This window comes from Pinus tabuliformis, chromosome 3_1, assembly GCF_031772625.1.
Source record: "Pinus tabuliformis cultivar Carrire ecotype Pingquan chromosome 3_1, CPIR1, whole genome shotgun sequence".
Classification (NCBI taxonomy): domain Eukaryota; kingdom Viridiplantae; phylum Streptophyta; class Pinopsida; order Pinales; family Pinaceae; genus Pinus; species Pinus tabuliformis.
The window spans coordinates 152,107,189-152,179,277 of record NC_142301.1 but is presented as its reverse complement, the minus strand read 5'-3'; positions in this window follow the sequence as shown (position 1 = coordinate 152,179,277).

Here is a 72,089-nt window from a genome sequence, read left to right as displayed (position 1 = left end):
ATTCATTCTTGAGGTAAATTGAGAATGATTTACCTGCGGTTGGTTGTAGCTCCTATTCATCCTTGAAGTAGATTGTCCCTGATTTACTTGGTGATCTTTGTTCATCCTTGAAGTAGATTGTCCCTAATTTACCTGGTGATCTGCTTTATGCCTTTGCTTTCAATTGTCAACCTGTTCACTTCTCCTTGCTGCATCAAGATAACTTTTAGAGGTGGATGGCTTCTGTGCTTGATATGCTTCTTCAGAATATCCAAGACCTATCTTGATTAGAGGAGAACGATGCAATTTGATAATCTCATCTAAAGTTTCAGATCCTTTAGCAAATCTAAGATTAAGAGCTTTTGTTTTATCAATATCTTTTCTAAGTCCCACAATATCACATTCTAACTTTTCATTGTGTTTTTCTCTTTCAGCAAGTTGGAATGTTAGAGTATCTATGATCGTACTCTTTTCTTATAAACATATTTTAAGTTTAGAAATTTCTTCATAGAGATTATCTTCATTTATAGCATCCAAGAAATCATCATCTTCAAAAGCCATCAATAGTCTATAATCATTACATTGCTCATCTTCATCACTAATTGAAAATCCATCACTGTCTTCATGAGTATAATAGCTCTTCTTACTTACATTATGTTTTTTGTTCCATCTAATTGGTTCCTTACCTTTGTCAATCTTATCTTTATGAGGACACTTGTCTGCATAGTGACCGACTATTCCAAAAACAAAGCATTTGAAAGCTAGCTTACTTCTGAATCTTCCAGAACCCCGTTGAACGTTCTTGACAAAGTTTGATTCTTCCTCTCCTTTTGACATATGTCCTGACTCATTGTAATCTCCTTTTCCTGAAGCTTTGAATGCGGCTTCTCTCATGTCTGATGGTCCCCTTTTTCTCATTTCGGAAGCAGTTAGGATTTTGTGCAGCTGTGACATGGTAATGCTTTGTAGATCCTGCTTTTCTTCTATGGCATAAAATTTTGATTCAAACTTAGAAGACAAAGATCTTAGCACCTTTTCAGCCAAAGTAACTTCTTTTATTTCTTCTCCCAAGTTTTTCATACGATTAACAATCTCATCTATACGTAAGAAATAATTAGCCACACTTTCATCATTGTGCATTCTAAGATTTTCATATTGAATTCTGAGAGTTTGTAGTTTTGCACATTTTACCTGATCGTCTCCTTCATAGCTCAGAATGATCTTGTCCCATATTTATTTTGCGGTTTTTAGCTGCATAACCTTTAGGAATTCTGATTGAGATAAACTTCCTAATAGAGTATTGACAGCCTTTGCATTTGTTTCATACTATTTCTTACCAGCCGTATCTGTAAGAGTTGCTGATGGGAATGTGTATCCTACTTCCACGATATCCCAAACTTCTGTACCAAGAGATTGAAGATAGGCTGTGATTCTTACCTTCCAATAGACAAAGTTGCTCCCATCAAAGATTGGTGGCCTAATAGATGCTTCTTTTTCGTAGTTGCTCATGATAATAGATCTTCTTTCAAGCGATCAAGCTTATTCTAAAGGACATGCTCTGATACCAATTGTTGGAAATAATACTGAGAAGGGGGGTGAATCAGTATTATTAAAACAATTATTTTTTATTTCACAAACAGATTTGTATACGCTACTTCAGTTATGGGGAACTGCATATATACGCTACTGTGTCTAAAGCAACCAACGTATATCAGTAAACTTATGATTCATTAAATGTTGATATTTAATCAGTGTATCAGAACTTCATTAACCATAATAACAGTAAACAAGAGCAGTAAAACAGAATAGATCATCACACACATGGACACAAGATATAAGGTGGAAACCCAATGTGGGTGAAAACCACTTGCTGCAATTCGTCTCTATCTTCTTTTAATAAGATACTTATTTTTACAATATTTATGTATTGGTGCAGTCTTATACCAGTATGAAGGCTTCTATCTGCAGAAGGATACAACCTTCTCTCATTCTCCAACTTCTCTTGGAAGGGAGCTACAACCCCCTTAGCTCTTGTACTAGCCGATGTACTAGTACGTAGCTGCTGACCTATAGAAGGCTACAACCTTCTTTTTTCTTCTTCCAGGGACCACGTTTCATAAATTTTCAGATTGGATCCATCAATAACAATAATCAATCATCAAATACATCTGTATCAACCAATCTCCTTTGCTTCAATCAAAACTGAATCAAACAATTACTTCTCTGAATGCTGTAACCAGAATACATTAACAGTAACAGAAACCAATCATGAACCCAGAACACTGCAACAATAAACAGGAGTAGCTAAAACATATTTCATGAGATGTATGCTACCTCAATATGTAGAACCTGCATGCATACGCTGTTGTATTAAGGCCAACCTACGTATACGCTATTTTGAATTACCGAACTAGCGTGTATATGTGACTTTGCTTCACTGAACCTACGTACAGATCTATAAAAGATAATCTTACCCTTTTTAGTTATTTAGACATTAGTAATACCCAGATCATCATATTTATAGATCAAGTCATGCACCAAATATAACAGATCAAATCACACAAAAATACTTCTCTTCAAGCCTTAAGATCTTGACCTATCAATAGAACTTATCCTTCTTCTTGCACTCAGGTTCCTCCTTGATTTAGATCTAGCTATGCACCATAACCCAATGACCAGTACTCCAGATATTGCTCTTCATAAGATATTCAATGCTTGAGTGAATGCCTTTGCCAAATGATCTCCTTCCCTTTCTATAGTCTTAGGCCTTACTCAGTACCATGGTCGAAAACCATAGAGAATCAATACCATGGAACCAATACCTGGGTTCAACACTTCGAACGAGATACCATGGTCCAAAATCATAGGTCCAAATACCAAGGACTAAATACCATGGACCAAAAATTAAATTTTCCCACATGTATGTGCTTTTCCTTGCATGAAAGTGCGTGCATATGTATACGCACTTTTTGATTGGCAATCCCACGTGTATACGTGACTTGGTTAAGAGGAACCTGCGTATAACTCTTTTTCCTTCATTCTGAGAGCCTGAACTGTGATCTGTCATCTGAGTGAGTTGCCATCAAGGAAAAAACCTATGTTATAGCGCAAAACCTATGTCATAATGCCAACACATGCATCTCCTTTCCTTGGTTTTCCCTTTGCTCTGCAGTTTGGGGGCGCCTTTCCCTTGCCTTAGATTCAGAGATCCAAAGTCTCTTTTTTTCTGTTTAAACTTATGCTCAATCTTGATAGTGTATCAATACATCATGCTGAACGAGGAGATGTCTTAGAAATCCATCTCTTCCTAGATGTACCTGTGTAGGTAGCCACGGTACTTGAGTAAGAAATGTTTCTTAGAATCCTTGATACCCAAATTCGTGCGAAGGGTATGAAAAAAATTGGTAAACTTTGGAACATATTGGTCCCTTCGCTTCTGCAGTGTGGTTCACTTTAAGTATTTTTCCTCATATCTCCCTATAGGGTAGTACTAGTCCTTGATGGTGTCCCGAAACGATTCCCAGGTTGGTGCAGTCAAAAATAGTGGGGGTGTAGTTTCGTCCTTCTTCTTAGAGTAGGTTTCCCATGAGTCCTTGACGTGGGGGGCGGCTTTGAGAAGTGAATAATTAATCATTTCCCTACTGGAAAAATCATCAATAGAAAAATATCCTTCTACCAAATTCAACCATTTATCTATGGTGTTCGCATCTATCTGAACCTAAAATATGGGGACGTCAAATTTAACTTGTACCTTAAAAGGTGTGGCACTTCCAGAGTAGTTGCTGGAAGGATATGTGTCACCCTTATGTAGCCGGTGAAGGATCTGGGCAAAGTTGTCCATCATCGCGTTCCTCTTTCACTCGAGGCCTTCTTCGAGAAATATTTTGAAAGGATCTCCTACACCATCATATTTCTTGTCTTCTGCCATGAAAAGTCATCAGGATTTGCTTGGCTATTCTTGCAAAGGTTCAACTAGTTCAAGACCTAAATCCTTATTTCCCGACATTGTTAGCAACATGCAAAGAAAAAAAGAGAAAGAGTAGACCACTCTGATAACACTGATCCAAACTTAAACATGAACACAACAAATTTAGATATAACCATAAATATAGAGATTCAGCAGAAATAACATTTCATTTCATTAATATCAAATACTAAAATATGTTTACAAATAAAATGGAAATAAGACTAGCTTGGGTGATGGTAGCTTATCTCTGAGAAGAGATGTGGCGGCTACATGCCTCTGAATTGTGTTACAATGAGGCTCAGAGACCTATTTATTATTTAGACACAATGGAAAACCTAAACATTAAAAAAACTAACCCTAGGAGATTAAGCACTAAAACTATGGGCATCGTTTGTGTAAATTGGTACATCAATTTCTCGGGGTAGTAGCTTTCGCATATGATTTCTGTTTGATGTGCACAATACCTCATTAGAAATATATATCCGAGGAATACAACTTTCAAGTGGCCAACATCAATTAAGCATGCATGTTGACCCCGATGTTCCCAAAAAATGTCATTTAGGGCCTCAAAATAGTTCCCGAAGTTCAGGACCCAAAAAACTATCAAAAATAAAAAATTGTTCTATAATTAAGGAATCTGGAAAGCTAAAAGAGATAGTAGTGCGGGTCCAATTGGAATAGGTGGGTGGCCACCAACATCGACTTGAATTATTCCTCCCCCCTTAGGAAGAAATGGTCCCCATGGCTATGAGTACCTCCATGAGATGGGGAAACTTTTGTTGAACTTGGTCCTTGGTGAGCCACTTACCTTGGTGCAGGAGTTAGCACAATTTGATGACCCGATATAGTTGGATCTTATACTAGTGTGTGTTCTTGACCAGCGTGTCCATAATCCGATCATTTGTGGCATGTTCCTAACAGTGAGTTTGTTTAGTGCTTGATAATCACTATAGAGCCTCCAGGTCCCATCCTTCTTCTGCACAAGTATAATCGGGCTACCAAAAGGCAAGGAACTTGGTCGGATGTGACCTTTTTGCAGGAACTCCTGGATTTGTTTTCGGATCTCTTCCATTTGCATAATGGAGTGACGATATATCGACCCATTGGGTAGAGGTGCTCTGGGAGTTAGATCGATCAAATTCTTGACCTTAAAGTGTAAGGGTACCCCTGTGGGTGAGGAGAAGACACCCTTGTATTCTTCCATTACTGTATCCACTTGGTTTTGCTCTATGGAGGAACACTTCGCAGGGGCCATGGATGTGGCTATGATATTCCCCTTACTTTGAGAGTAAATCAGAAAGAAAAAAAAAATTCTGAGTCTAGGAGAGATCTTACTCCATTTCTTAGGAGAGATCAAAGAGATGGCAGTAGGCAGGGCTACTTCTGTGTCTTATATAACTTACTACCTAAGGAAATAATAACAAAACAGGGTCTAGACTCGTATACAACATGCCACTTCCACAAGTATGGTTGTCCTAATAATACATCACACAATACCTCATCCGTGAAGGGCTTGATGTTGTAAGGAAGGTGAAATTACTGGCTGACATGGAGATATCATCGTTGCTGAAGCTACCAGATGGTGTACGTTTGTGGATGTGTTGTCGTCGGTAGGCCCAACTGCTTCATTACCTCTATTGAAATGAGGTTCTTTTGGATCCCGCTATTGACAATGAACAGTAGCGGAGAACCCTTCATCCACATTTATGAGTGGAATAGGTGTTCCCAATCCTATGGATCTTTAGTCTCAATCTTCTGGATCTTGGTGGTGTCCATAGTTGCACTAGGCTCTACGTCAATGATCTTCTTCCATTTCTCATTTCCCTTGTTGGGTTCTGACTTAGAGTTGAAACATGTGTCTGGATCAAAAGCCTTTAGCTCAACCACCAGTGACTTCTTGGCCTGACACTCACTTGTGTTGGGAGTGGAGCTCTTATGGAGCACACACCAATTTATGTGTCCTCATGTGTGTTCATGGTGTTGTTCTTTGGTTGCGGCTTCGGGGGGTTATCCTATGTCATCGAGCCTTGGATTTTCCCTTTGCTCTCCGGTTTAGGGGCACCTATCCCTTGCTTTGGATTTGCAGATACAAAGTCTCATTTTTTCTATTTAAACTTCTGCTCAATATTGATAGCGTATCAGTATGTCATGCCGAGCGAGGATATGTCCAAGAACTCCATTTCATCTTGGATGTACTTGTGTAGGTAGCCATGACACTTGACTACCAAATGTTTCTCAGAATCCTTGATACCCAACTTAGTGCGAAGGGTATGAAAAACATTGGTAAAATCTGGCACGTCTTCATTCCTTCCCTGCCGCAGCGTGGTCCAATTTATGTATTTTTGCTCATAACTTCCGATAGGGTAGTATTTCTTCTTGATGGTGTCTCGAAACAAATCCCAACTTGGTGCTGCCAAAAATAGTGAGGGTGTACTTTCATCCTTCTTCTCATAGTAGGTTTCCCACGATTCCTTGACGTGGGGAGTGGCTTTGAGAAGTGTGAAAGTAATATTTTCTCGGCTGGAAAAATCATGAACAAAAAAATATCCTTCTATGAGATTTAACCATTTATCTACGGTGTTCACATCTCTCGGACCTTCAAATATGGGGATGTCAAAGTTAACTTGTACCTTAAAAGGTGTGTCACTTCCAGAGTAGCTACTGGAAGGAGATGCGTCGCCCTTGGGTAGTTGCTAAAAGATCTAGGAAAATTTGTCCATCATCATGTTACTCTGTCACTCGAGCACTTCTTTGAGCAAGATTTTAAAAGGATCTCCTGCCCCCTTATCTTTCTTATCTTCCGCCATGAGAGGCAGTCAATATTTGCGATGCTAGTCTTACAAACGTTCGACCTATTTGAGCCCTAACTCCTTATATCCCAACTTCGTTGGGGACATGTAAAGGAAAATAGAAAAAGAGAAGACTGCTCTGATACCACTGATCCAAACTTAAATAGGAATACAAGAAATTACATAAATAACCATAAATATAGAGATGCAGTAGAAATAACACTTCATTTCATTAAAATGAAATACATAAATATGCTTACAAACAGATTGGAAATAAGAATAACTCGGGCGATGGTAGTGTTGACATTATGATGCATGTGTTGTACTTGCTGGAAACCCACTTATAGCATAATAACTCACTTGTATATAGTAACTAGATGAATCTACGAGAGAGATATCAAATGTGACAGAATGCATGGAAGTTGTGTTTACAAATTGACAAAATGCAAGGCAGTTCGAAGGAATCAATTCAGAAGTAATCTAAAATGGAAAATCACATTATAACAGGGATATTCAGAGTTAATAAAGTAATGGTACAAAAGAATAGGATGATGGAACAAAGGAATATAGATCAGAATCAAGCAATTGAGGAAAAAGAATGTTTTAAGGTATGTTAAGTTGTATATGCGGGTTCACTTTACAAAAAGAGCGTATACAGATGCACACACTTTCACAGAAGGAAAAGAGCATATGGGATGAAAAATTAAGGAAATTAAGGTGAAAGAATACCAAGGGTCCATACCATGGTATTAGCCCACAATATTGAGCAAAGTAACAGTTATTTGATCCCTTCCAAGAATACCACCGGTTCTAAGTATTGTTTTAATCCGATGTATTGAGAAAGGATAAAAGTATATAAGGAGGTGAAGATCAAAGGGCTAATGGTACAACTAATAAATATCTTATAAAGTGTTAGATCAAAAGCAATTATGCATGTTATGGGTTTCTTATTCTTTGCTTGATCTAGACTATGTATGCACATGAGTGTTTGATGATGGATGAGATCTAATGATGGTTCATGATCATAATGACTTATCATTATGTGATCTGATAATGGATGGGATATATCTGAGTGCTAACAAATGTTTTGTCCTTTAAATGCTATTATATGGTATATCTGAATTCTGGAATAGTTGTGAAGTTTTAAGTTAGTATTTGTAGATCTATACATTGGTTCGCCTTGGTGAAGGTGCATATACACGTTGGTTCGGCACAACCAAGTTGCGTAAGCAAAAGAAAATCTTGTTATTCAGAAATGACTGATCTATCTCACCATAGTTTCTATTTTACTAGTGTTTGCCAATGTTGTCTTCTTACATCTGAAAGTAGAATTGAATGCATAACGAAATTGAGTCTGATTGATTGATTGATTAAGTGAGAAAGGTGATCATTGATTTTATCTGTTTAGAACTCTGTATTTTGACAGTAGATATTGAAAATGTCACTAGTTGGTATAGTTTTTGGTTCAAATATTTTATGATTAAGTATCCTTAGAGGTATAGTTAGGCTGGATTAAAGGAAGTAGTGTATACACGCAGGTTGGCTTCATTAAAGTAGCGTATACATTATAACATATAATTGTTTAAGTTGCATTTGGTTCTGGTCGTTGATATAGTGTTCTAGGTTCAGATCCATGTACTGGTTATAGTGATTTGTATATTCCAGTTGATTGGTTGAATTGATGATTAGGTGATAGAGTTATGTCAGAGGTTTCAATGATTGATAGATTTCATTGTGGTTGATTCAGAGATTGATGATTGGGTTTTAGTGATTGGTTTATGCAGATGTATTTGTTGGATTGAAGTGATTGATTTTGAGCTTTAATGTTACTGATGGGTCCAGTGTGAAAATTTGATGAAAGGTGGCCTTCATATTGTAGTGTTGTGTACCAAGAATATCTAGTCTGAAAATTTATGAAACGTGGTCCTTGGAGGAAGAATGAAGGTCGTAGCCTTTGGTAGGTTGGTGCCTACGTACTGGTAAATATATTGGCTAGTACAAGAGCCAGGGGGTTGGAGCTCCCTTCCAGTAGTAGTTGGAGAATGAGAGAAGGTTGGAGCCTTTTGTAGGTTGAGGCCTACATAATGGTAAACATATTGGCTAGTACAAGAGGTAGCGGGTTGTAGCTACCTTTTAGTAGAAGTTGGAGAATGAGAAAAAGTTGTAGCCTTCTATAGGTGGGTGCCTTCGTACTGGTATGAGTCTATACTAGTACAAGATTGTAAACAAATTATTCTTTATATTAAAAAAAAGACAGAGACAACAGTAGCAGGTGGTTTTTCCCCCGCATTGGGTTTCCACCTTAAATCTTGGTGTTCATGTGTGTTTCTTATGTGTGATGGTTTATTATGTTATTACTACACATGGTTACTTTTTAATGTTTGATGAAGTATTGATGTACTGATTAAAGATCAACATATGATGAATTAACTGAATCATAAGTTCACTGGATATATGTTGGTTTCCTTAAAAACATTTGCGTGCACACGCAAGTACTATTCACTAATGTAGTGTATATAAATATGATTATGAAATGGAAAAAGTTATTGATTTGTAATACTCATTCAACCCCCCCTCAGTATTATTCCAAACAATTGGTATCAGAGCGGGTCTTTTGGCAAAAGCTTGATCACTTGAAGGAGATCCATAGTAACAATGGGAAGGAAGCAAAAGATGAAAGAACCTCAAAAGAAGAAGGCATTTCAAAGGAAATGTGACAGTGGGAGAGACGATTGGCTATTATGTGGAAGAAACCGTTCAAATTCAGAATAACCTCATAATGAAGATGAAAAAGCAAAAGAATTATGAGGTACGAATTTGTTGTCCTCTGGTGATACATTCTCTGTTCATTTGAAGATAGTGAAAGTGACATCGAAGTAACTGAACTTGCTATTATGTGTGAAAGAGAAAGAAATCAAATAGAGGAAGAATTTACTACAAAGAAGAAGTTACCATGTTAAAAGCTCAGTTGGAGGAAGGAAACAAAATAAGGAAGCAGTAAAATGAAAAGGAAGATCAATGTCAAAGGTTGCAGGATGAAGTGACATCATTGAGAAATGAGTAAATGAAAATGATACAACAATCAAGAAACTTATAGAAAGATCCAATTACTATAAAAGTCTTGAAGTTGAGATGGTATCTCTAAAGGAAGATCTTGAAAATTCAAATAAGAAGAATGAAGAAGTACCTCAAGGAGATGAAGAACAAGAAAATGAGATTCTCAAATTAAAACAAGTGGTAGAAAGCAGAAAAACAAAAGAAATCATGAAAAATAAGTACCTTGAAAAGAAAGAGAAATATCAAGTTGATGTAAATATCCTAAAAGGTAAATTAGAAGAAAAGGATAAACTTTTACGATTTCAAGATAGCACTAAGATTCTGGATGATATTCGGAGTAGTCAATGGTCTCGTGCCATCAAATCTAGTGTTGGTTTTCATGAAACTTTTAAAGGCGAATCTGCCCACAAATTGAAGCAAGGAACTCTAATGCAAAATCTTAAATGCTCAACAAGGAGATAAGAGATCAACCCCATCAACAACCAAAGAAATAAAGTCTTCAAAGAAAATCATTTACTCCTAACCATGGAAGTGTTAATCAATCATTTCCTCTGATGAATAATGTTGAATGTTTTATATGTCATAATTTTGGACATGTTGCAACCTGATGCAAAAGTAGAATGGTTCAAGATAATACCCATCTCACAGAGATATCATCATCTTCCAGGTACTTTAAGGGATATTTTTTTCTTGCAATACGTTTGGTCACAAAGCCATAGATTGCTATGGAAGGAATATGAAACATATAAGATGTTATACTTGTACCAAGTTTGGGCATAGAGGAAAAGAATGTAGGAGTAAATTTCGGCCAACATACCAAAAGGATAGACATCATTACACTTCAAGGTATTGAAGAAGAAGGAATTTCAGCCAGAAAGATGTGGCATAGCTCAGTATACAGACAAAACAGACTGATGAGGAACTGAAAGTATGAATGTTTAGTGTTATAATTTTCATACACAGTTATCATGAAGACAAGTCACGTATATAAGCGAGTTAGAAAATTCACAATCATGTATATGTTGGTCTGATGAAGAAGCAGTGGGACAGACTCAAGAAAAAGGGTATGATATGATTCAGACAATTATTAATTATCTTTTCTGTCTAGATGATTGATGACTACAGTCTGTGGATGTTACTTAGAAGTGGTTTTGACACTCATAAGTTGATCACTTGATGTATAACTAGTTGATGATGATGCCTTGATGATTCTTACTAATATATGCCATGATAAGGTCTAACAGTGAATAATTTTCGGCCAACATACCAAAAGGAACAGACATCATCACACTCCAAGGTATTTAAGAAGAAGGAATTTCAGCGAGAAAGATGTGGCATAGCTCAGTATACAGACAAAACAGACTGATGAGGAATTGAAAGTATGAATGTTTAGTGTCCTAATTCTCATACACAGTTATCATGAAGACAAGTCACATATATATACGAGTTAGAAACTTCACAATCACGTATATGTTGATCTGATGAAGAAGCAGTGGGACAGACTCAAGAAAAGGGGTATGATATGATTCAGACAATTATTAATTATCTTTTCTGTCTAGATGATTGATGACTACAGTTTGTGGATGTTACTTAGAAGTGGCTTTGACACTCATAAGTTGTTGATCACTTGATGTATAACTATTTGATGATGATGCCTTGATGATTCTTACTAATATATGCCATGATAAGATCTAACAGTGAATAGTTGGCACAGGTTCAGGGAGAGAATATGTTATACTTCTAATAATGCATTCTTGGCATTATGTTTAGAAGTCTTTGGTACATAATGATTCTCATCAATGGCGATGATGCTTATGTTTTTGAAGTGTTTAAATGATAAATCATGCTATGCTAGAGTCATGAGTTTCCTATGATGAAATCTCAGATGATATTTATATTGTTTGAGACACAATTGTTATTCATATTAGATTTATGGATGATTGTGGATGACTCTTTTGATGATTCATACTGTACATATGGTATGTTGCTTACATGGTGATCTTCATAAGGACAAGGAGAAGAACAAATCTTGAGTACACAACTTCATTATTTGACAAGTGTCATTTCTTTTATGCTGGTGTCATGAGGTCTCCAAAGATTCATAAAATTCATATGGTGTAGTTACGGATGAGGATTCCTATAGTTCTTGGCTCTCACATGGTTGAGGATTGTTGTTGTTGATGTTATCAAGAAAGCTTTACAAATGACTATGAGCTCATGGTTTGCTAGATACATAATTATATTTATATGATGGACATATTATGTTGATACATGGATGATTAATTAAATTACACATTGGTAAATAATGTTGGTTGGCCAAGAGAATAGTGTTATTGCAAGTTTCATGAAGACATAGCTATTTTAAGACATGGAGACATGGCTTACTTAGTCACATAATGATGATGAATTCTTACTTTATGATGATAGGTTTGATTCTCACATATGTTGATTATCACGATTGATGCTTATCAGATGTGGGATGTTGGAAAAATCCCTAGTAAAGATAAATGGTTGATAAATTGAATGATCATATAGTTCTTGATATGATGATGATGTTATGGTCATAGATGATGACTATAGTGTTTTACATACATATGATATGATGTGAATGGTTTTGTATTACTTCTTGGAAATATGACACATGCTTAGTTGATTCATGGAAGGCTATGTTAAGGTTTTTTCTAAGGAAACAGAGGAAGTTGATCTTGATGAGATCAAGAGGATGAGTTGATATCTATATACAACATACTTTGTCACAAGTTGATGATATTTACATTTTCATATCTTGCGAAGTGATGATGGAAACATACAGGTTGTTGGTCTAGATGCTACTGGTAGATACTTGTGGTGCCGATCATATATGGTGTATGACAATTGCGGATGACTATCATGATCTTGTTTAGATATTTGGTTTGTGTTATAAATGTCATGTATATCATTTGATGTAAAGGTCATGTAAAGACCTATGATGTAATAATTATTATATTCAGTCATGTATGGAGTTTTGAGATCATATCAAATATGTAATCCCACTTGGTTGGGTGGTTCAGTCATTTGGTATATCCCCACTTGGTTGAGAGATTGATGTATGTATGAGCCATTGGTGATAGGAAAGTCATACTCACATAGTTGATTTATAGAGTCATATTATTTCAAAATATTTTTATAGATTGTGCATATGCTCAGGGGAGCATGGACGGTATAGTGCATCTAAACATGTATTAAGGGGGAGTTTCATCAGAGAATTCAACATGTGCCTAGGGGGAGCATGATCATTGTTCATATTCAGAAGTTCAAATATAAAAGTCTTCATTTAACATTGGTCAGTCAAACTTTTTCCCTTGATGTCAAAGGGGGAGAGTAGCTTGGTGTTTGGAGAGTAGCTTGATGTTATTTATAGGCTGTGGTGATCAAACACCAAACTAATTTCCATCAAGTCGAAAGGGGTATATTGTTGGCATTATGATGCATGTATTGTACTTGATGGAAACCTACTTATAGCAGAAAAACTCACTTGTATATGGTAACTAGATGAATCTACATGAGAGATATCAGATGTGACAAAATGCATGGCAGTTGTGTTTACAGATGTGACAAAATGCAGGGCAATTCAAAGGAATTAGTTCAGAAGTAATGTACAATGGAAAATCGCGTTATAACAGGTCTATTCAGAGGTAACAAAGTAATGGTATATAATAACATGATGATGGAACAAAGGACTACATATCAGAATCAAGAAAATGAGGAAAAATAATGTTTTAAGGTATGTTAAGTTGTATATGCGGGTTCACTATACAGAAAGAGCATATACGTATGCACACACTTCCATGGAAGGAAAAACGTGTATGGGATGAGAAATTAAGGAAATTAAGTTGAAATAATACAAAGGGTCCATAGCATGGTATGAGCCCACAATATTGAGCGGAGTAACAATTATTTGATCCTGTCTAAGAATACCACCAGTTCTAAGTGTTGTTTTGATCCGAGGTATTGAGAAAGGAAAAAAGTATATAAGGAGGTGAACATCAAAGGGATAAGGGTACAAGTAATGAATACCTTATAAAGTCTTAGATCAAAAGCAATTATGCATGTTATGGGTTTTTGATGCCTTGCTTGATCTGGATTATGTATGGACTTGAGTGTTTGATGATGGATGAGATCTAATGATGGATCAGGATCATAATGACTTATCATTATGTGATCTGATAATGGTTAGGATAGATTTGAGTGATAACAAACATTTTTTCCTTTAAATGCTATGATATGGGTATATCTGAAGTCTGGAATAGTTGCGAAGTTTTATGTTAGTATTTGCAGATCTATACACTGGTTCCCCTTGGTTAAGGCGCGTATACATGTTGGTTCAGAACAACCAAGTTGCGGATGCAAAAGAAGATCCTGTTATTTAGAAATAACTAATCTCTCTGATCAGAGATATTGTTTTACTGCTGTTTGTTAATGATGTCTTCTTAGATATGAAATTAGAACTAAATTCATAAGGAAATTGAGTTTGGTTGATTGATTCATTAAGTGAGAAAGGTGATCATTGATGCTATATGTTTAGAAATATGTATTTTGACAGTGGATATTCATAATGTCACTGGTTGGTACAATTTTTGATTCAAAGATTTTATGATTCAATATCCTTAGAGGTACACACAGGTTGGATTAAAGGAAGTAGCGTATACATGTAGCTTGGCTTCATTAAAGTAGCGTATACATTCTGAAATATGATTTTTTAGGTTGCAGTTGGTTCTGGTTGTTGATGCAATGTTCTGGGTTCAGATTTGCATACTGGTTACAATGGTCTATCTGTTCCAGTTGATTGGTTGAATTGATGATTAGGTGATTCAGTTATATCAGAGGTTTCAGTGATTGATTGATTCAGTTGTGGTTGATTCAGAGATTGATGAGTGGGTTTGAGTTATATCAGAGATTGATGATTTGGTTTCAGTGATTCGCTGATGCAGATGTATTTGTTGGATGTATTACAATGGTGATTGATTTTGAGCTTTAATGTCACTGATGGGTCCAGTGTGAAAATTTGATGAAATGTGGCCTTCATATTGTAGAGTTGTGTACCAGGAATATCAGTTTAAAAATTTATGAAACGTGGTCCCTCAAGGAAGAATGAAGGTCGTAGCCTTTTGTAGGCTGATGCCTACATACTAGTAAACATATCGGCCAGTACAAGAGCCAGGGGGTTGGATCTCCCTTCCAGTAGCTGTTGGAGAATGAAAGAAGGTTGGAGCCTTCTGGTGGCTGGTGCCTACGTACTGGTAAAGATATCATTTAATACAAGGGCTAGGGGGTTGTATCTCCCTTCCAGTAGAAGATAAAGAACAAGGGAAGGTGGTAGCCTTCTAGAAGTGTGTTCCTATGTATTGGTATGAGTCTGCACTAGTGCAAGATTAAAAACATATTATTCTTTATATTAGAAAGAATACAGAGACAACAACAGTAGGTGGTTTATCTCTCGAATTGGGTTTCCACATTAAATCTTGGTGTTCATTTGTGTTGCTTATGTGTGATGGTTTATTCTGTTATTACTGTACATGGTTAGTGTTTATTTTTTAATAAAGTACGGATGCACTGATTAAATATCAACATATGACAAATTAATTGAATCATAAGTTCACTGGATATACGTTGGTTTCCTTAAAACCAATTGCATGCACACACGAGTTCCCTTCACTGAAGTAGTGTATCTAAATTTGATTATGAAATGGAAAATGTTATTGATTTGTAAATATTGAAATGGGAAAAGCTATTTATTTGTAAATACTGATTCACCCCCACCCCAGTATTATTTTCAACAATTGGTATCAAAGCAGGTCCTTTGGCAAAATCTTGATTGCTTGAAGGAGATCCATAGTAACAATGGGAAAGAAGCAAAATAAGAAAGAACCTTAAAAGAAGAAGACATCTCGAAGGAACTGTGGCAGTTGGAGAGATGATTGGCTATTATGTGGAAGAAACTTTTCAAAATCAGAATCACCCCAGGATGAAGATGAACAATCAAAATAATTATTAGGTACCAATTTGATGTCCTCTCATGATACATTTCTCTATTCATTTGAAGATAATGAAAGTGACAACGAAATAGCTGAATTTTCTCTTATGGGTGAAAGAGAAAGAAATCATATAGAGGAAAAATTTAAAAAGATCACGGACACAATTAGAGATCAAAAATATCTAATTGATAAAAGTGAATGTGCCTACAAAGAAGAAGTTACCAGGTTAAAAGCTCAGTTGGAGGAAGGAAACAAAATAAGGAAGCAATACAAGGAAAAGGAAGATCAATGTCGAAGGCTGTAGGATGAAGTGACATCATTGAGAAATGAAGTAAATGAAAAGGATACAACAATCAAGAAACTTATAGAAAGATCTAGTTACTATAAAAGTCTTGAACTTGAGATGGTCTCTTTAAAGGAAGATCTTGAAAAATCAAATAAGCAGAATGAAGAACTACTTCAAGAAGATGAAGAACAAGAAAATGAGATTCTCAAATTAAAACAACAAGTGGTGGAACGAAGAAAAGCTAAATAAATCATGAAAAAATAGTATCTTGAAAAGGAAGAGAAACATCAGGTTGAGGTAAATATACTAAAGGGTAAATTAGAAGAAAATAATAAAATTTTATGATTTCAAGATAGTACTAAGATTCTGGATGAAATTTTATGATTTCAAGATAGTACTAAGATTTTGGATGATATTCTTAGTAGTCAAAGGTATCCTTCCATCAAATCTGTTCTTGGTTTTCATGAAACTTTTAAAGGTGAATCTAGCTCACAAACTAAAGCAAGGAACTCTAATGAAAAACTTGAAATGCTCAACAAGGAGATAAGAGGTCAACCCCATCAACAACCATGGAAAGAAAGTCTTCAAGGAAAATCATTTACTCGAAACCATGGAAGTGTTAATTGATTCTTTCCTCTAATGAATAATGTTGAACGTTTTATATGTCATAATTTTGGAAATGTTGCAGCCTAATGCAGAAGTAGAATGGCTCAAGCTAATAACCATCTCACAAAATATCATCAGCTTCCAGTTACTTTAACTGATATTTTTTTTCTTGAAATATGTTTGGTCACAAAGGCATAGATTGCTATAGAAGTAATATGAAACATATAAGATGTTATACTTGTAACAAGTTTGGGAATATAGAAAAAGAATGTAGGAGCAAATTTTGACCAACATACCAAAATGAACAAACATCATCACTCCAAGGTATGGAAGAAGAAGGAATTTCAATGAGAAAGATGTGGCATAACTCAGTATACAAATAGAACAGGCTGAGAAAGAATTGAAAGTATAAAATTTCAGTGTTCTAATTCTCATACAGAGTTATCATGAAGACAAGTCACATATATACGTGAGTTAGAAGTTGAACAGTCGTGTATATGCTGGTTTGACGAAGAAGCAGTGGGACAAACTCAAGAAAAGGGCTCTAATATGATTTAGACAATTATCAATTATCTTTTCTGTCTAGATGATTGATAACTACAGTCTGTGGATGTTACTTAGAAGCGATTTTGAAACTCATAAGTTGTTGATGACTTGATGTATAACTAGTTGATGATGATACCTTGATGATTCTTACTGGTATATGCAATGATCAAATCTAACAATGAACAGTTGGCACAGGTTTAGGGGGAGAATATGTTATGCTTCTAATAATGCATTGTTGGCATTATGTTTAGAACTCTTTGGTACATAACGATTCTCATCAATGGTGAGGATTATTATGTTGTTAAAGTGTTTAAATGATACATCATGCTATGCTATAGTCATGAGTTGCCTATGATGAAATCTCACATGATACTTATATTACTCGAGCCACATATTTGTTCTTCAGACCAGAGTTATGGATGATTGTGGATGACTCTTTTGATGATTCATATAATACATATGTTATGTTTCTTACATGGTGATCTTCATAAGGACAAGGAGAATAATAAAGATTGAGTACACAACTTCATTATTTGATAAGTGTCATTTCTTTTACGTTGCTGTCACCATGTATTCAAATATTCATAAAATTCATATGGTGCAGTTATGGATGAGGATTCCTATAGTTCTTGGCCCTCACATGGTTGAGGATTGCTACTGTTGATGGTGTCAAGAAATCTTGACAAATGACTATGAGCTCATGGTTTGCTAGATACATATTGTTATCTCTATGATGGATACATATTATGCTGATACATGGATGATTACTTAAATTACATGTTGGTAAATAATGTTGATTGGCCAAAAAAATGGTGTTAATGCAGGTCTCATGAAGACATAGCTATTTTAAGACATGGAGACATGGCTTACTTAGTCACATAATGATGATGAATTCTTACTTTATGATGATAGGTTCGGTTCTCACATCTGTTGATTATCATGGTTGATGCTTATCAAATCTGGGATGTTGGAAAAATCCCTAGTAAAGGTAAACGGTTGATATATTGAAAGACCATACAGTTCTTGGTACGATGATGCTGTTATGGTCATAGATGATGAATATGGTGTTTTACATATATATGATATGATGTGAATGGTTTTGTATTACTGCTTGGAAATATGACATATGCTTAGTTGATTCATAGAAGGCTATGTTAAGTTTTTTTCTAAGAAAATGGAGCAAGTTCATCTTGATGAGATCAAGAGGATAAGTTGATATCTATATACAACATACTTTGTCACAAATTGATGATATCTACATTGTCATATATTTTAAAATGATGATGGAAACATACAGGTTGTTGTTGTGGATGCTGTTGACAAATGCTTATGGGGCAGATCATATATGGTGTATGATAGTTGTTGATGAATATCATGATCTTGTTTAGATATTTGGTTTGTGTTATAAACGTCATGTATATCATTTAAAGTAAAGGTCATGTAAAGACCTAAGATGTAATAATTGTTATATTCAGTCATGTATAGACTTTTGAGATCATATCAAGTATGTAATCCCACTTGGTTGAATGGTTGAGTCATTTGGTATATCCCACTTGGTTGGGATATTGATGAATGTATGAGTCATTGGTGATAGGAAGGTCATACTCACATAGTTAGTTTATAGAGTCAAGGGGAGCATGGACGATATAGTTCATCTAAGCATGTACTAAGGGGGGTTTTGATCAGAGAATTCAACATGTGCCTAGGGGGAGCATGATAATTGTTCATATTTAGTAGTTCAGATATAGAAGTCTTTATTTAACATTGTTCAGTCAACCCTTTTCCCTTGATGTCAAAGGGAGAGAGTAGTTTGATGTTTGAAGAGTGGTGTTTTGAGATTAGCTTGATGTTATTTACAGGTTGTGGTGATCAAACACCAAAGTAGTTGCCATCACTTCCAAAGGGGGAGATTGTTGGCATTATGATGAATGTGTTATACTTGATGGCAACCCACTTGTAGCAGAAAAACTCACTTGTATATGATAACTAGATGAATCTATAAGACATATATCAGATGTGACAGAATGCATGGAAATGGTGTTTACAAATGTGAAAAAGTTCAAGGCAGTTCAAAGGAATCAGTTCAAAAGTAATTTACAATGGAAAATCACATTATAATAGGTCTATTCAGAGGTAATAAAGTAATGGTGCAAAAGAATAGGATGATGGAAAAACGGACTAGAAATCATAATCAAACAATTGAGGAAAAAGAATGTTTTCAGGTATGTTAAGTTGTATACACGGGTTCACTGTACTAAAAGAGCATATACAAGCGAGTTGGCTGTAAAAAAAGAGTGTATATGTATGCACACATTTTCATAGAAGAAAAAGTGTGTATGGGATGAAAAATTAAGGAAATTAAATTGAAAGAATACCAAGGGTCGATACCATGGTATTAGCCCACAATATTGAGCAAAGTAACGATTATTTGATCGCATCCAAGAATACCATAGGTTCTAAGAATTGTTTTGATCTGAGGTATTGAGAAAGGCTAAAAGTATATAAGGAGGTGAAGATAAAAGGGATAAGGGTATAGGTAATTAATATCTTATAAAGTGCTATATCAAAAGAAATTATGAATGTTATGGGTTTCTTATTCTTTGCTTTATGTGGACAATGTATGCATCTGAGTGCTTGATGATGGATGAAATCTAATGATGGATCAAGATCATAATGACTTATCCTTATGTGATCTGATAATGGATAGGATAGATATGAGTGCTAACAAATGTTTTGTCCTTTAAATGCTATGATATGGGTATATTTGAAGTCTGGAATAGATGTGAAGTTTGAAGTTAGTATTTGTAGATCTATACACTGGTTCACCTTGGTGAAGGTGCATATACACGCTGGTTCGGCAAAACCAAGTTGAGTATGCAAAGGAAAACCCTGTTATTCAGAAATGACTGATCTATCTAATCAGTGCTACTTTTTTACTCTTGTCTGTCAATGATGTCTTCTTAGATCTAAAATTAGAAATGATTGCACAAGGAAATTGAGTCTGATTGATTGATTAATTAAGTGATAAAGGTGATCATTGATGCTACCTATTTATAACTGTCTATTTTGACATTAGATCTTCAGAATGTCATTGGTTGGTACATTTTTGGTTCATAGATTTTATGATTCAGTATCCTTAGAGGTATAGGAAGGTTGAATTAAAGGAAGTAGCGTATACACACAGGTTGGATTCATTAATGTAGTGTATACATTCGGATATATGATTTTTTAGGTAGCAGTTGGTTCTAGTTGTTGATGCAGTGTTCTTGGTTCATATTTGTGTACTGGTTATAGCGATCTATTTGTTGTAATTGATTGGTTAAATTGATGATTAGGTGATTCAGTTATGTTCGAGGTTTCAGTGACTGATTGATTCAGTTGTGGTTGATTTAGGGATTAATGATTGGGTTTCGGCGATTGGTTGATGCAGATGTATTTGTTGGATGTAGTGCAATGGTGATTGATTTTGAGCTTTAATGTTATTGATGGGTCTGGTGTGAAAATTTGATGAAACGTGGCCTTCATATTGTAGTGTTGTGTACCACGAATATCTAGTCTGAAAAATTATGAAACGTGGTCCCTAGAGGAAAATGAAGGTCATAGCCTTCTATAGGCCGGCACCTACATACTGGTAAACATATCGCCTAGTACAAGAGCCAGGGGGTTGGAGCTCCCTTCGAGTAGAAGCTGGCAGGTCTAACAAACCATAGAATAGTGCACTGTAGACTTCCAAGCAGTACGAGACCAGTTGGAGGGGCTCCGTACCAATATCATTATGCCAACAAAGTGACTCGGGATGAGTCATGATGATTATGTTGGGGGCCTTTTGGGCATGGAATCCTCCCACAACATGTTTTGGGGCTTAAAGCCCATTTTGTGGTCAAATATATTATAAAACTCTACGAATTGCAGGCGTGGAGCGCAAAGTATAGGTTGAGCCATAGGGTTGTCTACCCTAAGTATTATAAAGTAATGTAATGTCATGTTGGCCTACTCATGGTCTGCCGACCATGGGATTGTATAACTAGAGTGAGGCTCTAAGTTGTAAAGGCAGCGAAGCAGTTGAGTAGCGAAGATAGAGCATAAAGTAAGAGTTTAAGTGTATTGTATCGTAGTAATAGGAAGAGGCTCTACGACTAAGTGCACAAACGCCTAGTAGAGTCCATAGCTAAGTGTGCGGACCCTTGCAGCCGAGTGCACAGGGTGGTGTCGAGTTTGTAATCGTGAGCGAAGAATAATAAGGAGAATTTGATTCCAATTTCTGTGCATATTCTTATGTATTGCCTTCTTTACATTTATACTATTTTGTCTATTGTGCGCACTTATATGGTTGCTGGATATACTGTTAATTATCACTAGTCTTACATAAATAAGTTAAGTAATCGGGTAATAATAGGTTAAATAGTAAGGGACATGGGTATAATATGGATCGCAGTTTGAGGGACTAATAGGTGTGTGTAGCGATGTGCACGTAGGGTCAAACTGCGGACTGCCATAAGCTCATCAGACATCCCCAGGGTGTGGAAAATTGGTTTTAGCACCCTCCCATACTACTTTGAGTGAGACCTTAGTCCGCTCTCCGCGCACTGTTGTCGAAAGGGCCAGTAGTACTGAGATTTTCTTGGCTAAATCACCTCTGAACCTAGGTCAAGCCCATACAAGCCAACACTTATCAAACTCTTTGTTGCAATATTCACCTCCATTGTCTGATCTGAGACACTTCAACCTTTTTCCTGTCTCATTTTCAACCAAAGATTTCCATTTCTTGAAAGTATCAAATACATAATATTTATTTCGAATACAATAAATCCATGTTTTTCTAGTTGCATCATCAATAAAAGTAACATAATAACAAGAGCCGCCGAGAGACGATACCTGAGAAGGCCCCCCCTACATCTATATGCACAAGCTTTAATTTTTCGCTCTTCTTTTCTTTCCCTACTTTGAGGAATTTGACTCTCTTCTGTTTTTGATAAAAACAATTCTCAAAGAATTCCAAATCAACATGCTCCAAACCTAGTAACAATTTTATTGAGTGAAGAATCTTCATTCCCTTCTCACTTATGTCCCTGAGCCTATGATGCCACAATGTTGTATCTACTCCTGTAGAGATTAAAGAATTAACAGAATTAGAAATACCATTGTATAAATACAATATACCAACCTTTTCTCCTTTTTCTATTACCAAGGCTCCTTTAGTGATCTTCGAGGTTTTATCTATAAAAGTACTTATACAACCTTTACCTCCCAACTTCCCTATTGAAATTAGATTTTTCTTCAGATTTGGAACATGCCTTACCTCCTTCAATAGCCATTGGTTTCCATTCTACTGTTTTATGAAAGCTTTACCATTCCAATGATTTTACAGGGTTTATCATCACCCAAACGAACCTGTGTAAAATCTCCTTGAACATAATCATGAAAATGTTTCATATCAGGTGTGGCATGGAATGAGGCCCTTGGATCTACAAATCCAAGCATCAATAATATTTTATAATGAAATAATCAAAGCATCTTGCAACACATTACCTATCACATTTTCTACATGATTGTTTTCTTGTTGCGCGTCTCATTATTTTCCCTTTTGAGACTTAAAGTATTTCTTCATGTGTCCTTTCTTCCCACATTTCCAGCACATTATCTCGGATCTAGACTTGGATCTACCTTTCCTTGACTTATTGCAATATCGTGGGCTCTCTCCTCTTTCTATTTTTCTTCCCCTAGTCTCTACAGTCAAAGCATTACTTGATGTCTCACCGAAGCTTTTCCGTCGCATTTCCTCACTAAGGATTGTGCCGACAACATAATCAAACTTTAAAGTACTAGATCCAAAGACATAGTTACTAATGGCCATAACTAAAACATTCCAACTTTCTGGCAATGAGCATAGAAATAACAAAGCCCTAACTTCATCATCAAAATTCACCGCTACATAACTTAATTGACTCGTAACCATATTAAATTCATTTAAATGATTAGAAACAGATCCACCTTCTGACATTTTCATATTAAATAAATGCTTCATAAGAAATACCATATTTGAGGCTGAGGGTTTTTCATATATTTTGGTCGATGCTGACATTAAGCCCCCTATTGTCATTTCCTTTGAAATATTATAGGCTATTAACACTGCTAGGCACAGCCGTATTGTTCCGAGTGCCTTTCTGTCGAGAATATTCCATTATTTGTCTATCATACTCATCAACTTCTTTGTCTTTCTGCTCAATGGTAAGTATAGATCTTTCTGATACATAAAATCTTCCATCTGCATTTTCCACAGTTTGTAGTTTTGGATGTTAAATGCTTCGACCCAAAACCTACCATCTTCTGCCATTGCTCTCACTCGAACCATGAACCCTTCTCTCCTGCGAGTTTATTAGCCAAATAGACCTTCGACTTTAATATGAGTTGGTAGAAAATTATATATTACAGAGCAAAGGAACACATAAAATATTGCAGAAATATAAACACAGAAAACACATAAAGCAAGAGAGACACAGATATATGTGGTTCACCAAATTTGGGCTACATCCACGAATAAACAACCAATCCTTCCTTTTATATTATACAGAAAAATGAAGAGATACAACCTACAATAGATCCAGTGTAATTCCCTCTTTGCTCTCACACAATCTCCTCTCTTTCTCTCTCAGAATACACATATACACAACCGTAATAAAATTTCCTCATATATAGTGAGGGGTTGAATTCTAAGGAAAATATCCCTAAATTAAACATAACTTCTACCATTAGACCATCCGCCTAATGAACAGTCCAGATTGGCTACGAAATTACAATATTTTACAAGGCAATTTTACATTTATTTTTAGCTTCGGGGGTACTGCCCACGAACCGTAACTGGTGCTCGAACTCCCCCGTGTGGAGGGGTGTACTGTCATTGTGGGGTATACACCTAGCTAAAACAAAGACCTCTGAATAAAGAAGATAATTAAGCTCTACATCTAACATAGAGTTAGTGAAGTGCTTGGAAAGATCATAAAACAAGGTTGTGAAGGTTGTCACTTAATGGATCGATAGTATTTTGGGTGGGTTTATCACTGAGTTTGTGATTGATATGTCTGCTAGTTATAGCAAATCTTAATGCCAATTTTTCAAAGGACCAAGAGGTATGTATATGATGTCTTTGAAGACTTGGATTAAAATTCTATTGTGCAAGAAATGGGTTATGCCACTAAATTGATGTTTAGATGAGACTCGACGGGAGCTACGAGAAGTGCGAAACAATTCACAAAGGATCTAGATATAATTGCTGAATACAATCCTCTGTTGGGAGCATTCGATAGTGAATAATAAAGTAGTAGTCCAAATATGCCCAGAGGTGCACCGCAACCGATAGATCAGGGCACTGTGGGAATACCACATCCATCCACTCCACCTCCGCCATCACCTCCACCTCACACACCTATGCCTCCACCTTTGCTATTCAGTATGGGAAACACTATGAAGATACCTATATTCAAGGGTCTCAGGATAAAAATCCCTGATCAATTTTGGTTTGTAGCATATTCTTTGTGGAAGCCACAACAAATAACGGATGACAATCTGAAGAAAATGCAGTTGGTCACAACATTGCAAGATAGGGCGCTCATTTGGTCTCTTAAGTACAACATGACTCATCCAGCTGCGTCATTGAAAGACACAAAAGATGTGCTAAATAATGAATTCAAAGGGCCTAAGACTCAAGCCGAGTCTATGACTAAAGTTAAAGAAATTAAGAAAAAGGTGAATGGATCTGCATGGAATCTTGACCAAAGGTTGAAATGTTTGCTACAACAGGGTAATCTACAGGTCTCGAACGAGCAATATAAGGATTGGTATATTTCTTCATTGTTACCTCATTTGAGATTACCATTGTCACAACAGAAGCTTGGATCATAAGTAGAAGTGCTGGAAATTGATATGAAGCTAGAGGCTTCACCTATTCATGATATGAATCTGGGAGTGCAACAGATTTAGTCATAGTTGGCTAGCCTGTGAATGGAATTGCAGTATCTCAAAAAGGGAAAAGAGGTCCAAAATGAGACTTGTTCTAAAGTATGGTGCTTGAAATGCAATGGAAATGGTTATGACAAGGATCATTGCTCGATATATCAAAACTATCTAATTGGGGTATGTCTTATCCCCCTGAAGCTAGAAAATATGTTGGATCGAGTAATGGTGTAGTGCCATGGTGAACTATCTTCCAAATAACAAGATAACAATCAACAAATAATTTCCATTTGTTTCAAAAGACCATGCAAACCCTGCAACATCTGTTCTACAATTAATGTAAATTTGTAAGCCATGATGAGCGTAATTGCCAAAGCTATGAGTTAATGATGGAAAGAACTCTGACATATAGAGTACAAGCTGAGACTCATCCGTAGCAACATCAAGGCACACCTGCAGCGTGCGGAGTATTCCATGCACGAGGAAGAGGATGAGGGGAAGGATTTGGAAGAGGTCACAAAAAATTCTTTTTTTACAACTGTAGGGAACCATGTCACTATGCACGAGATTGTCAAAATCTGACATGCCCCTCTTGTCAATATTGCCCAAAAGTTTGACCATGTTATAAAGAATTACCCAATTCTCATCGCAAATATGCAAGAGAAGAAGAAACAACAACCCACTCATAACATCCAGATGATGAGCTTAGAACCATGCAAAGATAACCCCAGTGTTAATATAGTTACGCGGAGTAGTATAGCTACCAGGGAAGATAAAGTCATAGGGAAACAACCAGAAGAAAATCCTTGGGTGGACAGGGCTGCTGAAAAAGACACTGAATTTTATTTGAATAAGGAAAAAGAAACATTTATGGAGGTGAATAAGAGCTTTGTGGATTTAGGAGCTTCCACGTCAAAGAAACATAATTCACGAACAGAAAGCTTAAAGAAGTCATTGTTGTGCAGGAAACAAATCCTTCAGTATTGACATCCTTCTTATAGACCTGCATGAAGCTCTTAAGGGACTAGAAAGCAGTGGAGGGACGACAAGAGTTAATATACAACTGCACTCGCAAGGGTAAGCACTGCCTAAACAACGCGCAATTCATAAAGTAGACAAAATTAAGAAAAGGATTGGTCAGGAGATGAGATTGACTATACAAACTGGAGAATTTGAAATGAATCAAGTGCTCCTAGATTTCGGATCTCATGTGAATTTTTTTCCTAAACAAACCTGGGAAATAATGGGAAAGTTGGTCCTATAGTGGCCCCCAATTCCTTGTAAATGGCGAACCAACAGAAAATTATCTGTATGGGATGCTTACATGGAGTAACTGTAGACATTGAAGGGGTGTGTACTATCGCCGATCTGGCTATCGTTGACTAAGAGGTAATTGAAATAGTGGATGATAGCAATCTGTACCTAGCGTTGCTTGCAATTGATTGGGAATTTGACATGAATACGACCATCAACTTGAAGAAGTGCAACATGAAGTTTGAGAAGAAGGAACTAAGAGTCATCGTACCATTAGATCCAGTTGAGGGTGCACGGTAATGAACCAGTCTGAGATTACTATGAGAAGGATGATATTGAACGGATCTATAATCTTACTACGTGGAATGAGGATTGGATCAACCCTACTGTGGATAGAAGAATTACTTGGGAAAAAGGCAACTCCTGCAACTCTGATTTAGATGAGGAGCTCGAGCATTGACATAATAGATTGCATGAAGTATCAACGCTTTGATGCAATAGATTTAGTAAATCACTCTGGTGTATATCCACTGAGGTACGCGATTTACCATATTATGATGGCTTAGAAAATGTAAATTTGTTTCTTGATAAATATGAAAGTGATGACCGAAGGAGCATTGGTTCCAGGCATTGGAAATTGTGCCGAGAGCTCGCTTGCCATATGGTGGGGTACACATAAGAATAGTTTTATAGACTCGAAGTAGTACGGAAGGATGATGAAGTTGTGATTTGGCTACACAGATACCCATATTACTAAAAAATATATAGGGAAGGGTAATCCGCTTGAGAATCTGGCTCGTTGATAGAAAGCATGGGGAGAGCCAGCACAACTTGAATGGGTACATATATTTTACCATACCTTGGATACTATTATGATGAATTGGTGTTTAGAAACAGATCTGTGACATGGAACCACAGAGTGGGATGTTCTAAAAGAAAGATTTCTATTAACATTCAGCTTTGAGGATGGATTCAAATGTATTGATGAAGCATTATAGGAAATCATGCTTTTGATATTCAGAATGCCTGTAGAGCCTATCACATGGGTACAACCTGATTGGAGTATGCAGTTGTGCCATGATTTGAAGTGCTACAATGTTACCACAAAAGAAGGCGAGGAAGACCCCAGGAATATCAACATCCCTGAGTCAGAGGGATAGCGCGAAGTAGCTGGGTCTAAGGTAGACGTTCTTGACATTTCAAAACCCTTAGAGACCAAGCAAGTGAACATTGGGTTGGAAGCACATCTGAAGTTCGCGAATATAAGTGATTACTAGGATGAGGACATAGTTGACAAGGTCACATAGTTGTTATAGGAATATCAGGAGTTGCTTCCAACAAATTTCTCTGATCCAAATGGGATAGTAGGTTATATGGGTTTTATGAAGATAAATTTAAAGTCATATCCAAAGTCGGTAAAGCAACACCCATGCTTATTGAATCCTAAATTCAAAGAAAAGTTGCACAAAGGCCTAGACAAGATGCCTGCAACAGGAATTATTGAGTTTGTAAAAGAATCGAACCGGGTTAGTCCTATGTTGGTTTAGGAAAATAAGACAAAGGGTGAAATTAGGATCTGCGTAGATCTCAAGAAGTTGAACGATGCTTAGGTACATGATCCATTCCCTACTTCGTTCACACATGAAGCCTTGGAGAACGTTGGTGGTCAATAAGTGTACTCTTTTATAGATAGATTCTTAGGATATCAGGAGATCAAAATCATGCTAAAAGATCGAAGTAAGACTACCTTTGCCACAGAATGGGTCTCTTTCCAGTATACAGTTATGCCCTTTGGTCTTAAGAATACGCCTACGATATTTTCTAGGGTGGTAGTCGCATCCTTTAAGGAATTTATTCATAAGTGTTTAGAGGTCTACTTGGATGATTGGACGATATTCGGGTTAGTTAAAAAGCATGTTGCAAGTCTTCGCCTAATGCTAGATACTTGTAGGAAGTACCAAATCTCCCTAAATATAAAGAAGAGTATATTTTGCGTAGCATATGGGATAATTTTGGGCCACATTCTTTGTAAGAAAGGGTTGATGGTGGACCCTACTAAAATTGTAGTGATTATCAATTTAGAGGCCCTGCGGAATGTAAAATAGTTGCTCGCAACATTGGGCCATACAACATACTATAGAAAGTTTATTAAGGCATATGTGCATATTATTGACAAGGTAAAAAGTAACAATTGACAGATTTTTGCAGAGAAAACCCAAGCCTTACAGGCCCGCGACGAGGCTATCCAGTGTAATCAACAACTAGAGGTAGCCCTTACCCAAGTGTACAGGCTCCCTGATTTCCAAATTCCAGCAGAGGTGGCCTCAACAGAGAAAATTCACAAGTTGGCTGCTACAGTGAAGGCATCCAAGGAAGAAATTGGAAAGGTTTGGTTTGAGTTGTGTTGTGGCCAGCAACAAGCCCCCTGTTATGGAGGTAAATCCCCTCTGCAGACAGCGGCGATCCCTACTAGCCCAAATGGGGTCTAGCAACAATCAAACAACGCTAACACGCAGGTTCCTAATTGCAAATCAAAGACTGATGATGAGGACCTACCTGGATTCCAACGCTAATATTTGTAGAAGAGTCGTCGCTCCCATTCCTTTGCTCCGGCCGGTTACAATCCCCACGATCCTCGTGAACGGACACCTGCACATGCAAAGAATGACACAAATACAAGCATAAAATCCAATAGATGCAACTATATATCAGTCAGAAAGGATATAACTTAATCATTATTACAAAGACAATAAGAGTGGAACCATAATGATAGTCGTCTATTATTGATAAACAACAAAGAAGAATACAACCATAATTCTGATGTCAAATCCTCCTTTGGCTGGGTGATCATCAGCACATGCCTTGCAAAGCTTGTCGGGAATGGGGAACAAGCCTCTCTCTCCTTGGTCACTTGGATAAGAATCTCCTCACTTAAGATTTAGCCTCATGGGAATGAATAAGGCTCCTTGTAGCATGAACTTGGAAATTCTCAGACTTTGAGACTTACAATTTGGAACTTGGAGACTCTGCACTAGCTTGTCAAATGCAAAAGGACAAGCTTTTATAGATGGAGGAGAAGGAGTTAGGGTCATCCACAAGATTCATGGGATTGGCTTTATCACTAAGAAGCTTCCATGAGAGGTGGAGAACTACTTCCCTTCTATGGAGATTTGAAGCCCAACTGAACTAACTCAAGATGGAATCAGTTCATGAATAGGTTAAGAAGAACCTTCGTAAGTTTGTTTGTTAAAAAGTTTACCCAACTGGGCTGGCGCGAGTGCGACTCTGAGACAGAGCGCCAGCTGACGCGCCCTCTTTGGAGGATTTCCCTCATTGGCGCGAGTGATACACAGTGGAACCGCGCCAATGGAAAAAGGGCTATTTTTATGGGTATTTTGCAGAAGGTGTCTTCAGGGCATATGAAGTACATACTCAAGGGGATATAATGCAAGTGTTTTCAGGTTATGTCACTTCTCACAGGTCCCGAAATAAGTCCTCCAAGGTGTGGGAGAAGGGGTAACAGGGACGGTGACAAATTACTGTGTAACAGATGCCCCCTAAAGCATGAGGCCCGAGTGAGAGAGAGGGTGAAATGCTTTACAAGAACATGGCCAACTGAAAACACTGCCACCAGAGAACCTGCATGAAGAAGTACAACTGATATCTCAAGTACATGATGTATGTGGTATGGGCGTAGCCATCCATAGGAGAGTACATAAAAATCCAGATCCAAGGTATGGGCGCAGCCATCCAGTAAGGATCGATAAGTAGACTCAGGCATGGTCGCAACCATCCAGTGAATGAGTCATGTAATGATCATAATAATCCACAAAATTGCAACCTGGATCTCAACAGACAAAATCCAGGGTCTTGCGCTCCATCTCGACCCGAACAAAGTACAAGTTCAAGGATGTGAATATGAGAGTCGAAGTCGAACATGCAAGAACATCGTCTGATTACCAGTCAATAATGAAAACTGTTAACAGATGCGAGAGGTACCACCAATAATGACAATGGTCCTCAAGGCACTATAGGTACAATCTACGGCATACGAATCAGTGAGTCGGTGTCGAACACCCGTAGAATCATTCGATCAGAGGCCAATGATGAAAACCTCGCGTCGAAGACGAAGAACCTGCCATTAAGGCATGCAGGCTCCAAGGCACCTGAAGGGAGTCTCTAGGTCAACTTCCTAGATAATGAGCTGAAGTCGACAGGAAGTGACCTTGATCGAAGGTGGGCCATAATGTTTCCCACATCATCGACACGAGACAAAGAAAGAATGTATTGTGAATTAGGATTATGTGAGGCATCAGAGGGAGGTTGAGTATTTTGCAGAGGTCAACTTCTCTTGAACATATTAACGGCACGACAGTGGACTTGGCAGTATTTGACATCAAATGATCAAGGGTCATGGTGACGAGGTAATGAGTAGATGAGAGGTCAAACAGGATAACCGAAACTCACGGAGGCAAGTGTAAAAACAAGATGAGATATCCCCACCCAAACACGAATGCAGACAAGTGCCATGTTCAGGAGCGACATACTGCCGACAGGACAATAATTGTGGTTCCATTTTTCCCCACCATTTCTGGCGAGTACCCTAGTTGTTTTTATCAACAAGCTTGATGGGGATAGCATATACTTGAAAGACGTCATTTCGACGGAATCCGATGTCATTAAATTTTAACGAGTCCGACAAAGGAAAACTTGGCATCTTTTCATGTTTAGAGAGTTTGAAAAGGCAGCAGGAAAGGAAACTCCAGGGGTGTCCTTTTTCGTAAAGTTGTGCCTCTCGAGCCTGAAAAAGTATAAAACAGTGCTCAAAAGAACCGCCTGACCATTACGATCGAGGAGTACTTTTCATGATTAGTGACTTCGACCTAAAAAAGTAAAATAGCAATAAAAATCGCATCGTTTTGTAACCGTTAACGAGCCTGAAACGACAAGGGCCCGACGATATTTTCGTCTTTACACGGTCGGAAAAGAGTTTTAAACACGACCACCTCTTATTTACATTTAGCGAGTCAAGAGGAATAACTCGGCGATCTTTTCATCTTTAAACGGTCAGAAAAGAGCTGAAAGCATACCTCCATTTTTATTCTCTTTAACGAGTCAAAAAGGGAAAAATACTCGACAATCTTTTCATATTTTACGAGTCAGAAAAGAGCTTAAAGGTGACTCGTCCTAGAGGAACGAGTGGTATAAAGGGCAGAAACTGGTTCCAGAAGTGGTGGAACTGCTCAAAACATGTAATGGTCAAGAGGCTAGCTAATAAAACCACTCATCACTGCGGTTTTTCAGGAAAGGTAAAACAACCAAGTGAAAGCATATGATCGGCCAAAGAGATGGTGGCGATGGAATGAAAACAACCAAGTGTTGTTACACAGTAATTTGTCACCATTTGTAACCGTCCCTGTTACCCCTTTCCCGCACTTTGGAGGACTCATTCCGGGACCTGTGAGCAGTGACATAACTTGAAAACACTTGCATTATGTTCCCCTAAGTATGGACTTCATATGCCTTGAAGACATCTCCTGCAGAATATCCTTAAAAAGTCCCCTTTTCCCATTAGCGCGGATCCACAATGTATCACCCGTGCCAATGGGGGAAATTCTCCAAAGAGGGAACACCCGTTGGCGCTCTGTCTCAGAGTCTTACCCACGCCAACCAAGTTTGGGAAAGCTTTTTAACAAACGCACGCCCGAAGTTTTTTCCTTTAGACTCATGAGGCTTTTCAAGGATAATGCCAATCTCATGGATGTCGAGATTCATCGTATCTCTATCCATAATATCTTTTCGAGGATAATGCTAATCCCATGGATGTCTGGATTCATTGTATCTCTTCGTCCTCCTCCATCTATAAAAGCTTGTTCTATTGCATTTGACAAGCTAGTTTTGAGCATAGGGAGAATTATACTGTCAGAAGTCTGAGAGATTGCTGTAAGAGTCTTCTTTGCATTCATAATCAAAGAGAGAGAGGCTTGTTCCCAATCCCGGCAAGCTTTGCAAGACATATGTAGCTGATCACCCAGCCAAAGGAGGATTTGACGTCAGAACTATGGTTGTATACTCCTTTGTTGATTATCAATAATAGATGACTATCATTATGGTTCCATTCTTGTTGTTCATTATGATGATGTTCGAGTTATATCTTTTCTGACTGATATATAATTGCATCTATTGGATTTTATGCTTGTATTCGTGTCGTTCTTTGCATGTGCAGGTGTCCATTCACGGAGATCGTGAGGATCGTGACCGGCCGGAGCAAAGGAACGGGAGTGTCAACTCTTCTACAACACTAGCGTTGGAATCCAAGTAGGTTCTCATAATCCACTTTTAATTTGCAATTAGGAACTTGCGTGATAGCATTGTTTGATTGTTGCTAGACCCATTTTGGGCTAGTAGGGATCGCCTCTGTCCGCAGAGGGGATTTACCTCTCCAACAATTTGGCGACTCCACTGGGGAAGCTATTTGTTGTTTGATTCGTAAACTTTGGACGGAGCCTGAAGTACGGCCAGGTAGCCTTCGAAACGCTATTGCTCTGCATTAGCGAAGTAGATCAACGCCACTTCAGTCAATCTCCGGTTTGGTTTACGAACCAAACAGCTTGGAGTTTGTCTTGCACTTTGGTTTTCTCTTGTTTTGCTTGCTTAGATAAGCTTTCTGGGTTGAATTTTTAAGTTGTCTCTTGCTGCCTGGTCTGTCTGGATACTATTGATCAAGCCGTAGACTGCATGTGTTTATTTTCAAGCTAGCAAACTTGATTAGCGTGACTTTTTCCCTGACAGTCGCGCCAATGGGCGCAAGTTGCACAAAAGAAACTCGCGCTAATCCCTTAAAAGCGCGAGTTACAGCCTGACAGTGGCGCCAGGCCTGTGAACTTTTCTAGTTTTCTTATTTGGAAGGCTTCTGAGCTTGGATTTCTATCTTGTCACATTTTTTTCAACTACTGGAGTGTGTCAGAGCTTTGTTTGACTGGTTTTTGACCTTCATCCTTTGGGTGTTTGCCTCTTTCCATCGATCTCATATTCCAGCCCTAGAGCGTCTAGTGGCTTTGTACATCGAGCCTTCCGTGGGAGTTTTTGGTTCTTTGATTGTCCAGTCGACTTCTTGGCTACTTTTTGCACTTGTCTACTGGTTGTCAAAGCTTTTTATTGTGTTCTTCGAACAATCTACCTCTTTTTCATTTGGATTTCGCTTGGCTTCGTTTGGGCTTAGATCACATAGCTCATTGAGGTCTTTGTGATTTTTCCTGATTTGAAAGATTGTCTTGGTGTTTCAGGGACTTGATTGTGTTTTCATTGAGTGAAATTTGTCTTTTTACTCTTTGTTATTATCTCTCAAAATTTGTTTAGTGCATTTTTCCATCGAAAAGAAAACAAACAATCTCTTTTGCATTGCATTAGTTAATGGAAATTAGAGTTCTTCATTGTTATTAGTGATTGGTCACTTTAAAAAAAAAAATGTTTCGTTTATTGCCATTAGCTGCATTAGAGTCATTGTTGATTGTTTTATGATCATTTTGTTTGATTGAAAGATCTCAACTCTCCCATAGTTAGCATTCATCAAATGAAATGATATATTTTGGCATATAGCTTGCATTTAGGAAATTGTGAGAGATTACATATGGTAGGACCTGGAAACTGAAACCTAATCAAAGATCAACTGTAAAATGAACTGAATGAATCTAAAAATGAATTGGAACTTAACGCATACATCTAGAGGTCTAGGTTAGAGACGTGTTCCGGCGTCGTTAAACCTAGTCACTGTTGTTTCACATTATGGTTGGGTGATTCCTCTTTTTGTGACTCGATAGTGGTCTAGCACGGATTTGTGCTCCCACGTACCATCAAGTATATGTGGAGACCCCACTAGGTTATCATCCTTTATCCACAGGAAGCCGTGTCTGCAGCCTTACAAGCCGTAATGCACTGAAAACAACATTCGGGAAGATTGACTGCCGTACGGGAAGTCCTTGGTTTTCATATGATTGCCAAGGTGTATATGAAGTTTTACAGATTGTTTGGTAAACCTTTTGCCTAGTTCTCCAGAGTAGTCACTTTTGATCCTTTTCGGACTCCCTAAAAGCAAAGGTTCACCTGAGAATTTTGTCACTTCGGGCTCACTAAATATTCGAAGGAGACTAGAGTCACCTTTTCGTCCTTTTCTCGACTCTTAAAACATGAAAAGGTCAAGTTCAGTTCCTTTGTCTTAAAATTTATTCGGCCGCGATTCACATGCACCCGGTTAGATCTTGTTTGCGTTAGTTTGAGTAGGGTCCTTTCTCGTTAGCTTCCCTAGGATTTTGTGAAGTTTTCATCCTAGCATAATTACCAATTTCATCTTCATCCTTTGCTGAGATACCGGTTGTGAGTGACACTCTTCCTGTTATTTCGAGTATACAACCGATTAATTCTCGTGCTCCAGGCGACGAGACCTACGAATTTCATTGGAACCCTGTTTGGGAACCTTCTGAAGACAGTATCCCTTTTTGGGAATACACTTCCCCTCGTGTTTTGGCCCCACTATTTTCTTCCGATATGGAGGAAGTATCCCCTACTTCCACTGAAGAATCCGTTGCGACGAGCGGTGAAATTCCCACCGCGATGGAACCTATACTTGTTAGTAGCACCCCTACTACTGGGGGACTACCTCCAGGCTATAAAGCATTAAAGGATGTTATGTCTTCAAGGACTCCCTCCACGAGTTCTATTTGGTCACAACTCGCCTTTCCCACCACGGAGCCTTTTACTCCACAAAGTCGCAGTACGTCTGTTACCTCAATCCCAACCATTCCAACGATATGTGTAGCTTCTTCGACTCCCGTTTTCAGTGGTCCTTCGGCCTCTATATTCGGAGTCTTTGATCCGACGTCAAACGTCCCAGCAGAGGGGCTTTACGACCAGTATTTACGACATCTTGGTAGGCCTTTGTCGTCTCAACCAACTGTTGAGATTTCAGTCCCGTTGTCAATTGATTGGGGCCCCACCTATTATCATAGTGGCCAAGTATCATCTGCGCATCCCTCCCATGGACCACCTAACCAAGACCAACAATCCTACATAGGGCAACCTGGGAACCAACAAGGACAACCCTTCCAGGGACAACCTTTGGCCTCTGGTGGTCCGTCTTTCACCTCTTATGCTCAACCTTCTGGTAACTTAGGTAAATCTTCGGTTCAACAAGGCCAGCCTGGTATCCAACAAGGTTATCCTACTGGACAAATTGGTCAATCGTATGTTCACCAAAACCAACCTAATGTCTAGTATGGTCCAACATCTGGACAAGCTGGTCAACCATATGGCCAACCCATCGTCCAGTATAGCCAACCACCTGGGCATGTCGGCTAGCCTCAAACCCAATCAGGCCAACCAACTGCCCAGCCCACTCGGCCATCTGGTCCGTCAGGACAACCCTCAGTTGTGCAACAACAACTCCAACCCTAGCAAGTACAACCTTCAGGGCAGGTGGGCCAACCTCAATATCAACTAGGTCACCCTTCCGGCCAGATAGCCCAACCTACAGGACATCCTTCTGGCACTGCTCAACCCGGTTTTATGCCCCAGGCTGGACCCCAAGCCCCATCCGGTTTTCAAATGCAAGTTGGTGTTCAATCCCAACCAGTCTATCAAACTCAGCCTGTTTCTCAAACTCAGTTTGGAGTCCAGCCGCCTTATGGTTACCAGCAACCCCAAGGGCAACCTTCGTTTGCCCCATATCAAAATTATCAACAACTGCAGGCAAATCCTTATCAGAATTATCCGCAACCGTATGGTGCTCCTGCAGGACAGTTTGGTAATCCATGGAACGCTGGGGGGCAGAACCAAAATCCCTACGGGAAAAACCTTATGGGGCCAAATCCGTTCGGACAAAGCCCATGGGGGCAACTGCTAGTTAGTTGGAACCCTGGTGCTCCATCCTACCCGCAGCCCCAGATGTCCTTCAATCCTCAGTTACCTTTCTTAGCAACCTTAGAATTACCGGATGTGTCCAAACTGACCAATGATCCCATTCTCCATAGCCCGTATTGGCCTCCGGTTCCGACGAAAATTCCCAGTGATTGTCCCAAATTCGATGGTAAAGCTAATGAAGATCCTCAAGCTCATGTCATGACCTATCACTTGTGGTGTTCATCCAATTCATGGCTTGATTATTTGATTCGACTTCACCTTTTTCAAAGGACTCTCACTGGCTCTGCAGCTAAGTGGTATATTGAGCTCACTCGCGGATCCTTTCAGGATTTTAACTCATTGGCTATGGTATTTCTCACTCATTTTCAGTTGCCCATTCGATATGAAACGAGTACACACCTATTGACATCCTTAAGACAGACAACGGCTACGCATATCTCTGATCATATCCATGAATGGAGATGGCGTCGACGTATGATCAAGTTTTGGATTCCCGACCAACTTCTTACCGACTGGATTACGACTTCGTTCGTTCCTCCAATAGCACGGGACATTTCCATGGGGGCATTGTTATAGACATTTTTGTGCCTTACAGCATGAAGCATGAAATGTCCATAATCTGAGGGATCCAAAGTCCCTAAACATGTTGTTCCTACCCCTAGAGGAACAAGGTCAGCAAACCACAACACTGAATAGCAGTTCTCCACCTGAAAACACTCAAAAACAAGCTAATTCTGGATCATGTCAACTGCTCCACTGAGCATCTGCGCTGAATGTCAACTGCCCCACTGTCTACCTGCGCTGAATGTCAACTGCAAAGAAGGCTACCTGCGATGGGCGAGTTGGGACATGTGGCACAGTCATTCCTCAAGGTGTCAATGCCCAGGAAGCTTCCAAAATGACACTTGGATCAAGGAATTCGACTGGTGATGAGTAAGAGGGTCTAGATCTCCAAGTGGAAGCAAGAACCTCCAAGTGGACTCAAGAACTAAAGAATAAATGAAGTGGGAGAGGACACTAGTCAGCTTCATGCCAGCTTCAAGCTGACTCATCCTTTCTCCAAAAATCCTATATATAGATCTCTCTCATGAGGTCTAGAAAGGCTGGAATCTTGTGAATGTAAGGAAGTGCTGTTGGTTTGAGTTTAGAACTATTGGGTGATTTGCTTTGAAGGAGGTGAAGAGGAGATTTCTTTCCGCTGGGAAGGTGATGCTGGATTGGGCCTCTTATGGTTGTATCACTTCCTGAACTTTACTTCTTCCATTAATAAAGCATTTGAGGTTCTTCTATATGCATGTATCTCAATGATGTATTGTTATGCTTGTGTATTTGATTTATTCTAATCCTTGAATCAATTATGAATGTATGCTTCTTGTAGTTTCCTTCTCTTGCCATTTTGCAGGATCTTGGTGTAGCTGGGCCAGTGAAAGAGCAAGGAGCTGGGAGCAAGCAGCAAGGAGAGAAGATTGGATCAACCATTAGCGAAAGACATCGGTTAGTGGACCTCTCTCTCCCTTATTTTACTTTCATAAAGAAGAAATCTTAGATAGCTTTGCTTTGATTGTTGCTGAGGTACTATCACCCTTAGAGTGGGATAGGGTCATTCCGTATTGGATACTTTTCCCAACAACAAATTGGCGACTCCGCTGGGGATCATATCTTGTTGGTTGTTTGTGTTTTTGCTATTCATTTCCTAAACACAGGGAGTACCGAATCGAACTGCATTTGGATCTTTCAAATGCAAAGTAGAGGACAACTACTCTAGCTCAGTTTCTGGGCATGTTTATGATTTGAAGAGCTGATCCACAAGGACTGTGAACAACTCTTAGTGATAGCTTTTCATCCTCCTTTTCATCCTTTAGTGTGTACTTGATTGATAGCTTCTGATTTGGCCAAAAACTGTGAATTTTTGAGCAATCTGTAACCCGGAAACTGAGAAAAACGAAAGTTTGTCTCTTCAGTGCAGGCACTGTGAAGGCAGTCTGCATTTCATCACAGGTCCTGAGGGGGCTACCTGCGCTGAATGTCAAACTGACAGTGTACTACCTGCGCTGAACCAGTTTTGCCTTGTGCAACTGGGGTTCCCTGCTGTTTGTTGCCCTGTTTTCATCCTTGTTTTTGCAGCCTGTTATCAGTCAATGTACCTATCTGAAACCAACTTTCCTTGCCACTATTCCGCCTCGGTTGTATAAAGAAACTGTATTTGTTCTTTGTGTATTTCTTACATCATTTGCAGTTTCCCATAACGAAAAGTGAACTAGTCTTTCTGTGGCCTCTTAGATCTAGACCTGTGATAAGTGTCGTTTTGATCTTAAGAGTTAGTTTGTTTGATGTTCATAGCTGATTGAGCTTTTGCTTTCGTCATATGGTTTGAATTTATGTATTTCTAGTGTCGAAACAAGTAAATCTTAAGGTGTCTTTTGATTTTGGACAAAGCTTGTTTGCTTTCACTTGAAATTGAATTCAAAATTATACAACAGCTTTCTTTTTGTAGTACATCAACATTAAGAAAGAGAAAAGAAATACCTGCATTTTGCATTTGATAAGTTTGCATGTTGATTTAGGGAAAAAGTGCATTAGTGTGTGCTCTTTGATCTGTGTGAAAAGATGATGTCTTTCTTTTCCCTCAGTAGTTAGGATTTTCAAAGTTAAAAGATTTGAAAAAGCTTGCTTCTCATCTTAGACTGCATTTAGGAATTTGTATCATACATCTCGTGGTGAACCTTGAAAGGCAAACTTTAAAAAGATCAACTTAAAATATATTGAATGAACATAATGACGCTTTGAAACATAACACAAACGCATAGAGGTCTAAGCTAGAGACGTGTTAGGGCGTCGTTAAACGTAGTGACTGTCGATCTCGAAGAAGGTGGGTGATTCCTCCTGAGAGTCGGTGGCACTAATACGGACTTGTGCTCCCACGTACCGTCGCGTATATATTGGGAGACCCCTATAGGCATATATATTTTATCCTTAGGAAGCCGTGTCGGCCGCCCTACTGATCGCAATGCAGTGAACACAGCATTCACGAAGATCGACCACCCGTACCGTAAAACGTATTCTGTGGTTTTGCGAAAGGTTTGGCACACCCTCTGCCTAGATCTCCAGAGCAGTTTCTTTTGGCCTTTTTCAAACTCTATAACTGAAAAAGTCCATCCGAGCATTTGTCACTTCGGGCTCGTTAAAACATCGAAGGAGACTAGAGTCATCTTTAGCTTTTTCTCGACTCTTAAAAAGTGAAAAAGCAAGTTGTGTCTAAAAGCGTCTAATAAAATTCATTCAATTCGGAAACACAAATTTCCCCTTTTAATATTTTGGTTGATCGAGTAATCCGCAATCGTGGAAGAAAGTCAATTGAAACCCCGTCGTTCGCGGAGGCTTACGAGTCAACCGTCTTTGTCTCCGGAATCGAAAACAGTACGGGCAAAGCGGACTCGTTTAACCGGTTCAAAATCTCCTATAAAAGTTAGAACAAGTGTTTCAACCACATCTGAGGTTCCGGTTACTCCAAACATTTCTGGAAACCCTACCTCTATAGAGGAAGTTCAACAGCCACAGAAGGACAGTAATACTGATCCTAGTCTGGGGGAAAATACTTGTATAACTGAACCAGTTCCATCTGTAACCGGTCCAGAGAGTTTTGTTCCTCAAACAACTGTCGCTGTCGAAACAACCACTTCTTCGGCACCAGAAATATTTTACGGACCTGATGGTCTTCCTCTTCCACCGGGTTTGATTGCGGTAGAGGAAATTGCAGAGGATCCGCAAGCAAGTACTCTAACTCATTTTGGAGTCGAGGTCACCCTATTTCCTTCATCAGAAGTTAATCCACCACAAGTGGAGGTTCCTGTAGAATCGCTAGGCAATCTATTGGATAGACTTAAAATGTCTGAACAACCGTCATCATCTAGGACTGTGTCAAATGACACAGCGACAGCAGAAGCCCTTGCCGTCACTCCGACAATGTTTGCCGGCATACCAGCTGTCCCAACTAGCTCACAACAGCTAGAAGGAGTCCACCAAGGGACTATATCGACAGTATGGTCTGTTCCAGTTTGTTCATCCGGAGTAATACCCGGCAACTCTTATGTTGAGACTCGCCAAATTGATCCATTTGGAGGTCAATTTGGGCAATCCAGTCCCCAAGGACAATCAATCCCCTTGAGTTCCAGATTGCTACCGTATGGGGGGCAGTATGCCCTTTCATTACCCCCTCCGGGAGGGTACCCATACGTGAGTTCACAACAGTATTCAGGTTATACTGGAATTGCGTCAAGTAGTTGGGTACCTATGCTACCTCAACAACCAAGGGTTGTATATTCTATGAAACAGTGTGTACGTATGACGAACATCCCAACCACACCGGCTATTGTAACAGTGTCGCAAGTTCAAGCGATGCCTGTTGCATGTCAACCTCAGGTTGTAATGCAACAGCCCCTTGACCATGGGTCACAACCACAATCGCCAACTGGTGGGGCGTCACAGGTCCAAACGGGTACAATTACCCCACACCTCGGTCCAACGGTTAGCATAGCGCAACAGAACATGGCTTCACAACCATGGCTAGTGCAATACCAACAACCGCAATTCCAGCAAGTGTACCAAGGTTCTGAGCAGCAGATCTTTGCGAACAGTGGACAACCGTATATCCAAAACGGTCAAAACCAACCACTTTACAGTGGTCAAGTCCACCAACCGTATCAATCATACCAACATCAATTACATTATGCTGGTATGCAAAGGCCCACTGCTCAAGCGATTCCATCGTACCCTGGTTATGCTTCGCCTAACCTAAATCAACAGTTACCATTCGTGGCGACTTTAGAGTTACCCGATTTACACCGGTTAACCAACGATCCGATTGCTTATGCCCCTTGGTGGCCAGCGATTCCTCATAAACTTCCATCTGACATTCCTAAATTCAATGGAAATACAGGTGAAGACCCATCGAATCACGTGATGACTTTCCATCTGTGGTGTTCGTCGAACACCCTAAACGACGATTCGATAAGGCTTCGCCTTTTTCAGAGGACATTGATAGGTCCAGCAGCTAAATGGTATATTGAATTACCTAGAGCCTCTTTCGACAATTTTAGTTCCCTAGCCACGACTTTCTTAACCCATTTTCAATTACCAATAAGGTATGAAACGGGAACAGAAATATTAACCAACTTCAAACAGACAACTGCCACCCATATATCTGATCATATACATGAGTGGCGTCGTCGTCGTAGGATGGTGAAAACATATGTTCCCGATCAGCTGTTAGCTGAATGGTTTATAAAGTCGTTACTTCCTGCTATAACGGAAAATGTGGCGAAGGGGGGAGTCGTAACAGAGGAGCAAGTTATCGCTTGTGCACAGTATTTGGACTTAGTTTATACTCAGTCCGGCACGCTCTACGAAAAAATACCTGACGCTCCTAGACCAGAATTTTCAATTCCTCCTCCTCCTAAATCCAATAGTGAGTCTCATGCCAGTGATGGCGTGATTGGCACAACAAACACGAAATCGACAAAGGCTTCGTCCAAGAAAGCCCGTAAGAATTCGGATCAAAATGCAAAAGGAGAAATTCTTGCTTCGGAAGTAAATGCCGTATCAGCAGATAAGGGCAAAGAAACCAATCAACCAGGAAGCAAGAGGAAGCAAAACAAAGGGAAGAAGAAGAAACAGGGTGAGTCATCTCTTGGAAAAAATTCTTCAAACCCTCCTGGGGAAGGGAAACAAAATTATCCATGTCAAATATGTGATGATGAGGATCATTACACAAGGAATTGCCCATTCAAAGCTGAGTTGAAGAGGTTCTTTAAAAGTTCCCAAACCTCAGCTGTGTTGACTGATCCGTTTCCCAACCCAGGTCAAAATCTGGTTGATAGTGGAAATGCTTCCCCGTCGCAATTACTTATGTTGTTGGTTTCAAAACAGCAGAATGATGCTTTGATTTCGACAAGGAACAAAGATTATGGGAATCCTCAGCTGTCGAACGACAAAGGTAAAGATCAACCAAGTAGTTCGACAACAACTTCGACAGAAGTTGTACCACCCATCATTCCTGAATTAACAATAAAACCGCCAAAGGGTGTAGTACACAAGTCGACATTTAATCCTCGCGCCAGAGCGGCGCAACATTATAACATAGTGGAAGATTTGGCACAATCGCCATCCGCTATGTCGACTCTTGAAGTACTACAAAATTGTCCAACCCAAAGGCAGGCGTTGTTATCAGCAATTGGTGGGGTTGATCCTAAGGATTCCAATCTTGTATCCTTTGATCACAAAGGATACGATCCTCAGTTACCAGCTCAACTAGCTTTCCTTATTCAAGTGAAAGCCCTCAACAAGACTGTTCACAGAACGATTATTGATGAAGGAGCATCAACATGTATAATGTCGATGAGTTGCTGGAAAACTTTAGGATCTCCAACCTTGTCGCGATCTTCGACGACATTAAAAACTTTCGACGGAAGGACTTATACCCCATACGGTATCCTTAATAACTTGAAGGTTGAACTGGGGGGAAAAACAGTGGAAATTGATGTTAAGGTCATTGATGGAAATCTTGACTATAACATCCTACTGGGTAGACCATGGATTTATGCCATGGCAGTTGTTGTGTCGACTTATTTTAGGAAGATCGCATTCCCGTTTGAAGGAGGGATTACGGTCGTCGACCAACAGAACTTTCTCCCTAATGGTTCACAAGTTACAGGAAGCATTCCCATGATCCATGAGAGCAACCATTCGCTTCAAGATATCGGAGTAGGATTATTGAAAGACCCCACGTTGATGGGAACTTTCGCGCTACCACCTCCTATTCACATAGGAAATATACCGTTTGTAGCAACCTGCAACATGATATCTTCTACGAAGGTCGACATGGATCGTGCAATGGTTTTGCCCCCAAGCCCTTTAGAAATATTGTAGCAATCAATGTTTCAAGCATGGGAGGCGAACCCAAATCAACGCTCATCAAGCGTTTGGGTAGATAGGTCTAGAGAATATGGAACCCCATTAGATCCTTGGTCGAAAGTACATGGGACTGACGAAGGAATCTTACAATCAATGATGATTGAGGGGGCACCATGGAATGATCACCACCATCGTTCCCTTCTTCCGAAATATGAAGAAGATACTCAAAGTGACCCTTCAGTTTTTGAATTCCTAACAAATACTGTAAACACGGTGGATTCCGAGCGAAACCTATCCAATATTGAAGAGACTATAGGCATAAATATCTCGACTAAAACAGATGTTGTAGAGAATATTTATGTCGGCAAAGGTTGTTCCCCTTCAGAACTGGAAATATATAACGCTCTTTTTCGCGAATTCAGAGATGTCTTTGCTTGGTCATATGATGAAATGCCAGGCATTGACTCAAGTATCGTTGAACATGAAATTAAAATGTATCCTGATGTCAAACCAGTAAGACAACGGCTTCGGCAGGTGCACCCCAAGAAAGCCGCGGCCATTAAGGCAGAAGTTGAAAAACTTCTCCATGCTGGATTCATCTACCCGGTTCCTCTAACCGATTGGGTATCGAATATTGTCCCTGTTATGAAGAAACAAGGGACGATTAGTGTGTGTGTTGATTATAGGGATGTAAACCAAGCTTGTCCGAAGGACAACTATCCTACACCCTTCATCGACCAGATAATTGATGAATGCGCCGGATGTGAAATCTTTTCATTTATGGATGGATTTTCCGGGTATAATCAAATAAATATCCGCCCACAGGACCAGTCAATGACTGCATTTATTTGTCCGTGGGGCACATTCGCTTATCGAAAATTACCCTTTGGTTTAAAGAACGCAGGGGCGACGTTTCAGAGGGCAATGAATTATGCCTTCCATGACATCAAGAACATTGTTCAACCTTATCTCGACGATCTTCTGGCTCATTCGCGAAAGCGGATTGATCATCCGCAGCATTTAAGAGCGATATTTCTACGTTGCCGACACTACAAGATAAGACTCAATCCACACAAATGTGTGTTTTGCGTCGGTTCTGGTCGTTTACTTGGCTTTGTAGTCTCTAAGGATGGGATACGTCTCGACCCCTGCAAGGTTCAGGCAATCATTAATTTGCCTCCACCTTCAAATTTGCTTCAGATTCAGAAACTCCAAGGGAAAGCGAACTTTCTGAGGAGGTTCATTCCAAATTACGCAGAACTTGCTAAAGGTTATACTCGTCTTTTGAAAAAGGATGTACCTTTCGTCTGGGACCAGGTGGCGCAAACTTCTTTTGATGCTCTGAAAGATTGTCTATTAAAAGCATCATTAATGTACGCCCCGGACTATCAAAGAGATTTTAACCTGTATCTGGCTGCAGCAGATACAACCATTGCGATGGTTTTAGTTCAAGAAGTCGATGGAATTGAACATCCTATATATTATTTAAGTAAAAACTTAAATGATACGGAAAGTAAATATTCTTATGTTGAAAAACTAGCGCTTGCAGCTGTTCAAGTAATTCAAAGGTTTCGACATTATGTTCTCTTTCGGAAAACTACCATCTTGTCAGATTGCAACCCCATGACTTATATACTGTCGCGACAGTTGCTGGGGGGCAAATATTCAAAATGGATAGCGATCCTTCAAGGGTTTGATCTGGAATTTGTAAAATCCAAGTCAAAGAAAGCTCTAGTTTTCGCAGAATTATTGTGCAATCTCCCATCGTTGTCCAACGATGAAACATCGGAAGAGTCAATCGTGGACGAAAGTTTGTTTCTGATATCTGTAAGCGATGAGTGGTATGGAGATATCATAGTCTATCTCCAAACCCAAAAGTTCAGGCCTAACACCTCTCGCTCCGAACAAAAATGTATACGATACCAAGCAAAAGACTACATGATCGTCGGTGATCAATTTATCGTCGTGGTATCGATACAGTTCTGAGGAGGTGCCTTACCCAGAGGAGGCCGAAAAAGCCCTAAATGAGTGTCATTCAGGCACGTGTGGGGGGCATCAATCTGGATATGCAACAGCACAAAAAATCTTACGAGCAGGATACTTCTAGCCAACCATGTTCAAAGATTGCATAACCGCAGTCAGAAGTTGCCATGCTTGTCAAATTTTTGATAGCAAAACCAGACGACCACCCGCACCTTTACAGCCAATAGTTGCTGTTGGGCCCTTCGCCAAGTGGGGCATCGATTTCATGCAATGTAACCCCACCTCGACCGGGGGGCATGGGTATATTATAGTCACGGTTGACTATTTTATCAAATGGGCCGAGGCGATGCCTACATTGGATAACACTGGTGAAACAGCTGCCCTTTTCTTTTTCAATCATGTAGTCGCCAGGTTCGGCGTACCACAAGCTATAGTTACAGATCATGGGTCGCATTTTCGCAATCACATGATGGTTGAATTAGCTGCCAAGCTAGGGCTATCTCACGACAGCTCTACCCCATATTATCCGCAAGCCAACGGACAAGTTGAAGCAATCAACAAGGTCCTGAAGCGTATGTTGCAAAAGATGATCGGGGTTCATAAAAGAAGGTGGCACCTAATCCTGTACTCAGCCTTGTGGGCTTACCGAACGTCGGTAAAGAACGCAACCGGGTTCACGCCTTTTCAACTGGTGTATGGCCTGGAAGCAGTCTTGCCAATCCAGTGCGAAATCTCGTCGCTTAAACTCGCAATTGATCTCCTCCCCGGAACTTCAGAAGAAGAGGCTCGTTTCTTGGAATTAATCCAATTGGATGAAACCCGTCGTGATGCCGCTTTGGCTAACGAAGCCCATAAGAAACGAGTCAAGGCTCAGTTCGACAAAAGTGTCAAACTCTGTGTCTTCTCAGAAGGTGATTTGGTCTTGCTTTATGACCAAGAATCCGATAAATTGGGAGCAGGGAAATTCAAATCCTTATGGATGGGCCCCTATATTGTTAAAAGGGTGTTAGCAAAAGGAGCCTACGAGTTAATGGATTATGACAGAATTCCACTGGCGCAGCCCCGAAACGGGTTGTACCTCAAGCGTTACTATGCTTTAGTAGTAACCTGCATGCTTTTGTTGTATTTTGTTTTCGCTAAATTTTTTTGTTCTGGTCGAGTGATCCACCTTTTCCATTTGTTGCAGATGTCGAACCTCCTGGAGACATGTGTTGGATATGCCGACGGAGCGAGTCGTAGTTCGCGGAACCTATCCTCCGCAGCCTGGGCCATCTTTGATCCAAGCGGCGAGTTAGTAAGTTTCAGAGGTGTATGTATTGGGCAATCAACGAATAACATCGCTGAGTATAGCGCGTTGATAGAACTACTCTCTGATGCCATCACACGTGGCATACGCCGACTAATTGTCAGGCTAGACTCACAGCTCGTAATACTACAACTCAATGGTATATATTCTGTTCGCAATCCAGCTATTTATCTCATGTTCCTAAGGGTTAAGATCTTGGAAAGACGATTTGATTCAATTCAATATCAACATATTTCCTGAAACTTAAACACATTAACTGACTCATTAGCAAACTATGTGTTAGATAGACACTTGCAACATTTATAAAAAGGACACATCATCAAATATTGTACATATGGATCATATAACTCAATCAGAATAAAACTCGAAAATCAAAATATATATAAGCTGTTTATAGTTCATACATAATGTTCTGTAACCAAGACAAAATTGGTCATATGACCTAAAACTCAAAAAGATGCTAGGGGGCACCCTAGCCTAGTGGTGCTCATGATAGCACGTCACGGCCTGTGCAATCATGCGCAAGAGACGAGTCCATCGTCTAGGCACACCAGTAGTGTGTCGCTGAAGCTGTAAAGGTAACTCATCAATCCTCACATCGGGAATGCCGAGAGTAAGGCTCTCAACCTGCTCTTGCACAGCTGTAAGGGTCTCAGTATCGTCAAGGTCGCGGAGGATAGCTCTCCTAGCAGGCTCCACTACTGGGGCAGCAACTGGCGGTCTCGGACGAACTGCTGGACGAACAGGACCAACATCTGCATGCACCCAAGAGTATGATTAAAAGTCTTGATAGAATAAAGCACAACAACATTATAAATAAGAACAGTAAACAGTAATATGGTCAAAGAGTTTACCAATAGCGCCCCACTGTTCGCCATCCGGTAACACCAAATCCGGATCACCTCGGAAATCCATACCCACATATGGATACTCGGAGAAGACCATCTCCTGGTGCTCGAACCACCTGAAGAAGGCATCAGTAAAAGTAATCTGAGGTTGACCAGCATGCCTAGACATGTGATCGACCCACCTCTGCATGCGTGGCTCGGTCGGAGAAGGCAAGTCGAGAATAATATACTGAGGCTGCATCAGTGGGATTTTCTCCAAGGCAAAGGCAGTCAGAATAGAACCAAATCCAAAGTTCTTCAGCTTCCCGTCCTTTACCTTGGTCAACTGACTTTTCATCTGAACAAGTACTGCATCACACCAGTTGAATATTTTCGGTTGGAGACACTCCAAGGCGTGCTGCATATAAGATCTGTTGGCGACATGTAGAGCTGCGCTACCGGCCATCCTACCAATGGTATACAGAATGGACCTGAGAGACCTGTCAGTAATCTCACGGACAACAATCTTGCCGTCTCTGCTCGGCTGGGAACCTTCCCTGCAATACTGGCGGACATAATCTCTCACGGAATCGGTTCCTCGGGCCGTACCTGACAAAGAAATGGGGGCGCCACGCCTTGACAATGCAGTCAAGAAGTACATGTCCTCTATGGTCAAGGGGATGGACTTTCCCCTAATCTGGAATACTTGGTTAATAGGATCCCAAGCATCAAGCATATACTGCAGCAAAGTGATCTGTGCTCTCATGCTAGAGATACAGAAAAACTTCAGCAGGCCACAGTTCCGCAGCGCGTTCACCGTGACAGGGTCATGGAGGGCAATCATGTCCTCCTCTTCATGTTCTCGTTCTCGCCACGTAAGGGACATTTTGTTCAAAGTTCCCTGCAAAGCAAACAAGAGAAGGAGTAAGTTCCTGATTTTGATGAAAAACTGACGAAAATTCATCAAAAAATGAGCTGGAAACTCAGTTTTCTGAGCCCAACGCAGGCAGAGAGTGTCCCACCTGTGCTGAAGGTCAGGCTGCCTTAAGGCAGCTTGACATTCAGCGCAGGTTTCGAATGGGGAACCTGCGCTGAAGTTAGGGCGCCCTGGCAAAACCCCTGAGGCCCAGAAAGACTGAAAAACAGACATAAAACTGGAAAAGGAAACCATGAAAAGAAAGAGCTATGGTTTAGCTCCTACCTGGTCCAGACAGCGCCGAAAATCGTCCGCAGAATCTCCCGGAATCAGCTGGTGAAAATCAAGGGGGAAGAGGCACCTCCAGAGCTCCAACAAACCAAATGCAAATGAAATGGTAAAATGAGAGGTAAAAACACCTTTTAATGGCTTTTTACGTAGTTCAAAGCGAAATATTAGGGTTATAATCTCATTTTCATGCAAATATTATTCATTTCTAACAAAGTTTGTTGCAGCAATTGAGAATGCAGTACTATCCTTGAAAAGAGAAAAGCTAGTAATGGTAAAAAATCAAAATTTGACCATATAATCGAGCAGTTTTAGCATAAAGTTCATGCTCGTTAAAAAATAAATGCAAGATCCGAGCAGTTTTAACGCGGTCTTCATGCTCGTTAAAAAATAAATAAAAGCAGTGAGCAATGTTTCCCCCAGAGTTTAAGCTCATTTTTAAATAAAAAATGAACCTATTTCGGTAAATAACCTCTGTGATCGTAAATTTATCAGCCATAAAAAGCCTTGGTCGTGTTTGCACCTGCCACCTCCACCATCATTTGGCCGATCGTTCACCTCCATATGATTGTTTACCTTTTTTGAGGAACAGCTGCGAAGAGTGATTTCACCTAGCCATCCTTGTGACACTGCCGTGATTGGAAAATTCCAACCTGTACCTGGAATCAGCTGCTATCCCTGTTTATCACTCGTTCCTCAAAAGACGAGTCTTCTTTGAGCTCTTTTCAACTGACTCGTAAAATATGAAAAGATTTCCGAGTTTTGGCCTTCTAGCTCGTTAAAGTGACCGGAAGAGCTATCCCTCTTCTAGATTTTAATCTTTTTGGACCTGAGGGATTATTGCACAAAAAGGTCGAGCGCTTGTTTTATTCGGCTCGTTAAAGTTATCAAAAACTCATCCCTTCTGTATTGTTTTATACTTTTTCGGACTTAAGGGATTAGATGATGAAAAAGGAATTTTGGAGTTAACTTTCTGTACCTTTTCAGACTCTCTAAAAATGAAAAGGACCGAGTTTTCCTTGTCGTTAGACTCGTTAAAATGATTAAATAGCGACAAACTTGTCTTTAGACGAGAACGAGTTTCCCTATCGCTAGGCTCGTTAAAACATAGCGATGGGCTTGCCCGAAGGGCAGGTTATAGAACAAGCATATGTTATCCTCCTCAAGCTTGACAAAAATAAAGAGGTACTGGTCAGAAATGACTGGGGAAAAATTGGGAGAATCTCAAAGCTTTAATGGTAGCAAGTCGCTCTTGAACATGACACTTTTCCTCCGTATCACATCGGGTTGGGTTGTTTCATTCACCGGTCTCATCACCATGGTCTCGCCAAACCATCCACATTCGGGGTAATGCTACCGATCCATCGCATCAGTGTCGTTATATGTTCAAGAGATGTTGTTCAAAAAGAGTCAACCGTGTCCCATCCACTGCCATACATTATCCTTCATCCATCCATGACCGCCACCCTGAATCATATGTCACAGATTGTTTTCACCTCCATTAAAATCATTAGCTCTGTTTCGTGTCACTGATGTGGGATTCATTAAGGCCCTCCTTTGACGGATCGCTTCTTGTCGACTTCAGCTCATTATCCAAGAAGTTGATCTAGGGACAACCCCCTCAGTACTTTGAAGCTTGCATGCCTCAATGGCAAGTTCCTCACTTCCGGCGACAGGTATACATCAATGACCTTCGACCAGAAGACTTTGCGTGGTATTCGACGCCAAGTCCTATATTCACACCACGTGAATTGTACTGCAGTACCTTGAGGGTCATTATCATTATCGGTGATTCCTCTCGCGCTTGTTAACGGTTTACATCATTTACCGGTAATCAAGCGATGTCTTTCCATGTTCGACTTCAGCGCAATTCTCACATGGATCGACTTGTACTTAGAGTGAAGATCGAACGAGTTTGAAGACCCCGGATCTAGTTTCATCCATCCGGGCTGCGATATATATTCAGGAAATATAAAGACATTTGACATGTACATCATTGCAGCAGATGATCATCCTACTCAAAGCATGGTAATTTCAGCAGAGAATTATCAGTCTATCATCAGACGATCGTCTGTTCTATGTACCATAATGAATTTATAAAGCTGAGCATGGGAATGCCCGCCTCAGCTAGATCATGAAAGCAGAATGAAAAATAATGTATAGTATTGTATTTTATTACAGGTCACCTCTCAGCGATTGAATGAACTTCGGATCCTCCTGATAAAGCATTTCATCCGATAAAGGACCTCATACTTTAGGGGAAACTGTTATAGACATTTTTGTGCCTTACAGCATGAAGCATGAAATGTCCATAATTTGAGGGATCCAAAGTCCCTAAACATGTTGTTCCTACCCCTAGAGGAACAAGGTCAGCAAACCACAGCACTGAATAGCAGTTCTCCACCTAAAAGCACTCAAAAACAAGCTAATTCTGGATCATGTCAACTGCTCCACTGAGCATCTGCGCTGAATGTCAACTGCAAAGAAGGCTACCTGCGTTGGGCGAGTTGGGACATGTGGCACAGTCATTCCTCAAGGTGTCAATGCCCAGGAAGCTTCCAAAATGACACTTGGATCAAGGAATTCGACTGGTGATGAGTAAGAGGGTCTAGATCTCCAAGTGGAAGCAAGAACCTCCAAGTGGACTCAAGAACTGAAGAATAATTGAAGTGGGAGAGGACACTAGTCAGCTTCATGCCAGCTTCAAGCTGACTCATCCTTTCTCCAAAAATCCTATATATAGATCTCTCTCATGAGGTCTAGAGAGGCTGGAATCTTGTGAATGTAAGGAAGTGCTGTTGGTTTGAGTTTAGAACTATTGGGTGATTTGCTTTGAAGGAGGTGAAGAGGAGATTTCTTTCTGCTGGGAAGGTGATGCTGGATTGGGCCTCTTATGGTTGTATCACTTCCTGAACTTTACTTCTTCCATTAATAAAGCATTTGAGGTTCTTCTATATGCATGTATCTCAATGATGTATTGTTATGCTTGTGTATTTGATTTATTCTAATCCTTGAATCAATTATGAATGTATGCTTCTTGTAGTTTCCTTCTCTTGCCATTTTGCAGGATCTTGGTGTAGCTGGGCCAGTGAAAGAGCAATTAGCTTGGAGCAAGCAGCAAGGAGAGAAGATTGGATCAACCATTAGCGAAAGACATCGGTTAGTGGACCTCTCTCTCCCTTATTTTACTTTCATAAAGAAGAAATCTTAGATAGATTTGCTTTGATTGTTGCTGAGGTACTATCACCCTTAGAGTGGGATAGGGTCATTCCGTATTGGATACTTTTCCCAACAACAGGCATGTGTCACTGAAAAGCAAGCTATTGCGCGTGCTCAGTACCTTGACTTAGTTTATTCTCAGTCTGGTACATTATATGATTATTTGCTTGATGCCTCGAGACCAGGAACATCCAAAGCCCCGCCGACACCAACTGTTGACGGTGTTATTGGTTCTGTTAACTCATCCTCAAAGAAAACTTCCACTAACCCTGGGAAGGAAAAATCAAATGCTTCGAATGAACACTCTTCTCAGGCTACACCTAATTCGAATATTACTTCCGAGGTCAATGCCGTTCAGTCCACCACGACAGACAAAGCCTTGAAAGGAAAAAAGAAAGGAAAAGGGAAGAATAAGCCAGATCAACCTAAACAGGACTCCCCTAAACCTCCACCCGAGGAAGGTGCCAAGCGCAAACCCAAGTATCCTTGTCTTATCTGTGATGGAGATCACTATACCAAAGACTGCCCTTTGTGGTCCGAAATTAGTCGTTTGTTGAAAGGCGCCCCTGGGACTCCTACGGTGCTCAAAGAACCCTTTCCCTCAGAACAAACTCAAATGGTGGTTGACCCCTCTCAACCTCCATCTTCCTTTGGTTCTCAAGTATTTATGGCTGGAACGATACCTGTCCACATGAGTACTCGAACAAAAGAATATCCGTTATCTGCCGGGAAAGAGCCTGAGGTCCCCTCTAGTGCTCCTCCGTCTAGTTCATACCCGCTCCACATCAAGAGACCTAGCACTGAGACGCCTATTCGGCCCCCTCCAAAAGGAGTACTCCAGAAATCTTCTTACAACCCAAATGCTCGTGCTGCACAACACTACAATATTGTTGAGGACTTAGCTCAGACTCCGTCGGCTATGTCCGCTTTAGAATTTCTTAAGAGCTGCCCTTCTCAGAGGAAGTCCTTGCTATCGGCTATTGGTGGCATAGACCCGACTGACTCGGATCTGATTACTTTTGACTTGGAAAGCCATATGCCGAGACTGCCTCACCAAATCGCATTCCTCATACAGGTTATTATTAATTCCAAAACAATTCATCGTATAGTCATTGATGAAGGTGCTTCAACTTGCATCATGTCTGTTGCCTATTGGAAAGCTATCGGTTCTCCGATGCTGAGCTAGTCTCCCACAACCTTGGAAGCTTTTGATGGAAGAGCATCCCGTCCCTATGGTATACTCCAACGTTTGCCCATCTCTTTGGAAGGGAAGACGGTCGAGATAGAAGTTGAAGTTGTTGATGCTAATCTTACCTACAACCTCCTTCTCGGACGTAGCTGGACATACGTGATGCAAGCTGTAGCTTCATCTTTGTTTCGTATCATCCGTTTCCCTCATCAAGGGAAGATTGTTACCGTAGACTAGCTGTCATTCTTCGCTTCATCTTCTGAAGGCAACATCCCTTTTGTGGAGCATACCTCCAAATCATATGAGAGTCTAGGAGCCGAGCTTTTTAAAGATCCCACCCTCATGGGTGTTTTTCCACTCCCACTTCCTAACGTCACTTCCGTCAATATGATTACTGTTCGTTTTGATCCGTGGATCCTCGCTCCCACTGATCAAGTAGAATCTTGGGGCGATGAGATGTCGTTGAGTCTTGCCGAGCTCAACTACATCGAAATCATTGCTGCATCAGCTCCCTCTCCTGAACCTGCTCCTTCGAGCAAGGTTCCCGACTCGTTCGCTCCATCCTCATGGCTTGGAGATGAGACTTCTTCGGATCCTTTAAAAGAAATATTCCCTTCTGACGAAGCCATTATCGAGACTATGTCTCCCGAGGAACCTCCTTGGCATGATTCTCACCATCGTTCCTCGTTTCTCCCTGCCCATCAGAATATGCTTACTTGTCTCGAGCGGTTTTCTCCTTGTCTCCCATTTCAAACCCTTCAAACACCTATCCAAGTTCATCAAGTGTCCTCTAAAGGAAATATGGCGAACATCATGCATACCCAGCCTATCGACATCTCTGCGAAACCAGGGATTGTTGAACATCTTCAAATCGGAGTCACTTGTACTCCGGAGGAGATTCAACTCTATACCAATCTTTTTCGTGAATTTCATGACGTCTTTGCATGGTCCTACGAAGAAATGCTCGGCATTGATCCTAGCATAGTGGTGCATGAGATACTCATGTATCTAGGTGCTAAGCCTGTTCGTCAACGTTTACGCCCCATACACCCCCGCAAGGCTGCAGCTATTAAGGCGGAAGTGGAAAAGCTTCTTAAAGCTAGTTTTATTTACCCTATCCCACTCACAGATTGGGTCTCCAACATTGTGCCTGTGAATAAAAAATAGGGTACCATCCGTGTTTGTGTCGATTATCGTGATATTAATCGAGCTTGTCCTAAAGATAATTTCCCCACACCATTCATTGATCAAATTATTGACGAGTGTGTCGAAAGTGAAATGTACTCTTTTATGGACAGTTTTTCTGGGTATAACTAGATCAATATTGCTCCCGCTGATCAACACAAGATCGCTTTTATCTGTCCATGGGGCACTTTTGCCTATAAAAAGCTCCCTTTCGGTCTCAAAAATGCCGGTGCTACCTTCCAATGTGAAATGTCTTACGCTTTTCATGACATTTGCCACATTGTACAGCCATAACTGGATGATCTACCAGCTCATTTAGCCAAACGTCAGGACCACCCTACTCACCTTCGCAATATCTTTCTTCGCTGCCGACACTACCGTATCAGACTCAATCCTCACAAATGTCTTTTGCGTTAAATCCGACCGACTTCTCGGGTTCATCATCTCCCGAGAGGGCATCCGTTTGGATCCCCTTAAAGTCGAGGCTATTGTGAATCTTCCTCCCCCTGCTTCTTTACAGCAATTGCAAAGCTTGCAGGGTAAAGCAAACTTTCTGAGACGATTCGTTCCAAACTATGCAGAGGTGGCTATATGTTTCACACGGTTGCTAAAGCGAGATGTCCCTTTCCATTGGGATATCGTCGCTCAGGAATCTTTTGAGCGTCTCAAGGGTCTCCTTGTTTCCGTTCCATTGCTGCGTCCTCCGAACTATCATCGCGACTACACTCTGTATTTGGCCACCACTGACACCACTACCGGCATGGTTCTCGTTCAAACTGACGATGATGACACTGAGCATGTTGTATATTATCTCAGCCGCAACCTTTTAGACACGGAAACTCAATATGCTTATGTCGGGAAGTTGGCTTTGTCCGTCGTTTGTGCTGTCCAACGCTTCCGTCACTACATTCTACTGCGCACTACCACCGTGATTTCTGATTGCAACCCCATGACGTACATTTTGTCACGGCAGTTGCTGGGGGGTCAGTACTCAAAGTGGATTGTCATCCTCCAAGAGTTCGACTTGGAATTTACCACTACCAAGTCCAAGAAATCCCTTGTATTCGCTGAGTTACTTTGCTCTTTGCCATCTTCTTCCTCGCCCTCTCACTCAGAGGATGAGACTTTGTTTCTCAATAGTACCCTCGATCCCTGGTACAAGGATATCATCATATATCTGCAAACGTCCTCCTTTCTCCCCGGCCTGTCCAAAGACGCTCGGCGAAGGATCCGTCATCAATCTCAACCATACCGTATCATTGGGGACACACTATACCGCCTCGGCACCGACTCTGTTCTCTGCTGATGTCTAACTCTCGAGGAAGCTGAGCGTGTTTTGAATGACTGCCACTCTAGCACCTGTGGTGGTCACATGTCCGGATATGCCACTGCCCAAAAAATCCTCCGTGCTGGCTACTTTTGGCCCTTTATCTTTAAGGATTGCATTCTTGCTGTCCGCTCTTGTCATGAGTGCCAGATATACCAGCGGAAGATGCGTGCGCCTCCCTCTCCATTGCACCCTGTTGTCATTGTCGTCCCTTTTGCAAAATGGGGCATTGACTATACGACCCGTAACCCTCGCTCGGCTGGGGGGCATGGGTATATTATCGTTGTTGTCGATTACTTCACTAAATGGGCCGAGGCGATGCCTACATTAACTGAAGATGGTCACACAACGACGCAATTCTTGTTCAACCATGTTATCTTGCGATTCGGCATCCCTCAAGCCATCGTCACTGATCACGGGAAGCATTTCCGTAATCATATGATGACGGAACTAACAACCCAGCTGGGGTTACGGCACGATAGTTCGACTCCATACTACCCTCAGGCCAATGGCCAAGTTGAAGCTATCAACAAGATTTTGGTTACAATGCTCCAGCGTACCATTGGCATGCATAAGTCTAACTGGCATTTGATGTTGTTCCCTGCCTTGTGGGCCTGCCGAACCTTCGTGAAGGATGCTACCGGTTTCACTCCATTTCAACTAGTTTATGGACTGGAGGCTACTCTTCCAATCGAGTGCGAAATCCCTTCATTAAAATTGGCCTGCGAACTACTTCCCAACACTACTCTGCTAGAAGAATGCCTTCTTTACCTGGAACGGCTAGATGAGACCCGTCGCCTAGCCTCTTTGGCCATTGAAGCACAAAAGAAGCGAGTCAAGACTCACTTCGATCAGACTGTCCATCCACGTTCTTTTGTTGAGGGAGATTTAGTCCTGCTATATGATCAGGCAAACGATAAGCTGGGAGCAGGAAAACTCGAGCCTATGTGGCTAGGTCCTTACATTGTCAAGAAAGTTTTGCAAAAAGGGGCCTACGAGCTAATTGACTATGAATGGAAACCTCTCGGGAAACCCCGAAACGGGATGTACTTGAAAAAGTACTATGCGTGATGCTTGTACACTTTGTTTTGTACATACATGTACTTTAGCAGGTGTGTTGTGTGTGTGTGTTTTAGTTTTGAAGGCGTGATTGCCGCTTATTGTGTCTTTCGCTTCTTGTGCAGATGTCTGATGCACCTTATGTTGGTTTCGCTGATGGTGCCTGCCGTAGTACTCGCAACTTGTCCTCTGCGGCATGGATGATCTATGATACTCATGGCGAGTTGATAGATCTTCAAGGTGTGTTTTTGGGCCGTACCACTAGCAATGTCACCGAATATTGTGCTGTAATTGAACTACTTGCTGAAGCAATTAATCTCGGCATTCATGCATTGGTAGTGAACCTAGACTCTCAACTTGTCGTCCACCAGCTCAACGGGCGATATTCCGTCAGAGACCATCGCATTCTAAGGTTGTATTTACGTGTGAGATTGTTAGAAAGGAACTTTGACAATTAAACACGTTAACTGATGCATTGGCTAACCATGTATTAGATAGACATTTGCGTAATATGTAAAACATCATACAAGAAAGCATATAAAGCGCAATAATAAAACCATAGAAATAGGCATATGTATATATATGTGTGTCGCAATGTTTGCACCACGTGCATCATATAGTTCAAAAAATAATACATGTTCCTCTCAAATATCTCCCAGTCTAGCGTAATCAGGAATCCCTCGGGCGAGTCCCTCGAGATTCTGAATCAGTTCATCCCCCTCGGCACCCTCTTCCTGAGGGTCGGCTGCAGGCTGGTTCCTCCGAGGGATGGGAGACATGCCAGCTGGTCGCTCTAGGCCAACATATGCATGTATATACAATTGTTGTTAGGACAAACATGTATTAACAAAAAAAAAAAAAACATATAAAACATCAAAAACAAAAAGAGATCTTACCCAGCTCTTCGTCCCACTCCTCTCCCTCAGGCAATGGGAGATCTGGGTCTCTGGTGAAGTCAGTCCCTGCGTAGGGCCAATCCTCCACCACAATCAGCTAATGGCGGAGCCATATGAAGAACTCGGGCCTCCAGGACATCTGCTGGCCCCCTTCTCCCCTGGGCATCAGTGCTGCCCAACGAGCCATCCTAGGCTCTCGTGGCAAAGGATCAGCCACTATAGCTCCCTGTCCCTGAAAAATTGGTAATCTTTCCAAGAAGAATGATACCACGATCAAGCCATACCCAAACTGCTTTACCTTTCCTCGCTTGCACTTTGTAAGCTGCCCCTTGATGTTAGAAGTCACTACGGTGGCCCAGTCAAAGATGGTAGGATTTAGGCATTGTGTGGCCAACAGAAGATGGTTCTTGCTTGCCTCATGGGGCGCCTGCACTCCTGCAGCTCGAGTAATGGTGAACAGTATCACCCTGAAAATCAACTCTGGAATGGTGGGAATATCCACCTTTGCACTGTTCTTTCCAAATTGCGCCCCTGGGCACACTCGGTCTCGAACTTCAGTCATCTTCTCCCCGGAAGGTCTACTCCCGGTCAAAATAGGCCTCACCCCTCTCTGTGATAACCCCGTGATGAAGTACACATCAGACACATCGAGCCCCAACACTTGGTCCCGTAAATGGAACACTTGGTCATCAACATCCCACAGATCAATTATGAATTGTAGTAGCTCGGGTTGAGCGCGCAAGTAAGGCATAAGAAAGAATTTCTTAAGCCCGCAGTCCATTAGGGCATTCATGCACCCTTCATCCTCAAGGGCCAAAGCATTCTCGGCATCATGTTCTCGTTCCTTCCATTCTACTACCATTTTGCCTGCTTCTCTACATCCACAAGAACATATAAACCACGATTGGATCACTGGTAAACTTGTAATCCAGTTAAATTCAAAATGCATTGGGAAATTTTAACTGGAAAATTGAGTTGCGCAGTTGGTGCGACTGCTTCTAAAACAGTCGCGCCAATGAGCACGACCCTTTTAGAAAAATTGCCCCATTAGCGTGGGTCCGTGCCGGATACCCGCGCTAATGGGCGAAGCCCTAAATTTTTTAATTCCCCCTTTTAGAGGTCAATCAGGAAGAAAAATGCATAAAATTGTATGGAAATGGAGCTAAGGGAAGCCCCTCTTACTTGGAACCGACGAAATCCCGAATGGTTGCATGGATTGGCCGTAATCACCCTCTGAAGTTCACTCCCCAAATAGACCACTGCTACTATTCAGAGAGGTAAAAAGTAAAAGTGATTCTATTTTTACCATTTTCACTATATTTATAAAATTTTTGACTTATACTTGGGTTTAAAAGGTTACCTTTTGAATATTTTAATATATTTTTGGTCGAAAATGGATTTTACGATTGCTTTTTGTGCAGCGACAGGTCTTTTACGCAACTTCGATGGTGAAACGAGTTGTATTTTATACTTTTTTGAACTCGGTAAATACACGAAAAAGTCACTGTGGTGTCATCTTTCAGCTCTTTTTTGACTCGCTAAACATGAAAAGATCGCCGAGTTATCCCTCTTGACTCGTTAAATGTAAATAAGAGGCGGTCGTCTTTAAACTCTTTTCCGACCGTGTAAAAACGAAAAGATTGTCGGACCCTTGTCGTTTCAGGTTCGTTAACGGTTACGAAGCGACGTGGTTTCGATCGCTTTTTTACTTTTTCAGGTCGAAATCACTACTCATGAAAAGTACTTCTCGATCATAATGGTCGGGCGGTTCTTTCGAGCATTGTTTTGTACTTTTTCGGGCTCGAGAGACACAACTTTACGAAAAAGGACACCCTTGGAGTTTTCTTTTTTGCTGTCTTTCAAACTCTCTAAACATGAAAAGACGTCGAGTTCTTCCTCTGTCAGACTCGTTAAAACTTGATGACATTGGAGTCCATCGAGATGACGTTACAAGCATATGCTATCCTCGTCAAGCTTGTTAATAAAAATAACTGGGATACTTGCCAGAAATGGTGGCGGAAAATGGAACCATAATTATTGTCGTGTTAGCAGTATGTCGCTCTTGAACATGGCACTTGTCTGCTTTTGTGTCTGGGTGGGGACTTCTCATCTCGTTTTTCACTTGCCTCCGTGGATTTGGGTGATCCTTTTTGACCTCTCATCTTCTCATTGCCTCGTCACCATGACCTTTGATCCATTGATGTCAAATACTGCCAAGTCCACTGTCGTGCCGTCGATATGTTCAAGAGAAGTTGACCTCTGCAGAATAACAACCTCCTTCTGATAGCTCACATAATTCTGATCCACCACAACATTCTTTCTCTGTCTCGTGTCGATGATGTGGGAAACACTATGGCCCACCTTCGATCAAGATCACTTCCTGTCGACTTCAGCTCATTATCCGGGAAGCTAATCTAGAGACTCCCTTCCGGTGCCTTGGAGCCTGCATGCCTCAATGGCAGGTTCTTCGTGTTCGACGTGAGGTTTTCATCATTGGCCTCCGATCGAATGATTCTACGGGTGTTCGACGCCAGCTCACTGATTCACATGCCGTAGATTGTACCTATAGTACCTTGAGGGCCATTGTCATTATTGGTGGTACCTCTCGCGTCTGTTAACAATTTTCATAATTGACTGGTAATCAGACGATGTTCATGCATGTTCGACTTCAACTCATGTATTCACATGCTTGAACTTGCACTTTTGCTCGGGTCGAGATGGAGCGCAAGACCCTGGATTTTGTCTATTGGAATCCAAGCTGCGATTTTGTGGATTATTGTTACATGACTCATTCACTAGATGGTTGCGACCATGCCTGAGTCTATCCATCGATCCTCATCGGATGGCTGCGCCCGTACCTTGGATCTAGATTATTATGTACTCTGTTATGGATGGTTGCGCCCATACCACATATATCATGTACTTGAACTATCAGTTGTACCTCTCTATGCAGATTCTCCGGCAGCAGCTGCATGTGTTCTTGTAAAGCATTTCACCCATCTCTCTCTCTCTCTCTGGCCTCATGCTTTAGGGGGCATCTGTTACACAGTAATTTGTCACCATTTGTCACCGTCCCTGTTACCCCTTTCCCGCACTTTGGAGGACTCATTCCGGTACCTGTGAGCAGTGACATAACTTGAAAACACTTGCATTATGTTCCCCTAAGTATGGACTTCATATGCCTTAAAGACATCTCCTGCAAAATATCCTTAAAAAGTCCCCTTTTCCCATTAGCGCGGATCCACAATGTATCACCCGCGCCAATGGGGGAAATTCTCCAAAGAGGGCGCGCTCGTTGGCGCTCTGTCTCAGAGTCTTACCCGCGCCAACCAAGTTTGGGAAAGATTTTTAACAAACGCATGCCCGAAAGTTTTTTCCTTTCGACTCATGAGGCTTTTCAAGGATAATGCCAATCTCATGGATGTCAAGATTCATCGTATCTCTATCCATAATAGCTTTTCGAGGATAATGCTAACCCCATGGATGTCTGGATTCATTGTATCTCTTCCTCCTCCTCCATCTATAAAAGCTTGTTCTGTTGCATTTGACAAGCTAGTTTTGAGCATAGGGCGAATTATACTATCAGAAGTCTGAGAGATTGCTGTAAGAGTCTTCTTTGCATTCATAATCAAAGAGAGAGAGGCTTGTTCCCAATCCTAGCAAGCTTTGCAAGACATATGTAGCTGATCACCGAGCCAAAGGAGGATTTGACGTCAGAACTATGGTTGTATACTCCTTTGTTGATTATCAATAATAGATGACTATCATTATGGTTCCATTCTTGTTGTTCATTATGATGATGTTCGAGTTATACCTTTTCTGACTGATATATAATTGCATCTATTGGATTTTATGCTTGTATTTGTGTCGTTCTTTGCATGTGCAGGTGTCCATTCACGGAGATCGTGAGGATCGTGACCGGCCGGAGCAAAGGAACGGAAGTGTCAACTCTTCTACAACACTAGCGTTGGAATCCAAGTAGGTTCTCATAATCCACTTTTAATTTGCAATTAGGAACTTCCGTGATAACATTGTTTGACTGTTGCTAGACCCATTTTGGGCTAGTAGGGATCGCCTCTGTCCGCAGAGGGGATTTACCTCTCCAACAAGGGTCATCTAGCAGAAATTAGCGGATAAAAGGCAATCACGAGATGTAAATCAGGTATGAGTTCATTTTTACACAAGATTGAACCATGGAGAACTCTGCTTGGATTCGATTTCATGTTTACACAAGCTTGAAATGAAAAACTATGCTTGTAATGAGTTCGCATGCCCCTAGCATAATGACCCAAATCGAGGTACATGCCCCCCAAGCTTCATTGCATTCAACAAAGTGGATGGAATGAAGGTTCACTCTCGAGATCTATGAAAGACTCAACTGGTATTTTACGAGATCTTAATCAAAAGACTCGATCGAGAAAGTGAGTTGTTTCATTTTTTAATGAGGTTGACACAGTAAAAGAACTATCCTCATAACCCTTGTTTCATTTTTTTAACGAGCTTGACACAACATCAGGAACTATTCTCGACTAGATCCAATTTCATTTTTTATGGAGCTTGACATAGGAAAGCAAACTATGCTCTGCCCGACCAAACCTAGTTTCATTTTTTAAGGAGCTTGACATAGGAAAGGAACTATGCTCCGACCAGACCTAGTTTCATTGTTTAAGGAGCTTGACAAAGGAAAGGAACTATGCTCCGACCAGACCTAGGTTCATTTTTTAAGGAGCTTGACATAGGAGAGCGAACTATGCTCCGACCAAACCTAGTTTCATTTTTTAAGGAGCTTGACATAGGAAAGCGAACTATGCTTCGACCAAACTTCATCATAATGAACATGAAGTCGTTGCTTCCAATAATGTCACTTCCGGTGGAAAGAAAACATCTTGGAAGTCAGGACCCAATGCCCCTAGGACACTATGCACGACGGCATCATCGCCGGATACAGGCATGGGATAAGTAGCCACGTAGTTGACCTGCGGTGGGAAAGATACAACCGGTGGATAAAAACCAGGAGGGGATGGCAGCTGCGCAGGAGGTACCGGGGGACTAAAGAACGATAATTTATCTATAGTGACAATTCTTCTGTTGTGTGGAAAACAAACCACACGGAAAGGTGAAGAGACAAGGGCCCCCATGGCATAAACATAGTCATGGCCAAGGAGAAGATTGAAATCTAAAGCACCTTGGACAACCAGCACATCCATATAGACGGTTTTTCCTCCCAAAGTAATAGGAAATTTTGGAAGGACCTCTAGAGGTTGACACTTTCCCCAGTCAAATGCTAACAGATTCTGTGCGACCTGGCCAAGCTGCGGGGAGCCCAAAGCTTGCCAAGTAGTGAAAGGCATGAGATTAACTAACGCACCCTCATCCAAGATAGTGCCAGGTACTGCCTTATCATAGGCATGGACTGTAATCTGGAAAGGCACATGGGATGGAAGGCGGAATGTAGCAAAATGACTCCAGTCGAAGGAAACGACTGAACTACTTGGTGGGAGAATCATATGATTGCCCCCCTGCACTACAGGAGACGAAGAAGGACCCCCTTGATCAACGAGGAGAGGAGGGTCGTTCTGAGACTCAGGAGAATCTAATGAGACAAGAAGAACATGAGAAGTAGAATCATGATGCTCCTTCGGAACAGAGTAATCAACAGGTGATGAACCCAAGTCGATACTCTCTCCGACCAATGGTTGGTCTGGAGCAGGCTTAGCACAGCCAGGTTCGGAGGGAGGAGGATGGACAAGAGAATAATCTAAGACAATCTTGTTGTCCATAGGGAGGGGGTCAGAAGAGAGCTTCTGATAACCAACAGGAAGTTGGGGTGAAGAAGCTGTATCTTTTCAAAACAGCGGAAGCTTTATCCATGAGCGGAAAAAGGTGAAGGGGATGATTACCTTCACATAGTCTACAGGGGATTCGAATCTTCCCTTTCTTCTTACCACTACTAGTTGATAGGGTGGCATCATCATGAGCTTCAGAGGATGATGAGGGATGAGTCGAATCGTGAGACCATACTTCTAGGATCCTAGGAATACTAGGACAATTACGAAGAAGATGATCACCCTTGCACAATCTACAAGGAAATTTGACCTTCCGCAGAGTAGAAGGTGGCTCAACTTGAGTTGTACTTTTAACCTCTCGCTTAGGAGACTTCTTCTTCTTCGTCTTCTTCTTCTTCTTCTTAGCCACCTGGTTACTTGAATCCAGACTTTCACCAGGCGAAGTAGAAGATGAGGACGCAGAAATAGGGGAAGAAGGGGAGAGGTCTACCTTAGAATCAACATGATATTGTTCAGGTGGAGGAACTGATTGACCAGCAGTTGAGACGGTAGGGACCAGAGAGGTTGAGAACAACCAAACAGGCAACCCAACAGTTAACCCAGGAAAGGACAACGTTGCCATGTAAGGAGCACCAACATTTCCAAAAGGAGAGAAATGACCAGGATTCCCATCAGAGGGGATGCCTGGGTTGGTAAACTCCAGAAACGTTGCCATCACAAATGAGAAATAACCCTACTCAAACTAACGTAAACAATATCTAACCGGATAAATGTGAATCGTGGCCGAATAAATTTTAAGATGCAAGGACATAACTTGACCTTTTCATTTTTTAAGAGTCGAGAAAAGGACAAAAAGATGACTCTAGTCGCCTTCGAATGTTTAATGAGCCCGAAGTCACAAATGCTCAGACGAGCCTTTTCTTTTAGGGAGTCTGAAAAGGATAAAAAAGTGACTGCTCTGGAGAACTAGGCAAAAGGTTTACCAGACAATCCGTAAAACTGCATATACACCTTGGTAGTCATATGAAAACCAAGGACTTTCCGTACGACAGTCAATCTTCCCGAATGCTGTGTTCGGTGCGTTACGGCTTGTAAGGCGGTAGACACGGCTTCCTATGGATAAAGGATGATAACCTAGTGGGGTCTCCCCATATACTCGACGGTACGTGGGAGCTCAAATCCGTGCTAGACCACTATTGCTTCATGGAAGGAGGAATCACCCAACCTTGAGTGAAACAAAAGTGACTAGGTTTAACGATGCTAGAGAACGTCTCTAGCCTAGACCTCTAAATGTGTGCGTTATGTTCCAATGCGTTGTTAGATTCATTCAGTTCATTTTAATGTTAATCTTGGATTATGTTTCAGTTTTCAGGCCCTACCGTATGTAATCTCTCAAAATTCCCTAAATGCAAACTCTATGCCAAAATATGACATTTCATTCGATGAATGCTAGTTACGAGAGGGTTTGAGAGATTTCACGCAAACAAAATGATCACAAAACAACAAAGAACTTCCCTAATGCAGCTAATGGAAATTAACAAACTTTTCTTTAAGATCACTAATCACTAATCAAAATGAAAAGTTCTAATTCTCATTAACTAATACAAAGCAAAAGAGATTTTTTCTTTTGTTGATGGCAAAGTGCATTAAACAAACTTTGAGAAACGATGACAAACAAATTCTATTCAATACAAGCACATTCAGTTCCCTAAATCACAAATCAAAACTCCAAAGAACAAGAAAGATCCCAAAGACACCAATGAGCCGTGTAATCTAGGCTCAAAGTGAGACGAAGCGGAATTCAAGTGAAGACAAAGCAAGTCACCCAAATAACACAACAAAACGATTTACAACCACCAGACAAGTGCAAAGGAGTAATCAAAGAATCGACTGGACCACTAGAAGATCAAAACACCTGAGGAAGGCTCGACACACAAAGCCACTAGATGCCCTAGGGCTAGAAATGTGAAATCGATAGAAAAAAGCAAACACCCAAAGGGTAATGATCAAAGCCAGTCAAATCACACTCCAACACACTCAAGTAGTCTAAAAAAGGTACCTAGAACAAAAATCAAGCTCAGAGGGCTCACAGCCAAGTAAACTTCAAAAGTTCCTAGGCCTAGCGTGATTGTCAGGCCAAAAAGAGCGCCTTTCAGTGATTGGCGCGGGTTGTCAATGAGCAACTGGCGCTAACTGGCGCGACTGTAACACTATAAAAGAGCGCCAACCGAGTTTGCTATGGAAAAATAAAAAAAAAATGAGCCAAAGCTAAGTCAACAGTACCCAGGTACACCAAGGGGCAAGAAGCAACACAAGGATTCAACCCAGAAGGCTAACCAAGCAGGAGAAACCAAGAAATAACCAAAAAGCAAGACTAGCTCCCCAACGGAGTTGCCAAATTGTTGTGGAGGTAAATCCCCTCTGCGGACAGAGGCGATCCCTACTAGCCCAAATGGGGTCTAGAAACAATCAAACAATGCTAACACGCAGGTTCCTATTTGCAAATCAAATACTGATGATGAGGGCCTACATGGATTCCAATGCTAATATTTGTAGAAGAGTCGTCGCTCCCGCTCCTTTGCTCCGGCCAGTCACAATCCCCACGATCCTCGTGAACGGACACCTGCACATGTAAAGAACGACACAAATACAAGCATAAAATCCAATAGATGCAACTATATATCAGTCAGAAAGGATATAACTCAATCATCATTACAAAGACAATAAGAGTGGAACCATAATGATAGTCGTCCATTATTGATAAACAACAAAGAAGAATACAACCATAGTTCTGACGTCAAATCCTCCTTTGGCTGGGTGATCAACAGCACATGCCTTGCAAAGCTTGTTGGGAATGGGGAACAAGCCTCTCTCTCATTGGTCACTTGGATAAGAATCTCCTCACTTAAGATTTAGCCTCATGGGAATGAATAAGGCTCCTTGTAGCATGAACTTGGCAATTCTCAGACTTTGAGACTTAGAATTTGGAATTTGGAGACTCTGCACTAGCTTGTCAAAGGCAAAAGGACAAGCTTTTATAGATGGAGGAGAAGGAGTTAGGGTCATCCACAAGATTCATGGGATTGACTTTATCACTAAGAAGCTTCCATGAGAGGTGGAGAACTACTTTCCTTCTATGGAGATTTGAAGCCCAACTGAACTAACTCAAGATGGAATCAGTTCATGAATAGGTTAGGAAGAACCTTCGTAAGTTTGTTTGTTAAAAACTTTACCCAATTGGGCTGGCGCGAGTGTGACTCTGAGACAGAGTGCCAGTTGGCGCGCCCTCTTTGGAGGATTTCCACCATTGGCGCGAGTGATACACAGTGGAACCGCGCCAATGGAAAAATGGATATTTTTATGGGTATTTTGCAGAAGGTGTCTTCAGGGCATATGAAGTACATACTCAAGGGGATACAATGCAAGTGTTTTTAGGTTATGTCACTTCTCACAGGTCCCGGAATACGTCCTCTAAGGTGCGGGAGAAGCGGTAACAGGGACGGTGACAAATTAATGTGTAACACCCCCTTCTTATTTATTGTTATCCCTAATACGAAATAAATGGGGACCCTTTTTTAAAAATCTAAAAAATCAAAGTAGTGTTTAAATTTCCTTTTTGAATAAAATTACCATCATAAACTTAGGAAACCCCCTTGGAAAATCCAAAAAAGCTAAGTTTTATGATAAGGTAAGATAAAATATTTCCCTAGGAAATATCGCATCACATAACATAGAGGGACGCCACCTTACAAGCACACATCCAACATTTGCGAGATCACGATATGCGATAAAAAACAAATATCGCATCATAGTCAGCACAATTCACATTGAAACACTTCAATTTCCGATATGAGATAACACCAACCGCAAGATCGTATATCGCAGAAAACAGGTTAACAAAGTCTGTCATACATAACATTTCTGTGATTTGCGATATTCCAATGTTGCGATATTGTGATTTCGCGATGCAGCGATAATACTCTAATACGATGTCATGAGCGATCAATATTGCGATATTGTGATTTTGCGATGTTGCGATTTACGATGTTGTGATCTGCGATGTTGCGAAGCAAATCGCAAAATCGCTTCATCCAGATCTTTTGGGTGCATTATTCAAGAAAAGTACTTTCCCTAAGCTGACACCTAGTTATGCACTTTAATGCTAATAAATGAGGTAATTGCCAGTTTTAATGGATTATGGGTGCGTGCTTATCGAAAGAATCATTTCACGTAAGGTGGTATGCTTGATATGTCTGCGGCATTTAAAACTTTTCCCATCACCCTTATTTGTCATTCATTTTCGCTTCACTTGTTAATTGCACGAACGGACAACAGAAGACGATACAAAGTATTATGCAGATTGAAATGGGAAAGAAAGGCAAAGCCCAGAGCTCAGAAGAAAAGGAAATGGCACCCTTATATAAAGACACAACCTATAACAGAGACGCGACAATAGCTACATGGGAAGGCATGTATAATCTGCTCGAAGAGGGAAATCCCAGGTTAATGGAAGTAGTTGCTAGCACGGGCTCAAATGGTTCTTCAGAAGCGTCCCTTTCAGAGCTAGCCTGCTCATTCTTACACTGGATAGCAGCAAGGCCAAAAATCCTCCCATACACGGACATGGTCAAGTGGATACTGGACAGCACAGAAATCAGAAATAGACAGTTCAAAGTTCAGAGTCAAGGACTCATCAGTTCATTCGCTGCACAGGATTTAAAGCACATGTATCATCTACCAGAGCCACAAACAATTTATAATAAGCAGTTTATGGAGAAATTCGTAAAGGAAAATCAGGACCTAACAGAAACCACCAAAGATTGGTCTAGGAGGGACGAACTGTTGAAGAAAGATAAACACGGTATGTACAGTACTAATTCTCTTACCTCCCCATATTGCTTTGTTGTTGCCATGCTCTGTAGATTGTTCAGAATGCCAGATATCAACAAATTTTCATCATAATGGCTACCATTATTAGATGCCGCCACAAATACCACCATTGTAGATTGGGCCAAAATATTGTCTAATAACCTAGTTACAGCCATTGTCAGTTACAGGTCTAAAAGAGCTGCAGCTCAGAGTATTTATCCTCCTTTTTACCTATCTGCATATGTAATGGATGCGATATGTTATGTTTCTAAATTTACTGTTATGGGTTGGAAGTGGACAACTCAAGACCCCCTACCCATCCACGTCCATCATAAAGAATTGTGGGATTCTCAGTTCGCTCCATACTTCTACCAGATTTGTCATGGAATTATGCTACCCTTGTATAGAATGTTATATGATAAAGACCCTCCGAGATGCTCGCCTGAAGCAGAAGTAGACATCCTCACTGTGACGTGATGGTTCGGGAAGGAATTATTTAATTATGTCAGGGTATTTGGAAGTACTGCTCCCCCTCATGTCCTACTTTTGTATATCTCGGATAAACTCTTGGCTCGAGAGATTGCCTATCAAACCTGTGGGGAAGGTGGTCTAACGAAAGATTTAAAGGACAAAAAGAAGGCTATATGGCCACAATTTCCTATAGCCTGTGGGGCCTTTTCACTTTTCAATGTAGGTCACGCATTCACAGAAGTAAATAATATAACGTGCCTACAGTTATTCAAATTTTCAAGAAGACCATTTGACCCTAATGAGGTTGCCCAAAATTTTACCACTGCAATCAAGATAAAGGTGTTCTCTGGAGAAAAGGATTCATTTGATGATATATTCCAGCAAAAGAGCACGCTTGAAGAAATTATGCATGCAACCCAATTGCAATTCTCTCCAGAAGAATTTCAAAAGTTCAAAATATACAGGGAGAGAAGGTTAGCCAGTATTCCTTTAGAGAAAATACGCATAAAACCCGCAAGAGAACCAACTCCAAGTGTTAGTCTTAGTGGGAGTTCAAGCACTAACGGATCTAAATCCAAGTCAGAAAAAGAAATGTCTGAACATTCTAAAAGATCCGGAAATGACAAGATAAGAGCGAAGGATCAGTAAAGGATACTGCCCAGTCAATGGAACTTCTACACCAACAGGTTATTGCCTCCCCGCAAAGAGATCCTCCCCCTCTCGTCATTCAAGCACTGCCAGTCATAACCGAGCTAGACAAAGAATGGGAAACCTTCAATGACCTGATCAATCTTGAAGGACAAACCCTAAAAGCAATGTTATGTCATTAACCAATATAGAGAGTGAGTTTAGATTTGGGTGTTGTTCTTATTTTTCCCTTGAAAGAAAAAATTAGGAGAAAATTTCTATTCTACGGCAGCAAGCAGTGTTATTGATTGTGTAAATGAAAATTTGCATAGGGCAAATTTGATCGCAGAGACCACTCCAAGATATTTACCTAATGCATAGAAACTATAGGCAGATTGGAAACAAAGCGCTCAAGAAAAGGCACAAGCAATTCAAGGGTTAACCAAGTTAAACTGGGATTATTAATGGGCTTACTTGGTTAAGCCACATAGCCAATGGATGACTGTTAAGTGTATCATCAATTTGGCTGAAAAGATGGCGTCAGCGCTTGTCGATTATATTTACTCAGTCAGCTAAAAGCGGAAGTCAGCCAGCCGACTCTGCTCAAACAGATGCTGCATGCATGCGATTTCAAGGACCAAATACAGAAGTAGTTTAATATTAGATTTAATTTTAGCTTTAATTTTGTTTTATTTTCCTGAAAAGAGGACGGTCATTTAAACCACATCCTACATTTTTGTAATAATTTATTTTTAGAATTAGTTTAGTAGTATTTAAACCCTTCTCATGCATTTAGAGAAGGGTCCTGAAATTTATCAAAAACTTATCCCCAGAACATGCAATTTTGTACCCTCTGAGGAGGTTTTGATGAATGAATGGACTAGGATTTATTGATGTTTGCATTTGATGTCTGCTACTAATGTTGCACTTTTTTACTCTTAGTGGATATTTGATCAAGGAGAGATAAATCGTGATCACTTGAAGCTCATGAGTAGGACTAGTTATAAATGGTATTTCTATCTCTTACCTATTTCTACCTTGTGTTAGAGTGATTTCTAGTTCAGTTATTTATATATTAATGTATGAATGCCTGAGTTATCATTTAGCACTTTTGTACGGTGATAACTATTTATTTATGCTTAATGTATGAGTAGCTCATTATGCGATATGTTTTTCACAATCGTTTCATCTAACTTCTTATACGAAGGGGTTCATCTTCATTGAATTATTTTCTCATAGTAGCTGAATGATCTTTATTACCAGTTGTTGTTTGAAATCATTTTAAATCGCATAGAAGAAAATCACACCCCGGGTTAGTGTAGATTTACATATTCCTGTTATTAGAATACAATTTCCTTATTATTAGATTAGAATTAGATTAGAATTATTCCATTCAGAAACTGTTAGAAACAGAAATATTAGATCTTTCTCACACACACACAAATTGGGAAACTGGTCCCATTATCCCCAGTCGGACCCGCTATACTAAACGGAAAAGGAGCTGCTAACCAAGGTCCGGACCGGGCGGGTATCCCCCTTGTTGTAGACCCGATTTTCGGGGCTTCAACATATCTTGCGATAGAAGGAGGGCCCCGAACTGTGAATGGCAAGAAAATCCAAATCTAAATACCATTATGAGAGTAAATCGCCCTCACCATCTCCTCCGACTTCTCCATTGCATTCAGAAACCTTAAATCCAGAGTTAGAAGTCGTTGTATCAACAACAACTGCTACAAACCCTGACATTTCATAACAATCTACTAATGAACCTCCTAAAGTTGAATCTTTGATTCAAAAAATTCAACGATTTTCTATATCTCCTCAGAAATATGATAAATCTCAAGGCAGCGTGACTTCGCAATACAACCATGGGCATCCTCTCACCAGATTAAAGAGCGAAAAGTTTGGTATTTAGCCAACCGAATTACCTCTACCTTCTAGGAAGAGAGCAAGGAGGTCTCATAAAGGATTTGATAGTGAGACTCTTTCATCATCATCATCCATCTCAACCTCTTCACCGCAAAGTCAACCATCCACTCCTCCACTTTAGATCATCATCCATTAGCCTATTGTAACTTCCTCAACTCCTTCTCAAACATCTGGAGTCATAATATCCTCATCTTCTCAACCACGAGGATCATATTCTGCACTTTCTTCCATTAGTAGTTCAACAATGGCCCAATCTCCATGGAATAATCCAGGGGCAGTCTTAATGCCCGCACCCTTGAGTCAGATACCAACCCATCCTGAAAAATGGCTGCCTAAGTTTAACCCTGAGGCAGGCATGCTAGCAGAAGAACATATAAATAACTTTATGCTATCCATAAATCTCAATGGAGTTACCAATGAGGATGTTGTTGTTCGACTTTTTCCTTATACTTTAAAGGAACAGCCGGATCATGGTACTTCTTGTTACCATTTGGATCTATTACTAGTTGGGACATCTTCCAAGAACAATTCCTGACCAAGTTTAGTGATGACAGGTCTACAGCGACCCTGATCAATGACTTGTCTAATCTTAGAGCTAAGTCAAGAGAACCTATCAAAGATTTCAACTTACGTTTCAATAAAATTCTAAACAAAATACCTGCTGCTTCTCAGCCTAGTGAAGGAGTGCGATGTGAATGGTATATTACTGCTTTACCATCAAACTTAGCACTCTTTGTTGATAGGGCTAACAAAACAACCTTAGTTGAAAATATGAAGGAAGCAATAATAGTAGAGAAACGTATTACGACCTTAGAAAAGAAAAATGTGATGGAAGAACGGAAATCTAAAAAAGTCTCTTTCAAAGAAGATCCCAGGAAAAAACAACCAAAATATCCATTCAATTTAGAAGGATTACAAAAAGTTTTGAAGACCATGTCTA